Source organism: Salvelinus alpinus, chromosome 25 (genome assembly GCF_045679555.1).
Source record: "Salvelinus alpinus chromosome 25, SLU_Salpinus.1, whole genome shotgun sequence".
In the NCBI taxonomy this organism is placed as follows: Eukaryota; Metazoa; Chordata; class Actinopteri; order Salmoniformes; family Salmonidae; genus Salvelinus; species Salvelinus alpinus.
Genome location: NC_092110.1, coordinates 21,028,220 through 21,088,559, shown reverse-complemented (window position 1 = coordinate 21,088,559; position 60,340 = coordinate 21,028,220). Strand labels below are relative to the sequence as shown.

Sequence of the window (60,340 nt, the reverse complement as noted above, 5' to 3'; positions counted from 1 at the left end):
TTAACGACGACATGGATAACATACAGCTGGCAGGGTTTTTGGTCCATCGGCAAGATAGAACAGCTGCCTCCGGTAAGTCAAGGTGTGGCGGTCTGTGTCTATTTGTAAGTAACAGCTGGTGCACGGAAACTAGTATCAAGGAAGTCTCAAGGTTTTGCTCGCCTGAGGTAGAGTATCTCATGATAAGCTATAGACCACACTATTTACCAAGAGAGTTTTCATCTATATTTTTCGTAGCAATCAACGAGCTGTATAAGGCCATAAGCAAACAAAAAAATGCTCATCAGGAGGCGGCGCTCTTAGTGGCCGAGGACTTTAATGCAGGGAAACCTAAATCCATTTTACTAATTTCTACAAGCATGTTAAATGTGCAACCAGAGGAGAAAAAACTCTAGACCACCTTTACTCCACACACAGAGATGTGTACAAAGCTCTCCCTCGCCCTCCATTTGAAATCTGACCATAACTCTATCCTCCTGATTCCTGCTTACAAGCAAAAACTAAAGCAGAAAGTAACAGTGACTCGCTCAATAAGGAAGTGGTCAGACGACGCAGATGCTGTTTTGCTAGCACAGACTGGAATATGTTCCGGAATATGTTCTTCCGATGGAATTGAGGAGTACACCACATCAGTAACTGGCTTCATCAATAAGCCAGTTACTGATGGCTTATTGATAGGATGACGGGGTCATTGTAATGTCTGGAATGGAATAAATGGAACGGTATCAAACACAGCAAACATATGTGAACAAGGTTTGACACCATTCCATTTAATCCTTTCCAGCCATTACAACGAGCCCATCCTCCTATAGCTCCTCCCACCAGCCTCCACTGATTTCAGTGCAAAGGGAAGGGCTACCTATCTACCACTCCAACCAAGATGCATGAATTGAGCAGCAAACTGAAGTGAAAAGGAAATGCAGCAACTCCTTGAGGACAATGGCCGTTGATAAGCGCCTCTATTGTTTTGGACATTTATCAAGGTTTACAGAGCAAAAAATTGAGGTTTTTATTATATTTCAAAATGGTGTTCTATGGGTGGGTTTCTAATGTGTTCTTGTATTCCCATTGTGATTGGATCCCTGAACATGAAGGTGTATATGAAGTACATAAAAGCCTCCGTTAAGTCTCTATAGTAAATTTAGCAGTAAGCTGAATCAAGATGGTGATCTGGTAATGATTGGAGAGAAGTGTGGAGAGGTCAGAGATAGCCAGAATTGTAAATTGGGCTAAGGAACAGAAGTTGGGTATTGGAGAAACGCCATCAGTGCGTGCTCTGCAAGCAATACAGATGAAGGCACGGCAAGAGTGTTGTGAATGGATAGACGTGGCTATGGACAGCGAGGAAGAAGGAGACGAGCTGAGTGCAGTGGGAAGATGTGTGTTGAGGAAGAATGGTGCCAAGTACAAACCGCATTCTGCTATCTGAGAAGACATTGGCTGTCCTTTTAAGTTTTGAAGCAGAGTCTTTACCTGATAAAGTCATGTTAGGATATCAGTTATCCAGTGAGAGCTTTTGTGCCTAACCAACCAAAGTGTTTCAGATGGTAGGGTCAGAGTAGAACAGAAGGTGTTGTATGCTGAGGCAATGAAGAGAGTAGAGGATGATGGGTCAAGGGTGAGTAGTAAGCCTAGGCCAATACAGAATGATACAAATTTGTGCTTCAGTGAAGTTGTCTTCTTAGCAGTCATTGCCATGGTTATCATCTGTACCTATAAGGGCTCAGGGCCAGACCCAGATGCAGACATGGGAGGCAGATAATTTGAGTATTTAATATTTATTCGTTCCAAAAAGGGTAGGCAAGAGAATAGTCGTGGGCAGGCAAAAGGTCAAAACCAGATCAGAGTCCAGGAGGTACAGAGTGGCAGGCAGGCTCGAGGTCAGGGCAGGCAGACTGGTAGGCAGGTGGGTACGGAGTCCAGAAAACAGGAAAGGGTCAAAACCGGGAGGACTAGCAAAAGAGAATAGCAAAAGCAGGAGCACGGGAAAAACACGCTGTTTGACTTGAAAAAAGACGAGAGACGAAACTGGCACAGAGAGACAGGAAACACAGGGATAAATACACTGGGGAAAATAAGCGACACCTGGAGGGGGTGGAGAGAATCACAAGGACAGATGAAACAGATCAGGGCGTCACAGTACTGTAGAAATGGAACGTAAATCACAGAAAATACAGTGGCAAGAAAAAGTATGTGAACACTTTGGAATTACCTGGATTTCTGCATAAATTAGCCATAAAATTTGATTAGATATTCTTCTAGTAAACTTATAACACACAAATTATTGTATTTTTATTGTCTATATTGAATACATTATTTAAATATTCACAGTGTAGGTTGGAAAAGTATGTGAAGGCTAATGACTTTTTCCAAAAGCTACTTGGAGTCAGGAGTCAGCTAACCTGGAGTCCAATCAATGAGACGAGATTGGTTAGAGCTGCCCTGCCCTATAAAAAACACTCACAAAATATGAGCTTGCTATTCACAAGAAGCAATGCCTGATGTGAACCATGCCTCTAACAAAAAAGATCTCAGAAGACCTAAGATTAAGAATTGTTGACTTGCATGAAGCTGGAAAGGGTTACAAAAGTATCTCTAAAAGCCGTGATGTTCATCAGTCCACGATAAGACAAATTGTCTATAAATGGAGAAAGTTCAGAACTGTTGCTACTCTCCCTAGAAGTGGCCGTCCTGCAAAGATGACTGCAAGATCACAGTGCAGAATGCTCTGAGGTTAAGAAGAATCCTAGACTGTCAGCTAAAGACTTACAGAAATCTCTGGAACATGCTAACATCTCTGTTGACGAGTCTACGATACGTAAAACACTAAACAAGAATGGTGTTCATGGGACGACACCACGGAAGAAGCCACTGCTGTCCAAAAGAAACATTGCTGCATGTCTGAAGTTCACAAAAGTGCACCTGGATGTTCCGCAGCGCTTCTGGCAAAATATTCTGTGTACAGATTAAACTAAAGTTGTGGTGTTTGGAAGGAACACAAAACAGTATGTGTGGAGATAAAAAGGCACAGCACACCAACATCAGAACCTCATCCCAGCTCATCCCAGCATCCCAGCTGTAAAGTATGGTGGAGGGAGCATCATGGTTTGGGCCTGCTTTGCTGCCTCAGGGCCTGGACAGCTTGCTATCATCAACAGAAAAATGAATTCCCAAGACATTTTGCAGGAGAATATAAGGCTAATTGAAGCTCAACAGAAGTTCGGTGATGAAACAGGATAGCGACCCAAAACACAGAAGTAAATCAACAACACAATTGTTTCAACAGAAGAAAATACGCTTTCTGGAGTGGCCCAGTCAGAGACCTGACCTCAACCCAATTGAGATGATGTGGCATGACCTCGAGAGCGGTTCACACCAGACATCCTAAGAATATTGCTGAACTGAAACAGTTTTGTAAAGATGAATGGTCCAAAATTCCTCCTGACCGTTGTGCAGGTCTGATCCGCAACTACAGAAAACGTTTGGTTGAGTTTATTGCTGCCAAAGGAGGGTCTACCAGTTATTAAATCCAAGGGTTCACATACTTTTCCCACCCTACACGGTGAATGTTTACACGGTGTGTTCAATAAAGACATGAAAACGTATAATTGTTTGTGTGTTATTAGTTTAAGCAGATTGTGTTTGTCTATTGTTGTGACTTAGATGAAGATCAGATCACATTTTATGACCAATTTATACTGAAATCCAGGTAATTCCCCAAAAATATTTATTTCACCTTTATTTAACCAGGCAGGCCAGTTGAGAACTAGTTCTCATTTACAACTGCGACTTGGCCAAGATAAAGCAAAGCAGTGCGACAAAAACAACACAGTTACACATAAACAAACGTACAGTCAATAACACACTAGAAAAATCTATGTACAGTGTGTGCAAATGTAGAAGAATAGGGAGGTAAGGCAATAAATAGGCCATAGAAGCGAAATAATTACAATTTAGCATTAACACTGGAGTGATAGATGTGCAGATGATGATGTGCAAGTAGAGATACTGGGGTGCAGAAGAACAAGAGGGCAAGTAATAATATGGGGATGAGGTAGTTGGGTGTACTATTTGGCTGTGTACAGGTACAGTGATCGGTAAGCTGCTCTGACAGCTGATACTTAAAGTTAGAGAGGGAGATATAAGACTCTACCCCAAAGGGTTTACATACTTTTTCTTGCCACTGTAGATGACATGGCAGCTGCAGAGATGTACTTGGCTGTACAAGGTTTTACTGCAGAAGAGTTACAAGGTGTGTTGAATGACCGTCGGCCTGGTGTTACAAGGTGTGTTGAATGACCGTCGGCCTGGAGTTACAAGGTGTGTTGAATGACCGTCGACCTGGTGTTACAAGGTGTGTTGAATGACCGTCGGCCTGGAGTTACAAGGTGTGTTGAATGACCGTCGGTCTGGAGTTACAAGGTGTGTTGAATGACCGTCGGTCTGGAGTTACAAGGTGTGTTGAATGACCGTCGGTCTGGAGTTACAAGGTGTGTTGAATGACCGTCGGCCTGGAGTTACAAGGTGTGTTGAATGACCGTCGGCCTGGAGTTACAAGGTGTGTTGAATGACCGTCGGCCTGGAGTTACAAGGTGTGTTGAATGACCGTCGGCCTGGAGTTACAAGGTGTGTTGAATGACCGTCGGCCTGGAGTTACAAGGTGTGTTGAATGACCGTCGGCCTGGTGTTAGAAGGTGTGTTGAATGACTGTCGGCCTGGTGTAGGATCATTTAGGGTCAAAGTAGTGGAATGGGGTGGTGTTTTTTTTTATAAACCAGTGGTATATAGGTGGATGGTAAGGGTTAGTTGATGGTGCAATTTTTAATTTTCCCACTTCCTTTACAATTTTTATATGACAAAATGTAAGGTGATTCACCGCACAGTAGGTGGTGGAATGCACAAACAAAATGTGCGAATGCCATGATACCAAAGAAGTATATTACATTTAATACACTAAGGAATGCTAATAGTGTGTTGATTTTACTTTTAAGAATAAAGAAAAGTTGCTGAATTCCCACTTCACTACCGTATGAAATTCCACAGAGGCAATGAAAAAACGATAAAAACAACAATATCAGATTCAACACATAGGCCTACAGCTTTACTGCAGTGCAAGCCTAAGCATATTCCACTTTTTAAGTGACCAGTAAATGCAGCTTAAAGTTTACTGGAAATGCGCTCACATCGCTCGACTGCACCATTCAAGATTGTGATCAAAATGTCAACAACTTTTGAAATGATCCATTCTGGATACTGTTATCTTGGAAAGCAGAATATTATGCCTATAGGCCTATTGTAACAACACTGATCTCCATTGGTACTGGGCATTATTTCTGGATTACTTTATACATTGTAACAGTATAAGTACAGATACTTATAGGCCTACCACAGTAATTCTACTCTAGCTGCTGCGTAATACCCTGTTACTAATAACTAATAAACAATACTATTTACTTAATGTAGGCCTATAATGTGTGATTGTCACCGCTCTCTATAGGAGGCAGTGTTGTTCCACTGTCAGCTACAATATCTGCCTCTCCAGCCCTGTGTGTGTGGCCAGCTCCCGCTGTGATTCCAGACCTGCTTGTGGCTTCCTCTCCTCTCCCAGATCTGATTGTCCTCTGAAATAGCTCAGTTGAGTGGGCATTGTGGCTCTGTCAACAGCTTGACAGTTGCTCTTTGGTCAGCTCAGCTGTCAGATGCAGGAGCAGGATCCTCTGCTACAGCAGCATGTCCCAAGTTCCATTTCAGTGGTGGGATTTTCTCTGGAGTGATTTCCCACTAGTCAGGAAGATACACAGAGGATCACCTGCGTTAGCCTCTACGAATCTGAGTGTGCAATGGACATGCCTCTACACTCGTCTCTAACATAGATTACATCATTCCGAACAGTCCCTTTACAAGTCAGAATGTTTTTCCCCACAAAAAGGCTATATTACAGACAGAAATATCCCCCCTCCCCTCCCCAGTTGTGAGGCCAGTTGGACGTACTGCCAAATTCTCTAAAATGACATTGGAGACGGCTTATCATAGAGAAATTATCATTCAATTCTCTGGCAACAGCTCTAGTGAACATTCCTGCAGTCCAATTGTGCGCTCCCTCAAAACTTGAGACATCAGTGGCATTGTGTTGTGTGCCAAAACTGCACATTTTAGAGTGGCCTTTTATTGTCCCCAATGCTCACTTACAGCGATTCAAATAAATGTGAGAGAAATAAGCTTTTTGTGCATATGGAACATTTCTGGGATCTTTTATTTCAGCTCATGAAATGGGACCAGCACTTTACATGTTGTATTTATATTTTTCTTGAGTCTAAATGCAAGACGTGATGCATGCTTACTAACCAAGCTCTTGCAGGTGTTTACATGGTCTTGAACATGTGCAAGGTGATGGAAATCTCAGTACTAGCATTTTAAAAAGTCGGTTTAATAATACTTTCCGTTGGATATTTTGTCTCAAACTTCCAGCTGCATAAGGACCAACCGCCCAGACAACCGGTAGTTCAAATGTAATTTTATTGAACATTCTGGCTTGCAGAGGTCGTGGGAGGAACATTTCCAAACAATTGTATTGCTTTGTTTCAGACTGTAATACCTAGCTATCACCATCGGATGTATTAGGTTACACCGGTGTGTGCCCAGTGTTTTAGAGCCTTCAAGGTTGTGCATGCAATCATTCCTTCGATGAAAGACTACAATTCACATTTCTTAGTATTTTGATTTACCTGATTCACAGAAATTATATATGATATATTAAAAAGGAAGAGTTGGAATGTGCATTGTTCAAATTAATATTTTTGTTTTATTTAACCTTTAATTAACTAGGCAAGTCAGTTAAGAACAAATTCTTATTTACAATGACGGCCTACAAATATATATGAAGATTTTTCAGTCTGAGGGACACAATTATGTATTTGTGAAGTTATTTCACCACAATGCCCTAGTATAGGCCTACTGCGCAGAAAACACAAGATGTGACTTGGGACAGTGGGAATATATTTAGGGGGAAAATATAAAATTAGATTGACTTCCTTATCTGTTGAAGCATGCAGGAAATTCTAGGAGCATTGTGTTGTAAATTCCCTACTTCCTGTTTGCCGTTGTTCCCCTCTCTCTCATTCTCTCTCCCTCTCTTTCTCCCACCTGCAGTGTGAGTGATAGGGAATGTATTCCCCCTCGGTAGAAGGACAACATCTGGACCCTGTCTTCATGGTATCACCAGTCCCCATACTGCATTTTGGCACAGTGATTCACAGGACTTGTTCCCACATCCAAGGTAACACTGCCATACACAGGAAACAGACCGTTATAGTTGGATTTCCAATTTCCCTTTTCTTCAATAGCTGCTCTTAACATGTTTGACCCGGGCACAAGCTTCGTGTGATTATATAACTTGCATGAAATTAGTGTGAAAGAACAGTTATTAAATGAATGGAGTCTACCTATTTATTGCTATTTGCTGCATGTCCTGACCTGTGCTGTAGGTGTCAGCAGCACTCTGTTTTCAGGATCATCTGACTGTTAGGCTTCATTGTACTGCACAGCTACTTAGTTTACCTTGCCTAGTCTTTATAGTTCTCACGCCTCAGTTACTGTAAACATGTTTTTGATACACTGTACTGACCTTTACTGTACTCCTCCTGCGTGGTTCATAAAAAGAGCAATCCATTAGTATTCCACATCTCTGTATCAGCATCACCAGACATGAGAACTATATCCTGACACGGATTTGGAGGAGTAATCTGCTTAGTAATGGTCTCTGAATGGATATCTGCAGGTCACCACAACAGAGCCTACAATACACTAGCGTACAGGGCTCCATTCACAGGCTATCAAAGCTGTGGCCTTTGGTCTGTGAAGCAACTTTACAGAAGATATAAAACAGTCCGTCAACCCAAATACATCTGAACCAGTTCTTTAAAATATATTAAAGAGTAAACACAGTAACTGAATTTCACATTTTAGACCGAATTGGAGCACAACAGAAAATCTGTCAGAGAGGTGTTAAAGGATTATATATCGTAAACTGGAGATCAACGTGCCACTGGCATAGATAGGGTCAAATGGGGTAGAAAATAATCTCTTTGCATATGTGGGGTATGTTTTCCTGAATAATCTACCAGTGAAAGCAACAGCATCCTTCAAGCCCGCGCTATCAGTTGAGTATTTGCAGAGCACGCCTTCATCAAACGAGATAGGTTACAGATTTTTCTGGGACCCCGTGATGATGCTTTTACGGATCCGCTTTCCTCTTGGGTCCTTTGGCATCCGTCTTAAAGCTCAGACACACTGGTAGATTTGTCAAACGTTTGCCTGCCGACTGTACTTAGCACCTCTGAACAGAGTGTTGTTCACACAGCAAAGACCTTGGAAGTCATCAGCCTTGTTAAAACGCTCCAAACCAGGTGGCAGTAGCATTGTTTAGCAATGCATACCCGTGAGTATTGCTTAAGGTCTAGAATAGATTCCAAGCTATCTGCACTAATGTTGCTATTTTGTAGAAAGCCCTTGTTGATACTAGCCAGATAGCCACAGCTAGATAACTACCTAGCAAGATGACGAAGAAACAATTGAATTCCCTCTCCATAATCCCATACGGGCAGTGCCAGCCCATAGCCAAATACTTAGCTAGCTAGCGAACGTTAGCATATTCGCAAGCTAGCACAACATAGCTAGCTAGCTAGCTAGCTAAGGACACTGCACTAACTTGGCAGCTAACACAGTCAGCTAATTCATGGAAACTAGCTAATCCATTGTGATTTAATTATAATGGCTACAATTGTTAGCTTGCTTGGAGGAGGTATTTAGTGTTGTGTGCATTGCATCCTAGCTAGCTACTATCCCATAGTCTACATTGCGTATAAAGTGTGACTGGCTCATCTGCGGATGTATGGGGAAAAATGCTAATGTTTTTCTTTTCCCCCCTTTTTTTTTCTCTCCCACAAGTTGTGCTCTCTGATTGGCTCAAAATCATGTTGTTGTCCACTGATGAGCATTGCAATTCTACAAGTACAATCATTAGGTTCGTCACTACCGGGCCAGCACGCTTTTGCTCTAGCAAGAGAAGGAATGACCTCCCACTGTGATAAGTACCTATCGACAGTCTATTGACAGTGAGATTCTCTGTGTGTTTCATGAGTGTCTCTCTAACAAGGGGGGTGAGCTGAGAGGTATTGTAGTCTATAGCGCTGCTCCAGGGGTGTTTATTCCTGGCAGGACTTTTCATTCCCAAACCCAAGGTACAATTTAATAGTAATATATTCCGATATAGTTCTGAATATTTAGAGCCCGACTATGCAAATAGTCAGTAAGGGTCTATATCTGTAAGTTACTTAGGCCCATTACATGTATGGTTAGGCAGAGAGGAACCAGATGTTGACAGGGCCAGACTGGTTTAGTCTGTATTTCTGCACCTCCCCTGGAGACAGGATACAGCCCTTTCCCAAGTCACCTCCCTGGCCTATAGCTCCCTCATTAACAGGGTAGATTCATAGGAATTCAGAGCTCTGTTAATCTCCCCTGTTGCTCATATTTTTGACTTGTTGCCAGTTATGGCAGAGGTGGCAGAAACTACTCACAGTAAATCCCACACACCAGAGTACAATTCCTATTCCTCTCTGCGCGTTGTCTGTAAGTAAAGCACAAGTGCTGATTTGGGGGTCACCCGACCCTGCGTGTATCCTCAGATCATCCATTTACTTATCTACAGTATCTATCCATCCATCCTTCAATCCATTAATTCCTGCTCCATTAAGCCTTGGTAGTGGTCCAAAGGAGGGGGAGCCCTAATCCCACTTTGTCCTCAAGAGAAAGCCATAGGAGGTCTGTCCCTGATGACAAGTACCACTGCTCCAAAACAAACGGTCAAAAACTGATAGTAAGATTCATGTTCATCACTGCGTGTTGGATGGCCATAGGATATTTAGTCCAGGTCAGTGAATTAACTACTAATTTGAATACATGTTTGGTCCATATCATAGCTAGCCTCATCAGTAATAGATTAAGGTGGTGGAGTTAGGTTTCAAACATTGTATCGCTTGCTTAATACGCTTCCAGTAAAGGATCATGAAAAACGACTCATCGCCGTTCAGACATACTCTACTGTTATACAGCAGAAACTGTATCTGGACAAATACAACAAAACCACATTAGGCATAGTATCTCTGGACCACAACATTGTCAGTCCTCTGTCAGCACATTGGGAGTGGGGAGGTATGAGTTTTTGGGGGGGCTGAGGGGGTGTAACTTTAGTCTTTTCTTCAGTGGGTTCTGGGGCTTGGTCTCCCTCCTGTTGGTGCGTCTCCCAGCTCAAGCCTACCATGTCTTGGAACACGACACCTTCAGAGCGTCTCTCCGATCGGACCCTGGGTCCACGGGTCAGCTGGATCAACTGGAGCGCTCCTTCTCCTAGCTGAAGTTGAATCTCTTCCCTCTGTCTGTTAGCACCTATCACAAGTCTAACTAGGATGGTGTGAGCTCTGTCTGCTGTGCTAGTGACATTAAAGGTTGTATTGTGCTACTCAGCTGAGCTTGTGTGGTAAATCCCATTATGAAACACAGTTGTATTTCTTGGAACCACACATGAAAGCACCTATAGTCCTTGCCTGTAACCACCACAGCATTTGTCCCCATAATGCATACCTGAACATAAAATTCCAGTTGAATTTTCCTATGTTGGAAATACGGACTGTGTGGCTTTATCCCGGTTTCCCTGTGGGTCAGTCTGTCCAGCTCTTTTTGGGATCCCCCAGGAATCCCCTCTCCCACCCCTGTCTGTCTGCCTGTTAGCTCTGGAGAGGAGAGGGCCCCTGGTGCCAGAGGATTTTCTTCAGTCTTCCACTTCCCTTATGCGGTTAATATTTCCCTCCACCATACCCCATCATATCAGATTGCCATTTTTATATATCAGCATTTGGAGGGAGAGTGGCCTTGGTTTCAAAAAGGGGCAGTGGTGTAAAGTACTTAAGTAGTACTTTAAAGTATTTTTACTTAAGTAGTTTTTTGGGGTGTCTGTACTTTACTTTACTATTTATATTTTTGACAACTTTGACTTTTACTTCACTACATTCCTAAAGAAAATAATGTACTTTTTGCTCCATACATTTTCCCTGACACCCAAAAGTACTCGTTACATGTTGACAGGAAAATTGTCCAATTCACACACTTATCAAGAGAACATCCCTGGTCATCCCTACTGCCTCTGATCTGGCGGACTCACTAAAAACAAATGCTTTGTTTTTTAAATTATGTTTGAGTGTTGAAGTGTACCCCTGGCTATCTGTCAATAAAAAAAAGAAAAATGTGCTATCTGGTTTGCTTATATAAGGAATTTGAAATGGTTTATACTTTTACTTTTACTTTTGATACTTATATTTATATATTTAAAAGTATATTTAAAACCAAATACTTTTAGACTTTTGCTCAAGTAGTATTTTATTGGGTGACTTTCACTTTTACTTGAGTCATTTTCTATTAAGGTATCTTTACTTTTACTTAATTATGACAATTGAGTACTTTTTCCACCACTGAAAATGGGTTTATTAAAGTAATGTTGTGACATTAGCCTCAATATATTAACATATCCACATGGGACCATAGTCTTTCATGGAATTAGTGCCTCAACATCAGATTGAACATTTTGGCCTTTGAAACATCTGTTTGTCCCTATCAGATCAGTCCAAGCTCAAACATCTGGTCTTTTGAAGCATGATAGGATCAATAAAAAAGCAGGAAAAATCTGGCAAGATTTTCTGATTACCTTCAAACTGTAAAACATACCCTTTTCAAAGGAGTAAAGAACTCAGAACAACACATAATATGCATAATTGATTCCTACCATGCAGTGATGACTGATTTCATTAATCACTTCAGGATATAGCTCCCTATAATTCAACAAGTTTGAGTCAGGAATATTTGTCTTGGCCTAGGCCCTAGAGAGAGAAATGATGGTGAGACCTCTGGCTCTGGGGTTGTGATTGTGATATATTATATACACTACATGAACAAAAGTATGTGGACATCTGCTGGTCAAACATACAGTATAATTCCAAAATGATGGGTATTAATATGGAATTGGTCCATCTTTTGCTGCTATAAAGCCTCCACTCTTCTGGGATGTTTTAACATTGCCACAGGGATTTGCTTCCATTCAGCCAGTCAAGTTCTTCCACACCAATCTTGACAAAACCATTTCTGTATGGACCTCGCTTTGTGCATTGGGGCATTGTCATGCTGAAACAGGAAAGGGCCTTCCCCAAACTGTTGGCACAAATTTGGAAGCACAGAATCATCTAGAACGTCATTGTATGCTGTAGTGTTAAGATATCCCTTCACTGGAACTAAGGGGCCTAGCCCGAACCATGAAAAACAGCCCCAGACCATTATTCCTCCTCCACCAAACGTTACTGTTGGCACTATGGATTCAGGCAGGTAGCATTCTCCTGGCATCCGCCAAACCCAGATTCGTCCATCAGACTGCCAGATGGTGAAGCATGATTCATCACTCCAGAGAACATGTTTCCACTGCTCCAGAGTCCAATGAGCTTTACACCACTCCAGCCGATGCTTGGCATTCCGCATGGTGATCTTAGGCTTGTGTGCGGCTGCCCGGCCATGGAAACCCATTTCATGAGCTCCCGACTAACAGTTATTGTGCTGACGTTGCTTCCAGAGTGTCATGAGAATTTTGTTCTCAATGTTCCTAAACTGAACTTCAATTAAAATACTCTGTCTGTTACTAAGAATTTGTAAGGTTCTTATTAAAATGAAACAGACAGAGGCCAGTCCACCATAGTCAGCATGTTTAGTTACGAGAGCTCTGCTTATCATTTCCTGTACATTGGTCTATATACCTCACATTTCGTCATAAATGTCCCTCCTCCTCTCAGAAACAATGACAATATAGTTCACAAGTCTTCTCCTTCTCATACATTGTCTGCCACCTGTTATACAATCTACTACAAGCCCAAGGTCTCTCCCCTCCCTGGGTGGGGACAGAATGTCCTGAAAGGAACACAGTAGTACAGCTTGTCTGTCGATAGCTCCTCTTATCATTTGTTTCACACTTGCACCCTGCTTACATACTAAAAAGGAACAAAAAGTAATTGTTCTAATTCTGACTAAAACTACACACATCAGATTTAGATTTATGATTCTAATAAATGTCATACAATCATACAGTGACAGGGTAGAATTCTGTTAGTTATAGTTCAATGTTAAATGTATACATCATTTAGTCATTATTCAGAAAAATCATAACACAGAGGCAGTTTGGAACGTGCTAGTGAGTGTTGCAACCGAGGACACACGATTTATACCCGCTACGCGCTTCAGCACTCGCCAGTCCCGTTCTTTGAGCTTGTGTGGCCTACCACTTCGCAGCTGAGCCTTTGTTGCTCCTAGGCGCTTACACTTCACAATAACAGCACTTACAGTTGACCGGGACAGCTCTAGCAGGGCAGAAATTTGTGCCATGTTAAAATTCACTGAGCTTTTCAATACGGGCCATTCTACTGCCAATGTTTGTCTATGGAGATTTCATGGCTGTGTGCTCGATTTTGTACACCTGTCAGCAATTGGTGAGGCTGAAATAGCCAAATACACTAATTAGAAGAGGTGTCCACATACTTTTGTATACATAGTGTACTTTAGACCAGTCTTGTCCATCTGTAACAAGCACATTTTAGCTCACAGCACTGATAATATTGGACACAGACACGTCTCTCTGTTTTTTCAGAGAAAGTGAAGAAAGTAAAAAGTGAAAGTAAAAGTGAAGAATGAAAGTCATGGCAATCATCAGGAACCTGAATCAGAAGGTTCCAGTGACTGAGAATGGGCAGTAGATTAAGGAACCCAAGCGCAAACGCAGAACATCAAAGGGAAATCTATATAAAGAACCGGATGATTTTAGCTAATACAAGATTGTATCAAGTTGTCCCAAAGGGGGGGGCAGTTATTTCAAAGCGTAAGTGAAGTGAGGTTTCCTGAGTCCACACAGCCCCCTTTGGGATGTTTCAAAGCTGGATTTGTCCTAGTAGCATTATCTAGGATCACTGTTTGACCTGTGATGAAAATATGGTGTTGGACCAAAACAGTGCTGACAAATGTTGACAAATGATGCTTCACTCATGGCTCACCACACAACCCATTGTGTTAAGCCAAACCATTACCCTCAAAGTGAAAGCCACATTTTTATATTTTTTATACATGTTACAACAAGCTGTAGTTGTCAGGTTGGCTGAAATATTATTTGAAAAACACACCAGGACTGGCCTGGTTCCTATAACTTTTGAAAACAGCATGATGGATCACTAGCCAATGACACGTGACTTATGACCCAGAACAATGCCCCTGGCAGGCAGCAGATACTTCCCACCTCAGGTAAATTACCTATGGAAAGACTGCCAACTATGGAGGAACAAACTGTCAGAAATGTGTAGCTGACAATAAGCTAGCTAGGGAACCCCCTAACTCCCAAGCATTAGAGGAATGCTGGCCAATATCAATTCCATTGTCTAACCAATCAATGTGCTGTTGATGAACTGAAACGATGATATGAATGAAACAATGTGCAGACAGAGTTACAGTTAGAAGGGCTTTTGTGTTCCTTACTGTAATTAGGAGGCCAAGTAGCCCCGGCACAGAGGCCCTCTCACAATAAGTTAGCTTCTCCTTTATTGTCCTCTGTAAATACAACATAAAACCGCTGTGGAACGGCATTGAGATCCAACCTCTGCGGGTCTGTGGGAAAATTAGGCTCTGCTTCCTGTTCTTTGAGAGAAAACACTCTCCAGAAAAATGGCAGGAAACATCCAGGGCCTTTTGATATTTGCTAAGTGAATTTGGTACATAAGGGTTTACAGAGTGCATATGTCAGGGCCATCTCTATCTATACCAAGGATCTTTGCCCTTTGGTGGAAATAATTAAAGGAAAGTCTAATACACAGCGACATCAGTTATTCCACGTTATTTATTGCTCGTAAATAATGCACAGGAGCATGAACAGCCTCAATTCATCGGACATAGACTCTACAAGGTGTCAAAAGAATTTCGCAGGGATGCTGGTCCATGTTGACTCCAATGCTTCCCACAGTTGTGTCAAGTTGGCTGGACGTCCTTTGGGTGGTGGCCCATTCATGATACACACAGGAAACTGTTGAGCGTGAAAAAACCCAGCAGCGTTGCAGTTCTTGACACAAACCTTATTTAAACCTTATTTAACCTGTCTCATAACTATACCCCATTCAAAGACACTTCAAAGACACTTAAATATGTTGTCTTGCCCATTCACCCTCTGAATGGCACACAAACACAGTCCATGTCTCAATTGTTTCAAGGCTTAAAAATCCTTATTTAACCTGTCTCCTCCCCTTCATCTACACTGATTGAAGTGGATTTAATAAGTGACATCAATAAGGGATCATAGCTTTCACCTGGATTCACTTGGTCAGTCTGTCATGGAAAGAGCGGGTGTTCTTAATGTTTTGTACACTGATTGTATATTGCATAGATAGAATGTTCTTGACCTTCAGAAAAGGTCACTCATAATCTGTCCTCTCTGCAATGTCTTCTACCAACTTACTATGTCAACCTCTCTTCTTGTCCCATCCTATTTTCTCTTATTCATGTCTCTTTGCTACTGTATCTCACACAGACACAGCCAACAGGGGGAGCTGTTTGCTCATCCCTCCCCAATCAGTTACATTGTCCAATGTCTGCTATTATAACTCAAACCAGACTTGGTCTGGAAAAACGTTTTCTTTGTCAGTATGGTTTGCTTTGTGTTGACAACCAACATGGTGCAATCTTGATGATAGGGCGCGATAGCATCACTCAGCGAGAGTACCATATGGTCCCGGTGTCTTTGTTGTGTTGCCACGCAGGTGACTGTGGGCTGAAATGCAAACAGACAGCCAGTGTTTACCAACACACAATCAGCCCTCTCTCCAGACTGTTTTATAACTACACATCAATTTGATCCCCCTCCCCACCCGTCTATCAGTGAAAGCCAGAAGTCTTCCAAGAGATGATCTCACAATGCTATTTACCAGAAGGCCCCAAAAACACCCCACAACCAGACGCGGGTGGCCATGGTGTGCTCAAGTGGAAATTAGATTAGGGAAATTAAATTAAGAGTAGTAAAAGTGCCATTCCACAGAGGAGGGTTGGGCTAATGAAGCAGGGGGCAGCTCTCTGGCTGAGAGGCTAATCAGGTCAGTCCTGGTTCAGGCCCCAGCCCCCAGAGCCCTGGTGGCCACAGATTGGATTATAATATCCAGAGGTTGTTAGTTGTGCTCTGTATGGAGGTGGGACCCGCATCAGTCAAATCACTCTGTAGGGAATGATAGATGCGATGGATTGAAGTTTGTGTCTTATCATCATATGATGATGGATGATTGTTATTATATTGTTGTCCCTGTTTGCAGAATCAGGTAGCTAGACCATTAACAGCAACATGTGGGTACATAAGTAAAAACACGTAAGTTCTGACTCAGACCCTGTTGCAAAGCAGAGCTGCTCACAGACCTTTTGGTGTGCTCAGGCATGTGTGAACTTTGAGCTAACAGGTTGATATGGCATTTCAGTTTGAATGAACAGCTTACAGTTGAAGTCGGAAGTTTACATACACTTAGGTTATTAAAACTCGTTTTTCAACCACTCCACAAATTTCTTGTTAACAAACTATAGTTTTGGCAAGTCGGTTAGGACATCTACTTCATGCATGACACAAGTAATTGTTTACAGACAGATTATTTCACTTATAATTCACTGTATCACAATTCCAGTGGGTCAGAAGTTTACAAACACTAAATTGACTGTGCCATTAAACAGCTTGGAAAATTCCAGAAAATGATGTCATGGCTTTAGAAGCTTCTGATATTCTAATTGACATCATTTGAGTCAATTGGAGGTGTACCTGTGGATGTATTTAAAGGCCTACCTTTAAACTCAGTGCCTCTTTGCTTGACATCATGGGAAAACCAAAAGAAATCAACCAAGACCTCAGAAAAAGAATTGTAGACCTCCACAAGTCTGGTTCATCATTGGGAGCAATTTCCAAATGCCTGAAGGTACCACGTTCATCTGTACAAACAATAGTACGCAAGTATAAACACCATGGGACCCCGCAGCCGTCATATAGGAAGGAGACGCGTTCTGTCTCCTAGAGATTAACGTACTTTGATGTGAAATGTGCAAATCAATCCCAGAACAACAGCATAGGACCTTGTGAAGATGCTGGAGGAAACAAGTACAACAGTATCTATAGCCACAGTAAAACGAGTCCTATATCGACATAACCTGAGGCCGCTCAGCAAGGAAAAAGCCACTGCTCCAAAACCGCCATAAGAAAGCCAGACTACGGTTTGCAACTGCACATGGGGTCAAAGATCGTACTTTTTGAAGAAATGTCCTCTGGTTTGATGAAACAAAATAGAACTGTTTGGCCATAATTACCATCAATATGTTTAGAGGAAAAAGGGGGACGCTTGCAAGCCGAAGAACACCATCCCAACCGTGAAGCACGGGGGTGGCAACATCATGTTGGGGGGGTGCTTTGCTGCAGGAGGGACTGGTGCACTTCACAAAATAGATGGCATCATGAGGGATGAAAATTATGTGGATGGAAAATTATGTGGATATATTGAAGCAACATCTCAAGACATCAGTCAGGAAGTTAAAGCTTGGTCGCAAATGGGTCTTCCAAATGGACAATGACCCTAAGCATACTTCCAAAGTTGTGGCAAAATGGCAACAAAGTCAAGGTATTGGAGTGGCCATCACAAAGCCCTGACCTCAATCCTATAGAACATTAGTGGGCAGAACTGAAAAAGGGTGTGCGAGCAAGGAGGCCTACAAACCTGACTCAGTTCCTCCAGCTCTGTCAGGAGGAATGGGTCAAAATTCACCCAACTTATTGTGGGAAGCTTGTGGAAGGCTACCCGAAACGTTTGACCCAAGTTAAACAATTTAAAGGCAATGCTACCAAATACTAAGTGAGTGTATGTAAACTTCTGACCCACAGGGAATGTGATGAAAGAAATAAAAGCTGAAATAAATAATTCTCTCTACTATTATTCTGACTTTTCACATTCTTAAAATGAAGTGGTGATCCTAATTGACCTAAAACATGGAATTCTTACTTGGATTAAATGTCAGGAATTGTGAAAAAGTGAGTTTAAATGTATTTGGCTAAGGTGTATGTAAACCTCCGACTTCAACTGTAACTTTGATATGCGGTTTCAGATTTACTGCCAACCTGTTAGCCATTGTTAGTGTTAGATTAGTGTGAAGTATTTGTTCTCTGTTGTGTGGAGCCTTTTATGTCTGTAATGGTTTCATGTCCAGTGGAACCAGTCTGTGATGGGGTCAGTTGATCCTCAGTGGACACTAGGCCTGACCTTGGGGTTTGGGATTACTTCCAGTATTGAGGACCAGTAACTCTTAAATGCCCAGACTCCATTAGTGCCCTAATCACTTTCTTTTTTGACGCACTCTCAGGATGACCTTCAACCTCGTTCTGACCACGCAAGGTCAAGGGTCTGGGTTCAGCCAGAGTACATATTAGCATGCAGGTGGAGGCTAAGGGGATGATTACCCAGGAACAATGTTTCTGGAGCGTGCCTCCTATTCCCAACAGACTGCTATTACCATGAGGATGTGTGACGTCGCTCTGTTCTTCCTCAGTATTGTTTACGCATGCTCCTTGTAATCAATGCACATGCAGGTGAGAGCACAATGATATCTTTTCTATGTCAGATGACCACAAAAAGAGGGGAGAGGGGAAAGGGGAAACAATTGAAAAACAAAATAGACTAAAGTTTCAGAGCTAGAAATGTTTAGCCTTCGTAAATACCAGACTGATTCTTGCAGATATCCGTGCACCAACGTTCATGTAAGCTTGCAGGATCAGGCGGCTTTGCAAGGTTAAGAAATGTCTGCCCATCATTAACCAATTACAGTTTTAGTTTTATTTGATTAGGGTTTTTACTTTGTCTTAAATGACCACTTACAGTGAGCTCGGGCCATGTGGTTATGTAATGGAGATGGTCAGGGATGATGACATGGCCTGTGCCTGATCCCTATGCTCTAATTGAGTGACCCCCGGGTCATGTTTTCACTCCTATATGCCTTCAAGGAACCCTCATGGAGGCTTTGTGAGAGCTCTATTGATTGGTAAGCCCTTATTATCAGCTCATCTAAGCGGTGTTAGCTTGACAGTTCATTATATTCAGGATAACCAACTGGTCATCACGTAATGATTAATCACTGATCTAACAGAGCGGTTGCTCTCTGTTTACTGTCCATGAGAATGTACATGTACACATTCATGGTGTACTGTATTCCTGTTGTACTAGCCATATTGCTGTCTTGTTTTGACTTTAAAGCAACCACTCAGACTTTAGTGTAGTGGGTTTACATTGCCTTTAGTAGCTTATTAAGTACACATTAGTAGATCACACATCTGTAGCAGTACATTAGTAGGTTATTGAGTACACATTAGTAGAACACACATCTGTAGCAGTACATTAGTAGGTTATTGAGTACACATTAGTAGAACACACATCTGTAGCAGTACATTAGTAGGTTATTGAGTACACATTAGTAGAACACACATCTGTAGCAGTACATTAGCAGGTTATTGAGTACACATTAGTAGAACACACATGTGTAGCAGTACATTAGCAGGTTATTGAGTACACATTAGTAGAACACACATCTGTAGCAGTACATTAGTAGGTTATTGAGTACACATTAGTAGAACACACATCTGTAGCAGTACATTAGCAGGTTATTGAGTACACATTAGTAGAACACACATCTGTAGCAGTACATTAGCAGGTTATTGAGTACCGATGTAGGTCTTATTGAGGACACATATTTTACAATAACAACCTGGAAGTATCACATAAATCCAGGTCTTCAACCTGGTTTTAACCTCCACCATATCATGATGTTAATTTATTCCCAAAGCCAATTGAAGTATTTTGACTACAGAGGATATTTTCAAAACAGCCTATAAAAATGGTGTGGATTTATGAGTCAAGTCAATTGCATTTTGCACTTAGTTGAAATTAAGCCCAAATGGTTTTCAGGTCATGCTTTGTTGTTTCCTGAGTCATCAGATAGCGATGCATTATGATTGATAATAGTGCAGAGGATTTCATACTCTGTTACGAATATGCTGTTGGCCTCTAATTGAAGTGTGTAGTCCTATTGGCACACAGAGGGGCCCAGTCACATAAGGTGTCATCAGACGCTTCTGTTGACTGAGTTTCCATTCGTCCAATTCATCATACAGGCTTATACTTCCATTTATACTATTTAAACAGCCTTTGCCTTTCCTAGCAGAGAGCATATTTTTTTACGGCTTTAACCTTTCACCCATTTAGAGACAGCTGTCTTGGAATCTGGACCAGTGTGCCTCTGAAGGAGCTCAGCCCAAAAAGCATGCACTGCTGAGAACTATTTTTGTTGGGTGTGCACATGTTCTCACAATGTAATCAAACTCCACATGCAGGGAATGGGAACCCCCTCTGCCCCCTGTGTATCACTCTAAACACACACAAAGCACTTCTCATGTGAGTCTGTGAAGTGGCTCTCCCAGGAACATAATGTACTAGCACACTGCATGCCCTCCAGGACATCTACAGCACCCGGTGTCACAGGAAGGCCAAGAAGATCATCAAGGACCTCAGCCTTCCTATATAACTACTGCTGTACACACCTTTCCTATTCATATACTGTCCATACTGTCTGTACAAGAGGTCGGTAGCACCTTAATTGGGGTGAACGGGCTCGTTGTAATGGCTGGAGCGGAATCAGTTCCAGCCATAATTATGAGCCGTCCTCCCCTCAGCAACCTCCACTGGTCTATACACACCATTATAAACTGGGTGGTTCGAGCCCTGAATGCTGATTGGCTGACAACCGTGGTATATCAGACCGTATACCACGGGTATGACAAAACATGTATTTTTACTGCTCTAATTACGTTGGTAACAGCAATAAGGCACCTCAAGGGTTTGTGATATATATATACATCCAGCAGCAATGCAGTTCTTGACACAAACCGTCTCGCCTGGCACCTACTACTACCATACCCCGTTGAAAGGCACTTCAATCTTTTGTCTTGCCATTCACCCTCTGCACACATACACAATACATATCTCAATTGTCTCAAGGCTTAAAAATCCTTCTTTAACCTGTCTCCTCCCCTTCATAAAAACAAATAAAATTGTACTTGTCACATGCGCCAAATACAACAGGTGTAGACCTTACAGTGAAATGCTTACTTACAAGCCGTTAACCAACAATGCAGTTTTAAGAAAATACCTAAAAACAAGTAAGAGACAAGAAATAACAAATTATTAAAGAGCAGCAATTAAAGGGGGTACCGGTACAGAGTCAATGTGCGTGGGCACCGGTATTGAGGTAATATGTACATGTAGGTAGATTTATTAAAGTGACTATGCATAGATAATAACAATACAAATAGTCTGGGTAGCCATTTGATTAGATGTTCAGGAGTCTACACTGATTGAAGTGGATTTAACAAGTGACATAAATAAGGGATCATAGCCTTCACCTGGATTCACCTGGTCAGTCTATGTCATGGAAAGAGAAGGTGTTCATAATGTTTTGTACACGCAGTGTGTATATATATATATATATATTTACATTCTGGACTCTGACATTGCTTGTTCTGATATTTCTTAGGGTGTTCTCACACTTGGTCCCTTTCAGACAATTTTTGTCCAGTGTGAAAACTACAAAAGGAACTCAGACCCTCGAGGGGGTCTAAGTTCAGTTCGCTTGAAATCCTCAGTCCGTTTCCCTTTTAAAGGGCAATGTGAACGAAAAGCTCCCCAGGTTCACTTGTCATTATTCCCGCACCACACACTAAACTATGCAACACAGTTTCCCCTGCCATAACCCCTCACTGTTACGCCCTGATCTGTTTCACCTGTTCCTGTGATTGTCTCCCCCCCTTCCAGGTGTCTCTTATTTTTCCCAGTGTATTTATCCCTGTGTTTCCTGTCTCTCTGTGCCAGTTCGTCTTGTATGTTTAGTCAAGTCAACCAGTGTGTTTTTTCCCGTACTCCTTTTTGCTATTCTCCTTTTTCTAGTCCTCCCGGTTTTGACCCTTGCCTGTTTCTGGACTCTGTACCCGTCTGCCTGACCATTCTGCCTGCCTTGACCATGAGCCTGTCTGCCACTCTGTACCTCCTGGACTCTGATCTGGTTTTGACCTTTTGCCTGTCCACGACCATTCTCTTGTCTACCCCTTTGGATTATTAAACATTGTAAGACTCCAACCATCTGCCTCCTGTGTCTGCATCTGGGTCTTGCCTTGTGCCTTGAACGTACGAACTGGCCATGACAGACCCAGCAGACTTGGACCAGCTCCGCCACGCTGTCTCCCTGCAGGGAGCCACCATTGGGAGACATGAGGAGTTGTTACAGGGCCTTTTGGAAGGGCTCAGGTCCTTGACGGAATGCCACGACCATGGGTTAAAGGCTATTATGGAGCAAATCAGGGAGTTAGCTCAGAGGCTACCTGCCACCTCTGAAAAACCCAATCACCCAGTAATTTTTTACCTATCTGTGGTGAGTTGATACAGCCTATCCCGGCTCCCCGAGAACCCTGCTTACCTCCTCCGGAGCGATATTCGGGGAATCGTGATACCTGCTGTGGTTTCTTTCTCAGTGGTCGCTTATTTTTGAGCTACAGCCATCTTTGTTTCCTTCAGACAGATTGAAGATAGCATATATTATTACGCTAATGTCGGGAAGGGCGCTCTCCTGGGCTACGGCAGTTTGGGAGCAACAATCTGCCATTTGTGGTCATCTGGAGGAATTCATGGCAGAAATGAGAAAGGTATTTGAGTCTCCGGTCTCCGGGACAAAGGTGGCCAGTAAACTGCTTGACTTACGTCAAAACTACCGTAGTGTGGCAGACTACGCGGTTGATTTTAGCACGTTGGCCGCCGAGAGTGCCTGGAATCCGGAGTCTCTTTTCGATACTTTTGTGCACAGATTATCTGAGGAGGTAAAGGATGAGCTAGCTGCTCGAGAATTGCCGATGGATCTCGACTCTCTTATCGCCCTTACCATTAAAATTGATGGACGCCCAAGGGAATGCAAGAGTGAGAGGAGGTCTGGTCTCGGGCACACTCGTGCACCCACTATGGCGCATTCACCTATGGCGCATCTCAGACATAAATGACTGCAGTTTAAGGCCATCCATAGAACGTACTATATGCCAGTGAAACTGAATTACATGCACTCAGAAATGTAATTCCCCTGCTGGAGGTGTAAAACAAAAAAGGGGACATATTTGCATATGTTATGGTCTTGGGAAGGCTGGCTGAATTCTAGCAAAGAGTATGTTCTTTTGTCTCAGCATATCTACAGATTCTCCCCATCTCCCTGTTTTTGTTTGCTTGGAAATGTTGATACTGGAGACTGTTATCTGAAGAAACTGTCTAACCAAGCATTTATAGCGGCTAAGAAATGCATTGCCATTAAATGGAAGGTTGGTTATCCTCCCACAATGTCAAGTCATTTATCACTAGATTTGATTTATTACAAGATTAAGGGTATACTGGGAAATATATGGAATACAATACAACAATACAACAATACAACAAAAGGCGTCTGTATTGAAAACATGCCCATGTCAGGGGAGATACCTATTTAGGCATTCCTTAGCTCCTGGGCTACTCAGTCCTGGCCCTGGTAGTCTGTCGTCCTGTGGGTTGTCACTCTGGCCTTGGCCTAAAACACCCGAACCAATAATGAATGTTTCACTAAAATCCTAAAGCTGAGTGGTTCGTGTTGGGGCACTGTAGGGTGGTGGACCCCTAGGGACAGGACTGGGCGACCCAGCTATATTGTGTGCAGTAAAAAGAGCTCTACAGTTCTATTAGTCCTATGAGATTAATTATATGGAGGATTCGCTGTTTCTGTGTGTTAATGTATTTTTGAAGTGTATGTGGGTTTTTTTGTTTTGTTTTTTGTTTCCAAACCTTTCCCTTGGGAACCAAAAAAAATGTAATGTGTGAACTGGGAAGGAAATTGTGTTGAGAGAGTGTTAAGTTTTTGACTAGACTGGTGGGGGTCGGGCGTGCAGGCAGCTCGGGCTGGCTGGTCTTCCTGGCTGAAATTTGATATAGAGGATGTCTCTTTTTTTCTAACTATTGGTTAAAGGTGCAACACAATATTTATTATTGAATTACCTTCTTATTAATCACTTAAACATATTGAATAATGATCTCTTACCTAGCTTGATGACTGTGGGCAATTTTGCTTACTTTTTGTTCTAAATGGAGAAGGCATGCAGGAAATGAGCTTAAGATGCTCAAAAAGTAAGTAATGGATAGCCAGGGGCGCACACCAACACTCAGATATAATTTACAAACAAAGCATTTGTGTTTAGTGATGGATGTTCTCTTAATAAGTGAGTGAATTTGACAATTTTCCTGTCCTGCTAAGCATTCAAAATGTAACAAGTACTTTTGGGTGTCAGAGAAAATGTATGGAGAAAAAAGTACATTATTTTCTTTCGGAATGTAGTGAAATAAAAGTAAAAGTTGTCAAAAATATAAATAGTAAAGTAAAGTACAGATACCACCCCCAAAAAGCTAAAAAAAAATAAAGGGAACACTTAAACAACACAATGTAACTCCAAGTCAATCACACTTCTGTGAAATCAAACTGTCCACTTAGGAAGCAACACTGATTGACAATAAATTTCACATGCTGTTGTGCAAATGGAATAGACAACAAGTGGAAATTAGAGGCAATTAGCAAGACACCCCCAATAAAGGAGTGGTTCTGCAGGTGGTGACCACAGACCACTTCTCAGTTCCTATGCTTCCTGGCTGATGTTTTGGTCACTTTTGAATGCTGGCGGTGCTTTCACTCTAGTGGTAGCATGAGACGGAGTCTACAACCCACACAAGTGGCTCAGGTAGTGCAGCTCATCCAGGATGGCACATCAATGCGAGCTGTGGCAAGAAGGTTTGCTGTGTCTGTCAGCGTAGTGTCCAGAGCATGGAGGCGCTACCAGGAGACAGGCCAGTACATCAGGAGACGTGGAGGAGGCCATAGGAGGGCAACAACCCAGCAGCAGGACCGCTACCTCCGCCTTTGTGCAAGGAGGAGCACTGCCAGAGCCCTGCAAAATGACCTCCAGCAGGCCACAAATGTGCATGTGTCTGCTCAAACGGTCAGAAACAGACTCCATGAGGATGGTATGAGGGCCCGACGTCCACAGGTGGGGGTTGTGCTTACAGCCCAACACCGTGCAGGACGTTTGGCATTTGCCAGAGAACACCAAGATTGGCAAATTCGCCACTGGCGCCCTGTGCTCTTCACAGATGAAAGCAGGTTCACACTGAGCACATGAGCACATGTGACAGACGTGACAGAGTCTGGAGACGCCATGGAGAACGTTCTGCTGCCTGCAACATCCTCCAGCATGACCGGTTTGGCGGTGGGTCAGTCATGGTGTGGGGTGGCATTTCTTTGGGGGGCCGCACAGCCCTCCATGTGCTCGCCAGAGGTAGCCTGACTGCCATTAGGTACCGAGATGAGATCCTCAGACCCCTTGTGAGACCATATGCTGGTGCGGTTGGCCCTGGGTTCCTCCTAATGCAAGACAATGCTAGACCTCATGTGGTTGGAGTGTGTCAGCAGTTCCTGCAAGAGGAAGGCATTGATGCTATGGTCTGGCCTGCCCGTTCCCCAGACCTGAATCCAATTGAGCACATCTGGGACATCATGTCTCGCTCCATCCACCAACGCCACGTTGCACCACAGACTGTCCAGGAGTTGGCAGATGCTTTAGTCCAGGTCTGGGAGGAGATCCCTCAGGAGACCATCCGCCACCTCATCAGGAGCATGCCCAGGCGTTGTAGGGAGGTCATACGGGCACGTGGAGGCCACACACACTACTGAGCCTAATTTTGAGGACATTACATCAAAGTTGGATCAGCCTGTAGTGTGGTTTTCCACTTTAATTTTGAGTGTGACTCCAAATCCAGACCTCCATGGGTTGATAAATTTGATTTCCATTGATCATTTTTGTGTGATTTTGTTGTCAGCACATTCAACTATGTAAAGAAAAAAGTATTTAATAAGAATATTTCATTCATTCAGATCTAGGATGTGTTATTTTAGTGTTCCCTTTATTTTTTTGAGCAGTGTAGTATTTATACTTAAGTACTTTACACCACTGTGTATTGGAAAGAACCAGGGGTCTTGGCAAGATCTCAAGTTCAATGTTATTTTCTTCAGTTAGTTAGAAAAAAAGCATACAAATCCCTGTTCCTTTACAAAAAGGGCAAATAGACTTCATATAAAAATAGAAATAGCTACAATATATACAGTACATTGAGCAATGCAATAATCGTATTTCATCACTGGATAAGTATTTGCATGACTCAAGCAAGGACTCAACCTGAGGTATGCATGTTCTACGACAAGACCAGTTTTTAAAGTCAGACCAGAAACCGGTAAAAAGCACTGTCGTTACATACACCTCCGCAGCACCCGTGTGTTTTGGGTCATTGTCCTGTTGAAAAACAAATGATAGTCCCACTAAGCGCAAACCAGATGGGATGGCGTATCATTGCAGAATGCTGTGGTAGCCATGCTGGTAATGTGTGCCTTGAATTCTGAATAAATCACCGACAGTGTCACCAGCAAAGCACCCCCACACCATCACACCTCCTCCACCATGCTTCACAGTGGGAACCACACATGCGGAGATCTTCCGTTCAACTACTCTGCGTCTCACAAAGACACGACGGTTGGAACCAAAAATAATACATTTGGACTCATTTGGACCAAAGGACAGATTTCCACCAGTCTAATGTCCATTGCTCGTGTTTCTTATTGGTGTCCATTAGTAGTGGTTTCTTTGTAGAAATTCGACCATGAAGGCCTGATTCACTCAGTCTCCTCTGAACAGTTGATGTTGAGATGTCTCTGTTACTAGAACACTGTGAAGCTTTTATTTGGGCTGCAATTTCTGAGGCTGGTAACTCTAATCAACTTGTCCTCTGCAGCAGAGGTAACTCTGGGTCTTCCTTTCCTGTGGTGGTCCTCATGAGAGCCAGTTTCTTCAAAGCGCTTGATGGTCTTCGCGAATGCACTTGAAGAAACTTTCAAAGTTCTTGAAATGTTCCGAATTGAGTGACCTTCATGTCTTAAAGTAATGATGGACTGTCGTTTATCTGAGCTGTTCTTGCCATAATATGGACTTATGCCAAATAATCTTAAATATATATATTTAGATTTTTTTAACACTTTCTGGGTTACTATATGATTCCATATGTGTTATTTAATAGTTTTGATGTCTTCATTATTATTCTACAATGTAGAAAATAGTAAACATAAGGAAAACGCCTTGAATGAGTAGGTGTGTCCAAACTTTTGACTGGTACTGTATATATATATATATACAGTTGAAGTCAGAAGTTTACATTCACCTTAGCCAAATACATTTAAACTCCGTTTTTCACAATTCCTTTACACGGATCAGTAAGAAGCATTTCAAGGTCCTGGAGTGGCCTAGCCAGTCTCCAGATCTCAACCCCATAGAAAATCTTTGGAGGGAGTTGAAAGTCCGTGTTGCCCAGCAACAGCCCCAAAACATCACTGCTCTAGAGGAGATCTGCATGGAGGAATGGGCCAAAATACAAGCAACAGTGTGTGAAAACCTTGTGAAGACTTACAGAAAACGTTTGACCTCTGTCATTGCCAACAAAGGGTATATAACAAAGTATTGAGATAAACTTTTGTTTTTGACCAAATACTTATTTTCCACCATAATTTGCAAATAAATTCATAAAAAATCCTACAATGTGATTTTCTGGAATTTTTTTTCTCATTTTGTCTGTTTGTGTCTTAACGACCGTTCCACAGGTGCATGTTCATTAATTGTTCATGGTTCATTGAACAAGCATGGGAAACAGTGTTTAAACCCTTTACAATGAAGATCTGTGAAGTTATTTGGATGTTTACGAATTATCTTTGAAAGACAGGTTCCTGAAAAAGGGACGTTTCTTTTTTGCTGAGTTTATATATATATTGTGGCCTAGTTACAGTTTATCAAATTAAACATATTTTTTTCTTACCCATCTACACAAAATACCCCATGAAAAAATAAAAACATGTTTTTAGAAATCTTTGCAAATGTATTGAAAATGAAACACAGAAATATCTAATTTATATACGTATTCACACCCCTGAGTCAATACAGTGCCTTGCAAAAGTATTCAACCCCCTTGGCATTTTTCCTATTTTGTTGCCTTACAACGTGTAATTTAAATTGATTTTTATTTGGATTTCATGTAATGGACATAAACAAAATAGTCCAAATTGGTGAAGTGAAATGAAAAAAAATTACTTGTTTAAAAAAATAATAAAAAATAAAAAACGGAAAAGTGGTGCGTGCATATGTGTTCACCCCCTTTGCTATGAAGCCCCTAAATAAGATCTGGTGCAACCAATTACCTTCAGAAGTCACATAATTAGTTAAATAAAGTCCACCTGTGTGCAATCTAAGTGTCACATGATCTGTCACATGATCTCAGTATATATACAACTGTTCTGAAAGGCCACAGAGTCTGCAACACCACTAAGCAAGGGGCACCACCAAGCAAGTGGCACCATGAAGACCAAGGAGCTCTCCAAACATGTCAGCGACAAAGTTGTGGAGAAGTACAGATCAGGGTAGGGTTATAAAAAAATATACTAAACTTTGAATATCTCACAGAGCACCATTAAATCCATTATTAAAAAATTGAAATTATATGGCAACACAACAAACCTGCCAAGAGAGGGCCGCCCACCAAAACTCATGGACCAGGCATGGAGGGCATTAATCAGAAAGGCAACAAAGAGACCAAAGATAACCCTGAAGGAGCTGCAAAGCTCCACAGCGGAGATTGGAGTATCTGTCCATAGGACGACTTTAAGCCGTACACTCCACAGAGCTGGGCTTTACAGATGAGGGGACAGAAAAAAAAACATTGCTTAAAGAAAGAAATAAGCAAACACGTTTGGTGTTCGCCAAAAGGCATGTGGAAGACTCCCCAAACATATGGAAGAAGGTATTCTGGTTAGATGAGACTAAAATTGAGTTTTTTGGCCATCAAGGAAAATGCTATGTCTGGCACAAACCCAACACCTTTCATCACCCAGAGAACTACATCCCCACAGTGAAGCATGGTGGTGGCAGCATCATGCTGTGGGTATGTTTTTCATCGGCAGGGACTGGGAAACTGGTCAGAATTGAAGGAATGATGGATGGCGCTAAATACAGGGAAATTCTTGAGGGAAACCTGTTTCAGTCTTCAAGAGATTTGAGACTGGGATGGAGGTTCACATTCCAGCAGGATAATGACCCTAAGCATACTGGTAAAGCAACACTTGAGTGGTTTAAGGGGAAACATTTAAATGTCTTGGAATGGTCTAGTCAAAGCCCAGACCTCAATCCAATTGAGAATCTGCGGTATGACTTAAAGATTGCTGTACACAAGCGGAACCCATCCAACTTGAAGGAGCTGGAGCAGTTTTGCCTTGAAAAATGGGCAGAAATCCCAGTGGCTAGATGTGCCAAGCTTATAGACATACCCCAAGATACTTGCAGCTGTAATTGCTGCAAAGGTCGCCCTACAAAGTATTGACTTTGGGGGGGTGAATAGTTATGCACGCTCAAGTTTTCAGTTTTTTGTCTTATTTCTTGTTTGTTTCACAATAAAAAATATTTTGCATCTTCAAAGTGGTAGGCATGTTGTGTAAATCAAGTGATACAAACACCCCCAAAAATCTAATTTAATTCGAGGTTGTAAGGCAACAAAATAAGAAAAATGCCAAGGGGGTGAACACTTTCGCAAGCCACTGTATATATGGCCAGTTTATTATGTACACCCATCTAGCACCGGGTCAGATCCCCTTTGCCTCCAAAACAGCCTGAAGTCTTCGGGTCATGGAAACATTGCTCAATTGGTATCAAGGGACCTAACATGTCCCAGGAAAACATTCCCCACACCATTACACTACCACCACCATCCTGTACCATTGACACCAGGCAGGATGGGGCCATGGACTCATGCTGCTTATGCCAAATCCTGACTCTGCCATGAGTATGACGCCACAGGAACCGGGATTCGTTGGACCAGGCAATGTTTTTCCACTCCTCAATTGTCCAGTTCTGGTGATCGCGTACCCACTGGAGATACTTCTTCTTGTTTTAGCTGATAGGAGTGGAGTCTGGTGTGGTTCTCTTCTGCTGCAATATTCCAACCGTGACAAGGACCGACAAGTTGTGCGTTCCGAGATACCATCCTGCACACCTCTTTTGTACTGCTCCGTTATTTGCCAGTTTGTGGCCCGCCTCTTAGCTTGCACGATTCTTGCCATTCTCCTTCGACCTCTCATCAATGAGCTTTTTCCACTCACAGGACTGCCACTGACTGGATATTTTTTGCTTGTTGCACCATTCCCTGTAAACCCTAGACACTGTCGTGCGTGAAAAGCCCAGGAGGTGGGCCGTTTATGAGATACTGGAACCAACGCGCCTGGCACCGATGATCATACCACGCTCAAAGTTGCTTAGGTCACACATTTTGCCCATGCTAACGTTCAATCGAACAGTAACAGAATGCCTCAATGCCTCTCTGCCTGCTTTATATAGCAAGCCACGGCCACGTGACTCACTGTCTGTAGGAGAACGGGGTGATGTACCTAATAAACTGGCCACTGAGTGTATATATTTATTTTTGGAGGGGGGGTGGGGACCCCCTAGAAGTCCCCTCCCCCTCCGGAAAGACACAGTGCGTGTCAGAGCAAAACCCAAGCCATGAGGTTGAAGGAATTGTCCGTAGAGATCTGGGGAAGAGTACCATCATCATTGAAGGTCCCCAAGAACACAGTGGCCTCCATCATTCTTAAATGGAAGAAGTTTGGAACCATCAAGACTCTTCCTAGAGCTGGCCGCCCGGTCAAATTGAGCAATCGGTAGAGAAGGGCCTTGGTCAGGGAGTTGACCAAGAACCCGATGGTCACTCTGACAGAGCTCTAGAGTTCCTCTGTGGAGATGGGGAACCTTCCAGAAGGACAACCATATCTGCAGCTCTCCACCAATCAGGCCTTTATGTTAGAGTGGCCAGATGGAAGCCACTCCTCAGTTAAAGGCACATGAAAGCCCGCTTGGAGTTTGCCAAAACAAGATTCTCTGGTCTGATGAAACCAAGATTGAACTCTTTGGCTTGAATGCCAAGCTTCACGTCTGGAGGAAACCTGGCACCATCCCTACGGTGAAGCATGGTGGTGGCAGCATCATGCTGTAGAGATGTTTTTCAGCAGCAGGAGACTAGTCAGGATTGAGGCAAAGATGAACGGCACAAAGTACAGAGAGATCCTTGATGAAAACCTGCTACAGAGCGCTCAGGACCTCAAACTGGGGCGAAGGTTCACCTTCAACAGGACAACGACCCTAAGCACACAGCCAAGACAACACAGGAGTGGCTTCGGGATAAGTCTCTGAATGTCCTTGAGTGGCCCAGCCAGAGCCCAGACTTGAACCCAATCGAAAATAGCTGTGCAGCAACGCTCCCCATCCAACCTGACAGAGCTTGAGAGGATCTGCAGAGAAGATTGGGAGAAACTCCCCAAATACAGGTGGGCCAAGCTTGTAGCATCATACCCAAGAAGATTCAAAGCTGTTATCGCTGCCAAAGGTGCTTCAACAAAGTACTGAGTAAAGGGTCTGAATACTTATGTAAATGAAATATTTCCATTTTTTATGTTTAATATATTTGCAAACATTTCTAGAAACCAGTTTTTGCTTTGTCGTTATGGGGTATTGTGTGTAGATTGATGAGGGGGGGGGAAACGATTTAATCAATTCTAGAATAACGCTGTAACGGAAACAAAATGTGGAAAAAGTCAAGGGGTCTGAATACTTTCCGAAGGCACTGTGTAGAAGTAGACTGAGTGGCCTAATGGATAAGATGTCGGACTTCGAATCAGAAGATTGAGGTTTCGAGTTCCTTCGTGGCCGTTCAATTTCACTAGCTTTACTTGTTTAGACAGGTTCCCGATTTCCCTAAATAAGACATGTCTCTTGTTGCCTGGAAAAGTTAGGACATTGTTATGTAGATTTAATAATCACAGATTGCGTGGCCTAATGAATAAGGAGTCTGATTCTGCATCAGACGATTGAGAGATAGAGTCTCTTCATAGTTGTTAAAATCACTAGCTTTCTTCATTTAGATAGGTTCCCAATTTCTCTACATTAGACATATCTCTTGTTGCTGGGAAAAGGTAGGATGTTGTTATATAGCTTTAATAATCTCAGACTGCGTGGTGTAATGGTTAAGGTGAAACTGTGGTACGCCACTGAGGTAAAGGTAAAATTTTCTGTTTTATATGAGTAGATTCTTCAATCAGCCAGCCTCTATGTCTTCATAGTAAAAGACCATAGGAGACTACTGTATGATTAAGTTATTCTTTGATATGTAATCAAAGTATACAATAAATTCTGTTCATGGATATACTAGAAAGCAGATTTGTGTACAAACATAGTCCTTATTAATCAAGTTACTGGTAAAGGTTAAGGTGAATTCTGTCACCATTTTTGCACAAGATTGCAGAAAATATACACATTTCAGATTTCCCTTTACACACCATGTAGAGAAACATACAGCACCTTACTTGTAATCGCATTGCCCATTTAGCTTAAAACATTTCAATGTCATGGGCGTTCACAGACAATGGACAACAAAAACAATGATCATGACATGTTGACCCTTTTTATGAGGTGTAGTGACTCGCACTCTCTTCATATTGTCATTGTCTTCACATTGATCATATTAACAAGTAGGGTTGGGCGTGTCGTAGCATTGAGTGGTCGTATCGTTGGTCTGATGTGAGTATCCCTGACCCTGGTAGTTCAGATGAGCAGAGCCAGGGCGGCTGCCTCTATGGAGAAGAGATGGTCATCCTCTACCTCAGGACAGTACAGCCTCATGAACTCAGCCAGGCGAAGGAGGTACTCTATGTTGTGGCCCGTGTTGCCTCTGCAGATGGCAATCTGAGCAGCTATCTCTGTGGGAGTGGCAGGCCCAAGGTATATGGGGTTGTCAGAGGTGGCGATGTAGACCAGGGCAAGCAGAGACCCTTGGCACTTCTCTCTGGGAGTGAACTCCACCATCTTGGTGACGTAGCCCCCCAGCACAGCCTCTCTCACATTCAGATACTGCAGAGACTCCTCCATTTGGGAGTCGCTGACCTCGTAGGCTACCCCCCAGGTGCAAGCCTGCAGTGAGAAGAGATGGATGTTAGACTGCGGAAGGAGAAGTAGGTAATCAGATTGAACATATAGAATATATTGATAATTTTGACCAAGATGCGCACCTACAGCAAGACATCAATATCACCTGAGAAAGTATCTGAGCCAGCGAAACAGCAACCCTCTGTCTTAGCACGTGTAGCCCGTGTATCTGATGCCGTATGGCCAAAAAATAGTATGACGTGTTATTATTTTTGGCCAAATAGCATCAGATACATGGGCTACAGATACTAAGAAAGAGGGGTGCTGTTTGCCTCGCTCGGATGCTTTCTCTGGTGAAATAGATTCAGCCTCTTGCGAAATGAAGAAAAATTATGAAACATGGATAGACACAATGATAAATCATACATTTTTGGGGAAGCCTGGCTTCCCTTGGAATCCATGAATACACAGCACTTCGTAGGCTGAATGTCATTACACTTACAGTGTTTGTAATAGATGTCCTTCCATTCAAATTGCGGGTGCACAGTGCACTGTTCAGATGCTGGACTTACTTTGGAGTAGATGAACATGCGCAGGTAACCTACTTAAAGGAGTAGTTCACTATTTTACAGCTTGATGTTAGATGGTTCCTCACTCTGAAAATAGTCTATGGGCCAAGAGAAACTGTAATCCATTGATCCGTTTTCTTTAAACAGCCACTACAAACTTCAGCTAACTTTAGCCACCACAAGCTAACAATCAATGGAAGTGCTGGAGGCATGTTTTTTATTTTTTATTATGTCCAAATCACCTGAAATCAATTCAAATCAACTCCCTATTTGGTTTGATGGTACTTAAGGTGGTACGTTGGCCATTTTTTTTAAAACATGGTCAAATGCCACCATCACTTCCATTGATTGTTAGCGTGTGGTGGCTAAAGTTAGCTGAAGTTTGTAATGGCTGTTAAAAGAAAAATGAACCATGAACTACAGTTTCTCTTGGCCCATAGACTACTTTCAGGGTGTGGGACCATCTAACATCAAGTTGTAAAATAGTGAGCTTCTCCTTTAATCTACTTTTCGATGTGATTTGTTTGACAATCAGATAAAAACATAATGGCTGGTTGTGTTCATGACACATTAAAAGGTCAAAGTTAAATTACATGTCTTTACTATAAAGCCCATAAAAAATAGAGACCCCCCTAATGTCACAGTATAATTTGCACTCTGGATGCCACTTTCAAGTGAATTTACAGATGTATGCTAAAATCCTTATATCAAATCCTGACCTTGAATCCAAACACTGTAACAGGTGTTTTGAAATTGATGTATGATTTATTTGATCAGGGAAATGTACAAAACCTAAGCTCAAACATTTAACCAAAAAATCCGCCTTGCATCGATTAAGGTTCAATATGTTATGCCCCGCCCCCCCCCCAGTGTCAATGTATTTTACAACACAAAGTACAGTACTTATTCATGGTAGACAGGATCAAAACAAATGTGAGCTGTATGTGTGTTCTGGGTTATTTTGAAACAAAGCCACTTACATCATGATCTTCCACTAAAGTCACCACTCTACCTGGCTGTGGAGGATAAGGACCATAGAGATAAGGACAGAGATGAATAGAGCACATGAGGATCAATGCACAGTCAGCATTGTTTTACAAATTAATTTCCACTTAGGCTAGACTAGCCTACTACATGTGAGCCTATCAGATTAGATATTTTTGGCCATGCCAGACCTTTATGTACATTGACATTTCCATAACCAATATGTTTGCATCACAAATCTGACATTTTTTATTAGACTTTCATTTGACTTCCCACTTTCTGTAGCTCAACAGTTTGATCTGAGATAATATGATGTCTGTCTACAGCAGCAGCAAATACACTGATTGCATTTCTGAAGGTAAAGACTTACCAAGTCTTTGTCTCCTCGATGAAAATTGTCCCCATGCCAGAAGCGTCTACTATATCCTTTGATATAGCCGACATAGTTTCTCTTGTATTTGAAGTCTGGTTTCCAGACTAGTGAGCCATATCCGAATATCCACAGGCTGGGTTTTTCTGGTGCAGTAATGTCCAGAAGCTTCATTAAAGTTAGTTGGTCGTGTTCAGGTAATATTTAAGAGAAGATGTAATGTTTTGCCTATTTTCTTCTGTCAAGAAAAAGCCCGCTGGGCACACACCGGTTGAATCAAAGTGGAATAGACGTTTAATTGAGGTCTGTGGCCAGTGGGAGCTGTTATACGATGTTACCGGTGGAGCTCACTCTCCTTTGTAGATGCATTCCGAAGCATGAGACCGCTAAACTATTCGCTATAAATGCCGACAGTGGTTTTTCCGAGGCGTTTCGAATAGTATTGCTAATTCGTAATAACCCTATCATAGCCTACCCAAAGATGTTGATAACATGTAAAAGAGCTGATGCATAGGCCTAGTATCTCTCACCGCAACTTCTATCTGTACAATCAGTTTAGTGTGTCTACCAACCAATATGCAGTAACGTTACTACTACAACAGTATATTGGTGTACAGACAGACACGTGTATGTGTTGTGGCGGGACGTCAGACCAAGACGTTGCTGACCAATGATATCATAGAAGAGGTCGTACTAGAAGCACAAACCGACCAATTAGAAACCTTATCGAGAGCAAAACATTCTCTGGAATCTTGTTTTCGAACGTTACAATGTCGCCATAACAACGTATCTGACGAACAGACACTGAAAACAATAACATGGGATTATATGAGTGATCTGTAGGGGAGAGTGGGGAAAATTGAGCCAAATGCGTAAAGTGAGCCACCACTGTTTCTAGGAAACCATAAACAAAATTAATCATTTGACCAAATATTTAGGAAGAGGTCATCATTTCATGGAGTCTGTGAAGGAAGAAACCACATGGCATGGAAAAAGAGGTAAGCAAATTGGGTCCCCAAAAATATTTGCACAAAGTCAAATGAATGTATTGTGTTAGAGGTTTCATGATGCTTGTTTCTAAATTGTTTAAACATTTTTTATTTATTTAACCTTTATTTAACTAGGCAAGGCAGTTAAGATCAAATTCTTATTTACATTGACGGCCTACCAGGGAACAGTGGGTTAACTGCCTTGTTCAGGGGCAGAACGGCAGATTTTTACCTTGTCAGCTCGGGGATTCGATCCAGCAACCTTTCGGTTAAAATTATTAAAAGACAAAAAAGTGGTCTCTTGGCACTACTTACCCCAGGTATGGGGTAAATTGTGCAAACTGAAGTAAATTGTGCCGAGAGACCACTTTTTTTGGACAAGCTATGTTTTCAAAACTGAAATGTTTATATTAATTCTGATTATTACCAGGGAAATATATGTGGATATCTTTGTCAGAAAATAATACTATTTCTATTGACGGGGTAATGCTGAATTTAAAAAAATGTCTCAACTTACCCTACTCTCCTCTACTGTCTGAATTGATTTTGAGCATCACAACTGTTTTGATAAGAGAGGGGATTTATTAAGTGTGTAATTTAATCTTTACTTGAGGTGTCACTGGAAGTAATGTACAATGTAGCCTACTGTACTTGCAATCTTGTAGTCGTTTGATTTACTGAAAATGGTATCTAATAATCATGAGTCACATAAAAGACAGACATATAAAGTAATTAATGAATTACTTCATTCATTAATTCTTCCATCCGTTCATTGTATTTCAGAGGATAGTTTACATAACACAGAAACGGCAAGCTATTTTTGCCCCATTCACAGGATGTTGAAGCTCTTACATTATGTTCCCTGGTTATACATAGATTGACAGTGACACTGGCTGTCCAATGGCCAAACTTGTGAGTTGAATTGAGTATATCCTGTAAAAATGCTTTGCTTGAGATCTTGCAATTCCACCATGGATGTTGGTGTGATAGTAGTGTTTGAAAAATACATGTTTATTCTCTTTGAAGTACTTTGAAGTACTGTATGTATATCAATGTTTGCTTCATTGCTCTCCACTGTCAGGAAAGTAAGGCAAGCAGCAAGCCTGCAGTCTCTTTTTAACCATGTGTGAAAACGGAGCTCCCATTATATCCTTGAGTGTCACATAGTGTGATACCGCAGAAGCAGCTAATGAGATTAGCTATAAATAGAAGCATTAGCTTGCAGAATAAGATCCAAGTATTGTAAAGCCCTTTTAACATCTGTTCTCTTCTTAGGTGTCTCTCTAGCACCCTATATAAGCTTGTATCATACCTGATCAATGAATGACGCTTAAGTAGACGATTTACCTTCACCCCTCTTTCACCTCAGGCTAGGACAATGATGTTTTGGTCCTACCGTGGCATGAACAACACAGTCTGATAATGGTGTTCCATATACAATAGCTTATTTGATATCATCACAAAATCTTAAAATATAGAATACTCCCCTTGCCTCTAGTTATCCAATTCTTATTTTAAGTATTGAAAGAAATATTGGAAGTAACTTTCATGTATGGTTTACTGCCCCCATGTGTTAATTAAGAACATTACAAAAAGAAAGGAAACCTCTGTCTGAAGTTACTGTATTTCCTGAGATCAGATGCCATTTCCTCAATGTTAACATGCAAATGATTGTCAATACACTCTATTTTGAAAACTGTTTTAGGTTTCATTTAGATTTAATTCTCATTGTTTGAGTGTTGTAAAGCAGTCATTTACTATTTTCTTTATATTCCTGGAAAGTCACTAGTTGGGGTCTCCTCAGTCGAGCACTTGATTCTCTTTTGTTCAAGCTGGCCTGAAGCACGTTTAGGTACTCGCTTTCTATCAGTCATTTACTATGTTTGTTTTTTATAGGACTTTGAGGATTTTTGTGATGAATAAATGCCTGTATAATCAAACATCTTATCCTTGTGAAGAACATAGAGCAATTGATAGTGATGTTTGCAACCGTGGGAAATAGGAATGGGAGAATTTTTTTTTATCAACATGCAGTCTTTTTGTAACAGATGTGAGAGAAAAGTTGTTGGCCGGTGTCCTGTACATTTTAATCTGACGGGATGCAGGAAATGATGTCAATTGGCCAAAAACAGGATGCTTTGATTATAACACAATGAAAATATGTGGCTTTATGGTAGATGTCTGAAAGGGTTATAAAATGGGAAAGAATATGTGAAAAAGACAAAAGTGTGGGTGTTAGGGTTGTTAAGACGAAATAATTAATCAAAGTAATCAATATAATAGCAGAGATAGATGATCAGGTGTTAAGCATGTGATAGTTGTCTTTGTTGGGAGATCTGGACTGGCTGGGGTGTTGTGTTGGCTTTAGCACCCCTTCAAGGCTGCCGGTAACTTGGCACTGGACTCTTGGGGCCCTATTTGCTGCGTTCACGCTCAGTTAGAGAGGAGGCACTGATTTTCCCAGTGGTGTAGGGTCACACCCCAAAGCATCTGCCTGGTTTAGTTAAGTAGCCTCTTTTCCAGATTGTGTTCCCTCCTCGTCTCAATATTTTAACTTATGGGGTGGACATCCAAGGAAACAGCTTGACATTTTAACACCAGAAAAGCCGAGTGACTCATTTGGACTCGATATGAATTTAAAATTCTATTACCTCTACAATTGTTTAAGTAATGTCCCCTCCATCCTTGACTTTTCCTGAATAAGTTTATTTAACACATGTATGTTGTAAGAATTTCGATATCACAAACAGTTTTGTCAAAAAAAAATTATCCTACAGTGTCACATGCAGCAACGGATAGCCTACAATAACATAAACTAATGAATATGCTATTGAGTTCTTTTTTTTTTTTTAAATAGTCTTATTCTGATGTTACCCAGACCTTCATAAACACAACCCACATATTTATTTCTTCGATAGCATATATGAAATGTATTTATTAGACTGTTAAGAGCAGATGAGTCAAAATGACTGCTCATTGACTCAAATGGAGTCAAGCCAGTTTAAAGCAACTTGAATGCTTGACAACCAGGGGCATAAGGATGAGATTGATGTTCTTTTTGGAGAAAAAAAACACTTCCATACAAATATTGACCATTCTGTGTACTGTACTTCAAAAATTTTATTCATTTTTTTTTAATATATAACTTTTGTCCATATTTCTCACATTGCTGTCAAATACAATACTGTCCACTAAATGATTGCGTGCACATTGATTTCACATCACATTGACTCACCAGTCACCACCACCACATGTGATTACTAGAACTGCTACAAGGTCATACATCATCTAGACAATGAAGCCATTTCCACAACAGGGGATGGACTTCAACGGAAGGTTCTTGATCATTCCAATATCTAGGCAAATTGAAAGCTCTATAGTTGACCACTTCTACTCAACATGAAACCAACAAACAGTGTACCAGATATGTTTTCATTGTTTAAAAAACAACAATCACAACAACATTAAACATTAAAATAAATTCAACTTTTTGGGCATCAAATTGAAAACCGTTGTACACCGACTTCTAAATTTATAAATATACATTATATACAAAATAATCGTATAAAACATAATAGAAAGACCAGTGCTTCATAATATTTAAATAACTAGTGAAATACTAATTTAAAAAAAAAACATTATTGGTTCAGTAATGTCAATTCTAATTATAGGCGTCCTTGGTATGATAGTCACTTTTGTTTTTCTTTGTTTTCATTTCTGGGCAATGTTGCATAATAAGAAGTAAAAATAGCTTCTTCTTGAATCCCCCTGGCACTACGTCATTTATTGCATCAGTTGTTTAAAAAAAAAAGTATTTTCCCTTCAGTTTTTGTTGTGCAATGGATCCAAGAAGAAGCAGGGCATCAAGCTCTATAACCCATACTTAAGGCTCTGTGATTCGGGATGCATACATTCTTTATTAACATTTTTTATGTAAAAAAAAAAAATAATAATAATTTACAAAATTGACATAGGCCTGGGTCTCAATTATTCTCAAAAAATGAACCGTTTCTAGTATTTTTTTTCTCTCCTTGAAAGTTTATTAAACAAAGTCTCCTTTTTTGCATACTGTAGCACATCACCAGGGTAAATGGAAGTAGCTGGCTTCTTGTTGGCAGTAAGTTGATTGGTTGGTTGCTGATTATCAAAATAAGGTGGAGTATCTCCAGACAGAGCCCTCTCGTCCTGCTGATGGGCAAGGTGGCATAAACACATAGGCCTGTTTTCCATGGATATGGTGGGACAAGTCCTGTCAAGGGGCTGAATCTGTCAGTCCACCCTGAAGGTGAAACATCCAAAAGTCCAAGTTGTGTATTATTTCTCACAGTCTGTTCAGTCCTTACATTCTAACAAAGTTCTGTAGTTTGAGTCCTATTGCATTCATAGAGCACACCGGCTCGGTCCAGTTATCAAGTTTTCTAGAGCAGCAATTCACAGTTAAATAAATCCCTGTCTGTTTCTACACTGTAAACAGTCCAGAAGATATCCATTCTTCAGAATGTCTGATACCCTCCATGTATTATACCTGGTAGTAGAAGACAAAAAGTTAACTAGTTTAATCATCAGAGCAATATAATGGAAACCTTGATACATTTTTGCATTGCTGATTGATAACTGTTAATGACATGCTGTCAAGAGTTGCAGGAACATGTTCAGAGGAAATGTGAAAAAATAAGCTTACCTCAGTTGCTATGACGCATTCATTTTTCTCCTCTGCTATCACAAACACAGACTGGTATATTGAATCTCTTGGAGAACATATCGTTGCTATCCTACACTCTGGCCTTTCGCTGTAAATGAAAAGAAAACATGTCAACACTTAAAAACCAAACCACTGTCATTTATCAAACACTGGAGAATAGGAAGTAGGTCAAATCTATCCAGGTTGTCATCTGCAGGCAGCATTTGAACTTACCTGTACTTTCTACTCAACGGCATTTTCTCCTCTATCGTCTTTTTACAGTTCTCATCTTTATCCTCTTGCGACGGTTCATCCTTGTACTCCTTGGAGGTTTTGTAGTCCAAGTGGTAGTTGATGTGTTTGTGGTTTTGGGACTTCTCCCTGGGACAATCCACCTCTAGGTCCAGGTCCACCTTTTTGTTGGTGTTCTTCAGCTGCAGGTCAGAAATGAGGTTCTCCTTCTGGAAATGTGAAAGGTTGTTCATGGTCTCTGAGTCCTGCTCCCTCTTCCTCTGCTGCTGGATGTGGCGCAGGACCATGGCCACCATGAAGATCAGCACCAGGAGCACCACCAGGCCCACACCCAGACAGATGGCTGCCCAGTGGAGCCTGTCTTGGGGCTCTCTGACGGGGCTGGGGCTGGGGCTGGGGGGGATGAGTAAAGGCACATCGTAGTACTGGCACTGGGTGCCGCTGAAGTGGGCTGAGCAGGTGCAGTCAGCAGGCTGGCCTTTGGCCCCATTGGTGCAGGTCCCACCGTTCAGGCAGGGTTTGGAGACACAGCTGTCAGTGGGCTTGTCACAGTTGCGGCCGGTGTAGCCCAGGGGGCAGATACAGGTGTAGTCGTTGATGCGGTCCATGCAGGTAGCTCCACTGGCGCAGGGGTTCATGGAACACTCGTTGATGTTGATCTCGCAGCGTGGGCCAGTGAAGCCTGAGCGGCAGCTGCACCAACGTGTGGTGCCATGGATTACACAACGTCCACCTGAACAGAACAGCCCAGCATTATCAAACAGTGCACATCATATTCAATTGAGGTTAGCTCTAATGCAGATGTCTCTAGAGAGAACATTCCAAATTGATTTGTTTGAGTAAGTGCTCTGTACTGACGGTGTAGAAAAGAACTCAAAGACAATAAACAAATTCCTTCTAATTGTTGTTGTTGAGATGTGGAGACAGTGGAAACTATCACATACCATTTGTACAGGGCAAGGAGGTGCATTTGTCCACTTTCTTCTCACAGTTGAGTCCAGTGAAGCCCCCTGGGCACTCGCACATGTAGCTCCGCCCATTGTCCCTTTCTCTGCACTTCCCGTGGAAGCAGGGTGAATCGGCACAAGTCAGCATTCTGTGCTCGCAGTGCGTCCCCTCGAACCCCTGTGGGCATGCACACCTATAGCCGTTCTCAAGGTCCTGTTGGCCACAGATAGACAGAGGTTATCACAGCCCACTGTCACAGGAAACAATCCCAGCAAAATTCAGTGTAGGTTTCTTGCTGTGCCTCTCATTTCGATGCCCTTGCGACTCCACATTATTATCTCATAATTCTCATGCCCCCTGTGCCCCAGTTTGAATTACATTCATTAACAGGAGAGAGTATGTGAACTGGCTAAAGGTCTGTCTGTTGCATTCTTCTATACCGGCCTAGAGATGTGGATAGATATAGGAAAAACAAAAACAGGAAAGCCTGTGTGTGCTGTGTGTTGTGGGAAACGGATAGGCTTTCCGGGCTTACCAAGCACTGGCCTCCGTTCCGACAGGGCTGGCTGTCGCACTCCCTGACCTCACTGTCACACTTATCCCCTGTGAAGCCCGGCTGGCAGGTACAGGTGTAGCTCCCCTGGCCCGTGTTCATACAAGTGGCCCCATTACGACACGGCTTGTGATGGGTGCAATAGTTCAGATCTGTGGATAAATGTGTATATGAAAAACAGTTACTCCCCGGCCCTAGTCTCCTATCATAATCAGGATGCCTGATGACTCTTGCAATATTATAGGAACATGTCATATTTATACTGTCATATAGCACGTCCTGTGGTTTCCCCCTATGGGCTATTGAACAGCAGTACTTCTGTATTGTTTCACAACAGGACCCAGAGGAGCCTGAGACACTGACCTTGGTCACAGAGGAGGCCTCCCCAGCCCTCTTTGCAGGTGCACTGCCAGGGCTGCTGACAGGTGCCATGTTTGCAGGATGGATGCCTTTTACACTCATTACAGAAGGTCCCCTGCCAGCCCTCTCTGCATCTGTCACAAACAAAACATCACACCTTTAGCACTGTGTACTTACACACATGCAGGCAAATACACATGCAGGCAGGCAAGCATGTATGTAAACACACACACACACACACACACACACACACACACACACACACACACACACACACACACACACACACACACACACACACACACACACACACACACACACACACACACACACACACACACACACACACTAGATTAACTATTGTATACTTACACACACTGTCCTGGCCTTGAGCAATTTCCATTTATTTTGCTGCACCCTTCCAGGCAAATTGCTGCATATAAAAAATTTGACAAAACAGGAACTTTATTTTTTTGTAAACTCATTCAACAATAGATCATAAAGCTTCTGGCTCGGATTAGGAATCCCCTTCCCACTGTTGTAGTATCAAAACGGTTACCTGTCTATTTCTAATGAAACCTTAATTTGCTGTTTCTGTGTTGTGACATTGAATTTGCATGGTTACAAGACTAGTGTTTAACGGCTGGTTAGGCCTGAGCAGATGCTTGGTCTCAAAAGCGGACAGCTGCCCCATTGTTGTTGGTAGGCTGTTGAACCCTGTTTGCAGCTGCTGCCCTACCGCTCAACAATAGAGCCCGCAATTTAGTGGCGCGTGGCTGATAATAATGCCGCGATTAACCCGGCGCGTGCTGCTTTACCAGAACGCTACCCGGGATTATTCTACCCACATGTGCCCAAAGTTGTGAGAAATCTAGGGGTGAAGGGGCTGGGTTGGAAGGGAGCGCGCCTCGCTATTTTCGCTCATCCTTGTCACTCCAAACTGCAAATCTAAGCCTTTCTAGAGCAGCGGCATCTCGACACTATGGGCCCTATTATGCAAATACTTTGAGAAATAACATCCTACTATATATTGTGAAAAGTCTTCTTAAGAAACCCAGAACATTTTATTCTGATTGCTTACGTTCTTCGCAGTATTGTCCCTTCCAGCCCGGTAGACATGATATTTGCCCGTCAGGGTTGCAGGTGTAGTGGCCAAAACGGTCGTCTCTTGGAGCGCATATTTTTGAACAACTGTCCCCGTAGTAATTTGCATGGCAGATGAACCGGTATGAGTACCTTAACTCCGTCTGCTTCACACTTTGCACATCCTGGGACCACTCATCTCCTACTTCCAACTTTCTTTGAATGGCAAAATAACTAATCAATAAGGCAGGGTTGTTTGTATCTGCTGGGATAGAGAACAAAAAACATGCGTCAAGATAGTGTGGCCTATCAAGTAGGCTACTACTGTATGATTGCATGATTTAAAAAAAATGCCAAACAAACAGTGCACATTGTCTTGAATTATTTCTCTCAATAGGATAAATAGATGGTAAATATGTAATGGAAGTTTTCAGTTTATGATAGGCATATATCAAGGCCTGTGCCCTATTTTTTCAAGTGGGTCGGTGGACGGCGATTGAAATGTCATCTTCCTTTATGTCAGCAAAACATGTTCAACCCATTATTCCCCTTCCAAAGGGCGGAACAGCAAAAGGTGTAAAATACAGGAAAAGCAGTCATGAGGCTTTTGGCAAGGTTTAGATATTCTCACTAAAGACTTGAACACTTTCCCACGCTTAAAATAAACCAAAGGAAGTGCGATTGTGTTGGACACAGAGCATGAAAGAAGTGCTCTGTTGCACGTAATTCATCATTACACATGGACATCAACACATTCATATTTCCAAGTTTCATTATAACGGCAACATTTCTGTATACATTGCATTTATTAATACTGCATAAATTGCATTTATTTATACTGCATAAATTGCATTTAATTATAATGCGTATTGATTTAAATCTAGAGCATAGGGAGTATTTGTCATGCATCTGTAACAGTGCCATGTATCCCTCTAGCGGTGGTCATGTATGTAGCGCGCCACTCACCTTCAGGTAGGTCCGCTGAAGGAGAATACCATGCTTCAATGATTAGAGAAAACGAGCCCTAGGAGTGGAGAAAAAATATTATCCTACCATGAGTTTCATTTTTTCAGTTACACATATTTTTTCCCTATTTTTTTCTTCTTTAGATAACATGTATTGAATGATATGTGGACTAGGCTAATGACATACTAACATGTTATCCTAAATCCTCATGCACGTCTATATAGGTTAGTGCAGTTGTTTGATTTATGCTTAGCTCTTCACCACCCATCTTATTGCAAACACCGTTATTCCATGTATCAATAGGCATATATATTCTCAACCACTTCAATGTGGTATTATAGGCAATGCATAGTGTCTTACCGGCCATGCAAAGTGGGTGAGTGGCAGGCGAATAGGTTTAGTGAACGTGCCGTCCTCCATGACGCTGAACGAGTTGGTGCCTAGTACAGGTGTAACGACACTGCCGAAGTAGCAGTCACCTGGTGACACTACGGTCTGGTAGTTCTTCAAGCAAACTCGGAAAAAAGTCCTACACGCTGGACTACAAGATACGCCGTTTGCCAGCAAACCTCTATTATTCTGAAACTGATGAAGATCAAGCTCGAATACACCAGATCCCAGAACCTAAAGGAAGAGAATCAATTAATAAATATAGAACAATATTCCATTGCAATAATTTACATTGCGCATTATTATAGGCGTATTATATGCTATTACATGGTGCATTATTAAACTGTTGCTGTGTCAACATCTAGGCATGAATGATTCCAATAATAGTTTAACTATAAAATTACCTGCTTAAAAATCGTTATAATAATTGCGATGATAAAGGTAAACCAAGTTGCCATTCTTTTCCACAGATCGGTTCGTATCCTTTGAAAAATAACCTGTTCTCCACAGAGGGCTCCTATTCCAAGCAGTGATGATGAAATATGAAATTTGGAAATGAGAAATAAATAAATCCTTCTTCAAAACCTTTTTGGGCGAGACCGAGCTCCGCAATCCAAAACGCGCAGAAGTTGAGAAACCTTGTTATCCAGACAGTGAGATGCAGGTTAAACGCATAACAGTAACGTCAATATCCACAGTTTATTCATCCTTCTGTCTTTACGTTGACCTTCCATCTTGATCCTGCAGAAAATGTGTTTTCTCTTGGCGTTGTGTCGATGCAACTCTTGCGCTTTGCTTATACAGAAAGCTTCTGGTGGCGCCAAGATTGTTGTGAAAATGTGGCAGGACATCAGTCACAGAGAACTCTGTTTCTTAATGAAGGGTGTTTCACGTCTCGGTTCACGTTATATACTTGTGTGTCATTATGAATACTGTCAATCAATAAACACCGCCCCTTTCCATCCACGCCTGTTGCAACCAACCCTCATGTCCAATTTTAATAATCCTGCCGTTGTCTCTCGCAGGAGACAGACTTCTGACTATCAACAATTCGGCATCTGTTGATATGTTTTTGGTTCACTGAAAGGGGTTTTCAGCACGTGTAGCCTTACAGCAATTTTGAATTTGTTCAACAAAGGATCATTTATATATGTTGTTACGCACTTTTATTCCAAATATATTTTGAATAATAATTATTTTATTAATTATTAGCAATTAAATGTCATCCTCTTTATTTGATGTTATTATCAGTAATTACGAAATTAATATCATAGCATTTGTACGAAAATCCTGTCTATTTTACCCTGTCTATAATTCATTGTGACTCGTTATCTCTCCCAGATTGTACCTTTAACATTGGATAACTATTAGTTAACATTTGATATAGTTTGTTTGGTTTATATTGCACTAGTAGACATTCTTGATAATCGTAAAACGGATTACCCTTTCCTTTTTTTAACCTGTACATCAATTTTGCACTCTCCAATTGGCTGTGCGTCATTGGGTGCGCCCTCATCCACAAAGATGCCACGTGCCTCTTTGGTCGCGTGCCTACCATTATCACTGACCACACATCTTTGTTAATGCCACATATTATATAGAATAGTGAAGACGAAGCGGGAGATAACCATACAGCTGTATGATAATGAGCTGAGCTCTATCCAACCCACTCATCAGAAATGTGAAGAACTGCTCAAATCCAAACTTCCAGTCTCATTCTCTCACATAATTATTGTAACAGAGGTTATCAAGACATGTACTTATGTTAGTGCATTAAATCAATACTGTTTTTCAACTTTATACATGTTTTTGTTTACAAGTTTGATTATTGTTGTGTGTTTCAGTAAACATATTAGATTATTGTTGTATATTTCGTGTAAACTAAGTGTTAATTACCCTGTTCACGTTGTGTTGATTTCTATTAAATAAATGCCCAGTAAAATACCATGCCACCTGCTCAACCAACCTCCATTATATTACCTTCACTGGCAGACAGCCAATTGTGGAAATTGAAGTGGGGGGAGACTGTAGTCCTACTTATTATATGTTAGTTGAACTTTTAAACAACTATGTTTGTTGAACATGTAATATCCAGCCACGCTGTTAAATAACGTTCCCTCTTTCCTTTTTAAGACCAAATGATTGTTGAGAGAAGGAAGCCAAAAGGAATCCAATGAAGTAAATGTAGGACTTAAACAAATCATTTAAACCCTCCATACAGTTTTATCACACATAGACCCATGCTGGGTAACAGCATTGTTGGCTTTATCACTTATTGAGCAGACCGCCTTGTCCAGCAGGATTTACAGTGGAGGAGTGAGGGAACAGGATTTACGAACTGTTCCCTGGCCAGATGAAGGTGTCTTATGGCAGAACACTCCTGCAGAGATGACCTCATCTACACCCCCCACGTTTGACTTATTGGTTGAAGGCGATTCTGTTGAGCACAGGGACAATGGACTATTGAGTCTCACATCTCCAATGCACTGGAGCCCTTTTCCCACCATTCACCGTGGCACACTGGACTTGTCCTGTGGAGAATCGCTGGAATTTTCAGACTGGTCTGTATAGACGAGAGGTTTACTCAAACCGTACAGTAGCAGTGATGCTCAGAATGTCAGGAGATCAGAGTCATAGCACCTGAGCTCAGCCAGACTTTTGTAGGGTTATTTTCCTGTTTTCTTAAGTGATAGCATGGATGCAATTTGTAAAAAGCCAGTTTATTCTGACTGAATCAAGGAAACTGGTGAGCTTCAGTACCGTGCTAATAAGTCATACCCAAGGCCCCTCATACACACTTCAAAACTTCTACACAGATGAATAATTTAGGAGGTGGTAAATTAATAACTGTACAAGTTAAGTTGCCTGGATTTGTAACCTACATCCTTTAAATATGATAAATAAAAACAGACAGCATCAGATAGGCATATGGAGCTGTATCTCCAGTATGCTACACTTGGTGTCATCAAACTTTCTCACTATTTACCCATCACCCCGTACCTCCCCAATCCCATTTCATCACTATTTACCCATCACCCCGTACCTCCCCAATCCCATTTCATCACTATTTACCCATCACCCCGTACCTCCCCAATCCCATTTCATCACTATTTACCCATCACCCTGTACCTCCCCAATCCCATTTCATCACTATTTACCCATCACCCCGTACCTCCCCAATCCCATTTCATCACTATTTACCCATCACCCCGTACCTCCCCAATCCCATTTCATCACTATTTATCCATCACCCTGTACCTCTCCAATCCCATTTCATCACTATTTACCCATCACCCCGTACCTCCCCAATCCCATTTCATCACTATTTACCCATCACCCCGTACCTCCCCAATCCCATTTCATCACTATTTACCCATCACCCTGTACCTCCCCAATCCCATTTCATCACTATTTACCCATCAGCCTGTACCTCCCCAATCCCATTTCATCACTATTTACCCATCACCCCGTACCTCCCCAATCTAATTTCATCACTATTTACCCATCACCCTGTACCTCCCCAATCCCATTTTATCACTATTTACCCATCACCCCGTACCTCTTCAATCCCATTTCATCACTATTTACCCATCACCCCATACCTCCCCAATCCCATTTCATCACTATTTACCCATCACCCTGTACCTCCCCAATCCCATTTCATCACTATTTACCCATCACCCTGTACCTCCCCCAATCCCATTTCATCACTATTTACCCATCACCCCGTACCTCCACAATCCCATTTCATCACTATTTACCCATCACCCCGTACCTCCCCAATCCCATTTCATCACTATTTACCCATCACCCTGTACCTCCCCAATCCCATTTCATCACTATTTACCCATCACCCTGTACCTCCCCCAATCCCATTTCATCACTATTTACCCATCACCCCATACCTCCCCAATCCCAATTCATCACTATTTACCCATCACCCCGTACCTCCCCAATCCCATTTCATCACTATTTACCCATCACCCTGTACCTCCCCAATCCCATTTCATCACTATTTACCCATCACCCTGTACCTCCCCAATCCCATTTTATCACTATTTACCCATCAACCCGTACCTCTCCAATCCCATTTCATCACTATTTACCCATCACCCCATACCTCCCCAATCCCATGTTATCACTATTTACCCATCACCCTGTACCTCCCCCAATCCCATTTCATCACTATTTACCCATCACCCCGTACCTCCACAATCCCATTTCATCACTATTTACCCATCACCCCGTACCTCCCCAATCCCATTTCATCACTATTTACCCATCACCCTGTACCTCCCCAATCCCATTTCATCACTATTTACCCATCACCCTGTACCTCCCCCAATCCCATTTCATCACTATTTACCCATCACCCCATACCTCCCCAATCCCAATTCATCACTATTTACCCATCACCCCGTACCTCCCCAATCCCATTTCATCACTATTTACCCATCACCCTGTACCTCCCCAATCCCATTTCATCACTATTTACCCATCACCCTGTACCTCCCCCAATCCCATTTCATCATTATTTACCCATCACCCCATACCTCCCCAATCCCAATTCATCACTATTTACCCATCACCCCGTACCTCCCCAATCCCATTTCATCACTATTTACCCATCACCCTGTACCTCCCCAATCCCATTTCATCACTATTTACCCATCACCCTGTACCTCCCCAAACCCATTTTATCACTATTTACCCATCAACCCGTACCTCTCCAATCCCATTTCATCACTATTTACCCATCACCCCATACCTCCCCAATCCCATGTTATCACTATTTACCCATCACCCTGTACCTCCCCCAATCCCATTTCATCACTATTTACCCATCACCCCGTACCTCCACAATCCCATTTCATCACTATTTACCCATCACCCTGTACCTCCCCAATCCCATTTCATCACTATTTACCCATCACCCTGTACCTCCCCCAATCCCATTTCATTACTATTTACCCATCACCCCATACCTCCCCAATCCCAATTCATCACTATTTACCCATCACCCCGTACCTCCCCAATCCCATTTCATCACTATTTACCCATCACCCTGTACCTCCCCAATCCCATTTCATCACTATTTACCCATCACCCTGTACCTCCCCAATCCCATTTTATCACTATTTACCCATCAACCCGTACCTCTCCAATCCCATTTCATCACTATTTACCCATCACCCCATACCTCCCCAATCCCATGTTATCACTATTTACCCATCACCCTGTACCTCCCCAATCCCATTTCATCACTATTTACCCATCACCCTGTACCTCCCCAATCCCATTTCATCACTATTTACCCATCACCCCGTACCTCCCCAATCCCATTTCATCACTATTTACCCATCACCCTGTACCTCCCCAATCCCATTTCATCACTATTTACCCATCACCCCGTACCTCCCCAATCCCATTTCATCCCTATTTACCCATCACCCCATACCTCCCCAATCCCATTTCATCACTATTTACCCATCACCCTGTACCTCCCCAATCCCATTTCATCACTATTTACCCATCACCCTGTACCTCCCCCAAACCCATTTCATCACTATTTACCCATCACCCCGTACCTCCCCAATCCCATTTCATCACTATTTACCCATCACCCCGTACCTCCCCAATCCCATTTCATCACTATTTACCCATCACCCTGTACCTCCCCAATCCCATTTCATCACTATTTACCCATCACCCTGTACCTCCCCCAATCCCATTTCATCACTATTTACCCATCACCCCATACCTCCCCAATCCCATTTCATCACTATTTACCAATCACCCCGTACCTCCCCAATCCCATTTCATCACTATTTACCCATCACCCTGTACCTCCCCAATCCCATTTCATCACTATTTACCCATCACCCTGTACCTCCCCAATCCCATTTTATCACTATTTACCCATCAACCCGTACCTCTCCAATCCCATTTCATCACTATTTACCCATCACCCCATACCTCCCCAATCCCATGTTATCACTATTTACCCATCACCCTGTACCTCCCCAATCCCATTTCATCACTATTTACCCATCACCCTGTACCTCCCCAATCCCATTTCATCACTATTTACCCATCACCCCGTACCTCCCCAATCCCATTTCATCACTATTTACCCATCACCCCGTACCTCCCCAATCCCATTTCATCACTATTTACCCATCACCCCATACCTCCCCAATCCCATTTCATCACTATTTACCCATCACCCTGTACCTCCCCAATCCCATTTTATCACTATTTACCCATCACCCCGTACCTCCCCAATCCCATTTCATCACTATTTACCCATCACCCCATACCTCCCCAATCCCATTTCATCACCCCATACCTCCCCAATCCCATTTCATCACTATTTACCCATCACCCTGTACCTCCCCAATCCCATTTCATCACTATTTACCCATCACCCTGTACCTCCCCCAATCCCATTTCATCACTATTTACCCATCACCCCGTACCTCCCCAATCCCATTTCATCACTATTTACCCATCACCCTGTACCTCTCCAATCCCATTTCATCACTATTTACCCATCACCCCGTACCTCCCCAATCCCATTTCATCACTATTTACCCATCACCCTGTACCTCCCCAATCCCATTTTATCACTATTTACCCATCACCCTGTACCTCCCCAATCCCATTTTATCACTATTTACCCATTACCCTGTACTTACCCCAATCCCATGTTATCACTATTTACCCATCACCCCGTACCAACCCCATCCCTACAGCAAATCACCCAGTACCTACCCTAATCCCACCCTGTACCTACCCCAATTTTATTACTATTTTTGTGCCCTTATTCATTTGAGCATTTTAATATTGTGGCCTGAAATAATATGACATTTCAGCCTCTACCCTTTTAGGGTTATTTACACTCCGCCAATGCAAACTATAACCTAACTGTCTCTATTCTCTCCTCTCATTGCAAGCCTTGTGTAAACACATATTTGGAAACGAGACATAGGCCGTCCATAATTCCATCTGCAGCAGCCCTTTTCGCCCATCATTTTTCTTTGTGTCAGTGTTTTGTAAAGCTGCCCTCTCTCTGATTGTTCTCCTGCCTTTTAGCTTGGATCTGAAACCTTTAGAAATAAAATGTTCATTGGGAAACAAGAAGGTATGAAGGTGCATTTGGATTTAGCTTTAACCCCTGCTGCTACTAATAGTTTCTACAGCAAAACACTGACATTACACGTCTCTATAAGCCTCTATTGATGCTAATATATTTCCAAAACATATTGAAATATGAAGATACCCCTTCATCACCGGTCAAGTCAAGCGTGATCAAAGCATTTTCATAACTGAATTTATTTCAGCTGTGTGTCCACATTTCTTACTGTAAATCTGTATTGTCTCATTGCCAGTGTAAGTACTGTGTCATCTCTGATATGTGCCTATTTTCTTCACTGTTCCAACAGTATCAACACACTGGGCATGTGCAATGGGAAATTAGCTACAGTGTTAACAGATGGCGCCTTTTAGGCCAAAAACCTGCCCCTGTTTAAGGCACCGCGGTTTAACACTTCTTAACAGCACATTTGATCTCTATGCTCCAATCTGTCTAGTGAATCAATGGAGCTTTTGATGTGCTCTGCCAATGGATCTGAGGCTGGATCTAACTATGTCGCCCTATACGAAGAGAAATCACCTGCTGTCATGACTAGAGAACCCAATGCTGTTTGTCCTCACCACTGCACTCTGCTGCCCTGTTTCATCTGAAACTGGAGCTACACATGCAGTTATTCAATGCTGCATATGTAGATTCTCTGCAAAGTAGAGTCTTTGTAGAGTTTGTAGAAAATATCTGAATTCAGCGGTTAACCTCAATTAGTTGGAATTTTCAAAGCAGTAATGGCAGTCATTTTTGAAGAACAGCATATTTGCCAGGGAATATGAATGCAGTGCAGCCTCCCTTGTTTGACAGGCTTCCAGCACCAAGCACAGTTTCCTGATAAACCCTTTCTGGGCAGGCAGCAGGATTTATACCTACAGTATATTAGGGAGTGGTGGGTGAGAGGAACTAATGTCTGACACATGGATGCGTTACAGTGTAATGGAACCAGATGATGGATTGTTCTCCATTTGCTTCCAAGGGAACACGTGGAGATCCGCTATAGCTGCACTCATAGAAATACACAAATATACCGTTTCCATCTTCAGTAATTCATGTTTTGTTTGTCACTCTCCCATCATGAGAGTTGCAGTCTTGATCTTCATCATCTTCATAGTAACCAGTAAACTTAGACAATCCTGTAGGTGAGGTGACAGCACCTGCACTGCAGATGGCTGCTGGCTCTGGCGTCAGACGTATTAGAAATGAGAGCCGCGGGCTGTTTTGGAACTTTTCAACCACCCTCTTGGTGTAGTGTTGACTAAACAGTGTCCTGTCAGCACTCTGCTACCCCTAGGACAGCAATCACAACACTCTTCTATAACTGGGGCTGTTTCGTGCTGCCTGGGATTTAGGTGACACTAGGACAAAGAGGACATGGACTATTAAGTAACTAACTGCTCTCTGGACACACACTAAGAAGTCAGTTGGTTAGTATGTTGAGTCAAGTTTACAATGTGGTACATGAGGATTCAGCCATTTGGATCTGTTAGTAATAATAATAACACAACATGTGTACAGTGATGTATAATAGGTTGATGCATAAACAAGTAGCTACTTACAGTAGCATATGTACTGGGGTTAAAACAGGAACATTTCCTTTTTTTAAAGCAATGTTTTTAAGGTTGCAGAGTATACAAAATCAGTTTGTGGTGTCAGGGACCAGTGTATGTGTGACAGCCTACCGAGCCCCATTAGGCCAGGGCCAGCCTGGGAAGAGTGATCCATCCATAGGGACAACAGGACAGGGACAGCACACGTCACTCCTACCTCCCACCCAGGGACCATTACCCCAGCCAGGAGGGGCAGGGCAGGGCCCTTCAATGAACACCATTGATCACTGTAGCTCTGCTCTGTTCAGCTCCGCTCCAGGTCTTACACAAGGTGGGGCAGCAGGGACATAAAGCCGTCCATCCAAGCATCTGTCACTGTAGGACCATGTCTCCTCCGGCCTCTGACTCACTTAGAGGAAGTGTCTGTGTCAAGTAGAAAGAAAGTCAAATATAGAATGTGTATTGTATTAGTGACACTTGAAGGAAAAGTACATTAAAGCTGCATGGGTTATTTTTTAGTCACAATAATATAATTTTTTGTGTGATGTCTGATTGCAGAGCTAATTGTGTGTGTGGAAGTTGTGGACCTTGAGGAAATCCTTCCCCATAGAGGTCAAGGCATTGCCTAACAGAAGACAAAACCCTCCGACAGGAAAAGGAAAGAGAAAAATGGAGGAGTGGGATTAAGTTTGATGGTGTGAAGAGGGCCATTAAGATCACACTAGTCCAGGCAGCTTCTCAGATTTACACCCTGACAGAAGACAGGCCCCTCAGGCTTAATGGACTGCATGTTACACTCAAACTGATCACTCTATGTGACTCTGAAACAGGGGCATTCCCTTCTTCATATGATGTACAGTAGAGGTCTATGTTTCCTAAGTCACCATATTCCATTATCAGTAAGACAGTGCAGATATACAGTCCCATACTCACCTAATTGTAATTTCCTTATGTTAAAGCCACAGACAGTACTGTAGTCAGTACCAACAGGGGTTTTAATAATATGTAGTAATGCATATTGAACTGTATATTACAATTTAAACTGTAATGTGTCAGTGTTAAAGTAGATGTAGTTGCACTGTTCTGTTCTCCCCAAGAACAGCATGAGACTGATTGGGATCAAATAATTTCACCTTGTCATGGAGTTCCCGTAGCTGGCGTGATTATATGCGATAACGGCCTGTGATTCTGGCTTAATTATGGAGAGGCCTAATGATCCCTAATCAGCTGTTCTTCCTGCACTTCCTGGCCAAGGGCACATGACCTCTAAGACTGGGTAGTCATATTATTGTTTATTTACAGGACTGGGGGTATTTTTGGATGGATGTTGTTTTTTCCTTTTTGATTAGAAATTCCTGGTTTGTCCCTTCCCCATTTGGTGGATGCCGAGGCCATTTCCTACCCTGCTTCCGATTCACATAGTATGACTCCTGGGAATTAGGTGTGTTTATGGGTTCTTGCCTGTGAGAGAGTATGTCCCTTTGGGTCAGAAGTGAGGTCTACAAGGCAGATCTCAGGTTTTCATTAGTGCACCGTTGTATGTGGTATCTCTGTATGGAATGTTCTATTGACACTATACACTGTTTACAAAACATTAAAAACACCTGCTCTTTCCATGATATAAACTGACCAGGTGAATCCAGGTGAAAGCTATGATCCCTTATTGATGTCACCTGTTAAATCTACTTCACTCAGTGTCAATGAAAGGGAGGAGACAGGTTCAAGAAGGATTTTTAAGCCTTAAGAAAATTGAGACATGGATTGTGTATGTATGCCATTCAGAAGGTGAATGGGCAAGACAAAAGATTTAAGTGCCTTTGAACGGGGTATGGAAGTAGGTGCCAGGTTTGAATGTTTCATTAACTGCAACGCTGCTGGGTTTTTGACGCTCAAAAGTTTCCTGTGTGTATCAAGAATGGTCCACCACCCAAAGGATAGCCAGCCAACTTGACACAACTGTGGGAAGCATTGGAGTCAACATGGGCCAGCATCCCTGCGAAACACTTTCGACACCTTGTAGAGTCCATGCCCCGACGAATTGAGGCTGTTCTGAGGGTAAAAGGGGGTGCATCTCAATATAGGAAGGTGTTCCAAAGGTTTTGTACACTCAGTGTATGATGGGATTATTTAAATTAGTGTTTAAGGTGTAAATGTTTTAATTTTATGGACTGTGTTAAGCAGTCTGGTTCCATATGAATTTACAGTATATAGGCTATTGTACACTGTGTGTGTAAGGTAAATACTGTATAAGTCAAAGATAAATGTCAATTTTGCTGTAAATTTACAACAACAAAAAAATAATACGTTTGTACTTAATTCACCGTATAGTAAGCTACGCGCTGATGTACTGTAACTTGTGCTTAATAATGGAATATATTTAATTTGAGGTATGAACTTAAGAAAGATAATTTGGAAGAGAAAATGTATTTAAATGACTGTGTTCATAATTCTAATGTATTAACGCCAGAAAGTGATTCAGATCTCTGGGCACTTTAGCTAAATAACGTTTCTTTTGTGTTTTTATAGTCTGATTGGTTGACGTCCTGACAGTCCTTAAAAGTCCAAATAATACTATTTTATTCATACATTCCCCACTTACTGTACATATTGTAAAAGCTTGTTAGAGCTCTGTAGGAAAGCGGACTGAAATCATACTCTGACTCCATATGAAAGGGAAAGTGTTGTTTAGGTCCACAGCTGTTTAGTTAGATCTGTGTTTGCTGTCATCGAGCACTAATGCCTGCTATGCATCATAATTAATATTGATTTAGTTGTTTGTTCTCAATCAATTGCTCTCTGAACTAGGATTGATCTCATAAGAGCTAGTTGGTGTACATACACATGTATCCAGTACAGGATCCAATAGGTTGTGAGTCTTTTTTTGAGTACAACATGCTTTAACTCAAAACCCATATCTCATGCATTAAGCCTAGCAAATACTATATACTGCAAATGTAACACGGCAGACTTTCATAGTCAATTAGAGTCCATGGCCAATAGGCAGGCTTCATGCTGAGTCCCTGGCCAATAGGCAGGCTTCATGCTGAGTTTGCTATCATTCAGGCAGTAAGTTGATGCTTACTCAGCTGCACCAATAAGACAACATGAGCTGTCTGACTCGCACCTGATAAATGCTCTCTATGGGACATCTCTGTGGGACGTCAGAGGACAGGCAGAGATGGGTTAGCTGCAACCCAGGGTGTTTGTGTAACGAGGTCTGTATGGGTCTGAGCGGTCTCTGATGAGGGGTGGGTGGTGGGGGGCTAGGATTCACGGTGATAAATGGCTCTTCACATGGGCCTCTGTGACGGGAAGACTGAAGTATTTGCCCCACTTTGGAGAGCTCGGCCCAGAGTTCCCTCATTGGCAGGCTTGAAGGCTACGGTGTGTTGTTCTTAGATTATCCCCCTTTCCCTCTGGGGTCTAACTGACTCTTTATCATGTCTCTACCCACCAAGCTACACCTCTGAGAACCACACATCTAAATGAACTGTGAGGGCAGAGGGCCTAGACTCCTACTATGCTCCACTTCAATCCAAACGTGTGCATTGTTGATGATTTCGCACTAAATGGCACTATTTCTAATGGCTGGAGTTGCAAAGTAAACCACACAGTGCTAATTCATTTTCCTGCAGGCCCAACTTTCTCATACAACCTGTGTGATTTATTATCCCTAGTGATGAATGACATAGAGACTGTAAGTGCAGAGCTAGCACATTGAACCCCTATCCCCTTCACCAGTCAGCCATGTAGTTCTCTTACCCAGGAGAAGTGGCTCTATTTAGTTTAACCTACCCTTTCCTGACCTCTCTAGAGGAGGTGGACTGTGTTAGGTATGGCTGGCCTGGGAGGGTTTTACTCAGAGAGGAAGCCATCTCTTCACTGATAGACCCTGGGTTTTGCAACTGCAGGGGCTACAAAGTGGGTGTTCTGGAAGTCTCCTGGGAAGTCATAGAATTGCCTGTCCAAATAGTAAATAGCTTTTCCCTTACAATAGGTAAGTCAATATTAAAGGGCTCTGTATAGAGTCCTAACCAGGGGCCTTATGACTTTTATTTACTGTTTTTCTTTTCATCTGCAGGTCACTGACACCAGGACTTCACTTTGCCCTCAACATACACCCACCCAATTCACCATCAACATAATGCATGTCAGCATGATGTCACCTTTGTGGTGGAAGACGGCATTTTGCTAGGTCCAAATGGAGCAGTGTAATTTGGTTCAGCTCCAAACTTTGTATGATATGTTGATGCTGATAAGGCTGAGAGAACAGCAGTGCCTACCCTCTCACGGTAATTACAAACACAGAGCAATGAGCCGCTTATGTTGTCCCAGCGGACTGCTGGCCTGCCTGTCTCACACACACTTTCATCTGGTCAGTCTGGCTGGCGAGACCACAGCTAGTCCACCCTGCTGGATGCAGAACTATAACTGACATACCATGTAACTAGTGTTCTGTAGTCACTATGTCACCATCACTATGTCATGGTGAGTTGCTTCTATGATTTCCCAATATATACAGTAGTGAGAGCATGAAGGCCCCAATGGATGAAGTGTTTGAGCTACTCAACATTAAACGCTCATTTAAAACGAAGGAGGAACTATAAAGGCTTTATTAGGGCTTCATAACTTTAATCCCCCAAAAAATCCAAATCAAATTTATTTATATAGCCCTTCGTACATCAGCTGATATCTCAAAGTACTGTACAGAAACCCAGCCTAAAAACCCAAACAGCAAGCAATGCAGGTGTAGAAGCACGGTGGCTAGGAAAAACTCCCTAGAAAGGCCAAAACCTAGGAAGAAACCTAGAGAGGAACCAGGCTATTAGGGGTGGCCAGTCCTCTTCTGGCTGTGCCGGGTGGAAATTATAACAGAACATGGCCAAGATGTTGAAATGTTCATAAATGACCAGCATGGTCAAATAATAATAATAATCACAGTAGTTGTCGAGGGTGCAGCAAGTCAGCACCTCAGGAGTAAATGTCAGTTGGCTTTTCTTAGCCGATCATTAAGTGTATCTCTACCGCTCCTGCGGTCTCTAGAGAGTTGAAAACAGCAGGTCTGGGACAGGTAGCACGTCCGGTGAACAGGTCAGGGTTCCATAGCCGCAGGCAGAACAGTTGAAACTGGAGCAGCAGCACGGCCAGGTGGACTGGGGACAGCAAGGAGTCATCATGCCAGGTCGTCCTGAGGCATGGTCCTAGGGCTCAGGTCCTCCGAGAGAGAGAAAGAAAGAGAGAAAGAGAGAATTAGAGAGAGCATACTTAAATTCACACAGGACACCGGATAAGACAGGAGAAGTACTCCAGATATAACAAACTGACCCTAGCCCCCCGACACATAAACTACTGCAGCATAAATACTGGAGGCTGAGACAGGAGGGGTCAGGAGACACTGTGGCCCCATCCGATGATACCCCCGGACAGGGGAAAACAGGAAGGATATAACCCCACCCACTTTGCCAGAGCACAGCCCCCACACCACTAGAGGGATATCTTCAACCACCAACTTACCATCCTGAGACAAGGCCGAGTATAGCCCACAAAGATTTCCGCCACGGCACAACCCAAGGGGGGGGGGCGCCAACCCAGACAGGAAGATCACGTCAGTGACTCAACCCACTCAAGTGACACACCCCTCCTAGGGACGGCATGAAAGAGCACCAGTAAGCCAGTGACTCTGTAATAGGGTTAGAGGTAGAGAATCCCAGTGGAGAGAGGGGAACCGGCCAGGCAGAGACAGCAAGGGCGGTTCTTTGTTCCAGAGCCTTTCCGTTCACCTTCACACTCCTGGGCCAGACTACACTCAATCATATGACCCACTGAAGAGATGAGTCTTCAGTAAAGACTTAAAAGTTGAGACCGAGTCTGCGTCTCTCACATTGGTAGGCAGACCATTCCATAGAAATGGAGATCTATAGGAGAAAGCCCTGCCTCCAGCTGTTTGCTTAGAAATTCTAGGGACAATTAGGAGGCCTGCGTCTTGTGACCGTAGCGTAGGTGTAGGTATGTACGGCAGGACCAACTCGGAAAGATAGGTAGGAGCAAGCCCATGTAACGCTTTGTAGGTTAACAGTAAAATCTTGAAATCAGTCCTTGCCTTAACAGGAAGCCAGTGTAGGGAGGCTAGCACTGGAGTAATATGATACATTTTTTTTTGTTCTAGTCAGGATTCTAGCAGCCGTATTTAGCACTAACTGAAGTTTATTTAGTGC

The 60,340-nt window shown here is 42.4% G+C and overlaps 2 protein-coding genes across 3 annotated transcripts; both read right to left on the bottom strand.

Moving 5' to 3' along the window:
- Positions 1–32,421: 32,421 nt before the first annotated feature.
- Positions 32,422–35,762, bottom strand: LOC139553081 (glutathione-specific gamma-glutamylcyclotransferase 1-like). Its single transcript, XM_071365047.1, has 3 exons — positions 35,213–35,762; positions 34,839–34,874; positions 32,422–33,334 (listed from the first exon to the last, which is right to left on the bottom strand). The coding sequence occupies exons 1-3, from the start codon at positions 35,384–35,386 to the stop codon at positions 32,969–32,971; spliced, it is 576 nt and encodes a 191-aa protein (XP_071221148.1). The 5' UTR covers positions 35,387–35,762; the 3' UTR covers positions 32,422–32,968.
- Positions 35,763–39,289: 3,527 nt separating this feature from the next.
- LOC139553606 (delta-like protein 4) lies at positions 39,290–46,298 on the bottom strand. 2 transcript variants are annotated; one of them, XM_071366125.1, is made up of 11 exons: positions 45,839–46,298; positions 45,405–45,668; positions 45,045–45,102; positions 44,077–44,343; positions 43,368–43,428; positions 42,999–43,129; positions 42,618–42,787; positions 42,079–42,295; positions 41,117–41,867; positions 40,883–40,991; positions 39,290–40,726 (listed from the first exon to the last, which is right to left on the bottom strand). In XM_071366125.1, exons 1-11 carry the CDS (start codon positions 45,890–45,892, stop codon positions 40,721–40,723), a joined length of 2,088 nt encoding a protein of 695 aa, XP_071222226.1. In that variant the 5' UTR covers positions 45,893–46,298; the 3' UTR covers positions 39,290–40,720. The 2 variants fall into 2 exon arrangements, with proteins under 2 accessions (XP_071222226.1, XP_071222227.1); XM_071366126.1 differs by having other exon boundaries at positions 44,077–44,340.
- Positions 46,299–60,340: the final 14,042 nt, after the last annotated feature.

What these genes read in the sequence shown, in the direction of transcription:
- LOC139553081 (XM_071365047.1), bottom strand. Translation starts at nt 35,386, where the DNA reads ATGAAGCTTCTGGACATTACTGCACCAGAAAAACCCAGCCTGTGGATA. An exon ending in ATCGAGGAGACAAAGACTTG is followed by an intron (nt 34,875 to 35,212) that starts GTAAGTCTTTAC and finishes TATCCTCCACAG; the next exon opens with CCAGGTAGAGTGGTGACTTT. An exon ending in CTTTAGTGGAAGATCATGAT is followed by an intron (nt 33,335 to 34,838) that starts GTAAGTGGCTTT and finishes TTCTCACTGCAG; the next exon opens with GCTTGCACCTGGGGGGTAGC.
- LOC139553606 (XM_071366125.1), bottom strand. Translation starts at nt 45,892, where the DNA reads ATGGCAACTTGGTTTACCTTTATCATCGCAATTATTATAACGATTTTT. An exon ending in AGGCCTCCTCTGTGACCAAG is followed by an intron (nt 42,788 to 42,998) that starts GTCAGTGTCTCA and finishes ATTTATCCACAG; the next exon opens with ATCTGAACTATTGCACCCAT. An exon ending in CCGTTGAGTAGAAAGTACAG is followed by an intron (nt 40,992 to 41,116) that starts GTAAGTTCAAAT and finishes TTTCATTTACAG; the next exon opens with CGAAAGGCCAGAGTGTAGGA.